The sequence below is a fragment of the Dermacentor andersoni genome, chromosome 7 (genome assembly GCF_023375885.2).
Source record: "Dermacentor andersoni chromosome 7, qqDerAnde1_hic_scaffold, whole genome shotgun sequence".
Taxonomy (NCBI): domain Eukaryota; kingdom Metazoa; phylum Arthropoda; class Arachnida; order Ixodida; family Ixodidae; genus Dermacentor; species Dermacentor andersoni.
Genome location: NC_092820.1, coordinates 144,731,580 through 144,792,527, shown reverse-complemented (window position 1 = coordinate 144,792,527; position 60,948 = coordinate 144,731,580). Strand labels below are relative to the sequence as shown.

The 60,948-nt window shown below is 46.4% G+C and overlaps 1 protein-coding gene across 1 annotated transcript; it reads right to left on the bottom strand.

Annotated features, from left to right (window-relative positions):
* Positions 1-519: 519 nt before the first annotated feature.
* Positions 520-40,038, bottom strand: LOC129385569 (uncharacterized). The gene is made up of 11 exons (XM_055072269.2): positions 39,978-40,038; positions 34,659-34,762; positions 27,577-28,008; positions 22,928-23,068; positions 19,756-19,963; positions 16,943-17,090; positions 15,995-16,104; positions 11,396-11,519; positions 6,763-6,933; positions 3,234-3,371; positions 520-1,228 (listed from the first exon to the last, which is right to left on the bottom strand). The coding sequence occupies exons 2-11, from the start codon at positions 34,714-34,716 to the stop codon at positions 1,058-1,060; spliced, it is 1,701 nt and encodes a 566-aa protein (XP_054928244.1). The 5' UTR covers positions 34,717-34,762; positions 39,978-40,038; the 3' UTR covers positions 520-1,057.
* Between the last annotated feature and the right edge of the window lie 20,910 nt (positions 40,039-60,948).

Here is a 60,948-nt window from a genome sequence, read left to right as displayed (position 1 = left end):
TCACCCTGCACAGCTTCATTTGTAGTCTTCCCGTGAGCGCCCAATGCGAGGCGACACCCTGACCTTTGCTTCCCATTGAGTGCTGATTGTACCTCTGATTTAAAGCAAATAACCGCATTTACAAAAGTAAGTCCTGGAACCAATACACCTTTCCACATGCTTCGGAGGACCTCGTACCTATTCAATCCCCACAGCGCTCTGTGCTTCATTATGGCTGCATTTCTCTTGACCTTCAGTCTTCTTTTGTCCTGTGTTTCCATACATATATTGCCCTCGTTTATCCATACACCAAGGTATTTATATTCTGTTACCAGAGGTATTTTCTGGCCCTGTACCTCCGCTGTCTGTTCACTGTTTTTGTTGAATACCATAACACCCGATTTTCTTAAATTAAAATTTAAAACCTAAATTGTTGCCTTCCTGTCCACAGACATTAGCCAGACGTTGCAAATCAGGACGCCTTGACAACAGCGTCGCAGTTGAAACGGAGAGAAGCATCGAGGCATCCTAGCGGCGCGTATAGACACTGGAATTTGACGTTTCCTTCGGCTCCAAGCTCGGCGTCCTCAGTTTGGGATTAGGGAGGGCTAGTGCCCTTCTAGTAAGTGCCGGCAGGTGGCCAAGGATGACGAGCTCCAAGCTACAAGCGTTACGGTGCCGGCGGAGGCACGGCGCGGAAACTGCGGCATCCAGCTTGTGCCAGCAGAAAGTGGCCGTAAACAGCACGGCACGCAGGACTGCCGGGGTTCACAGTCCTCGAAGTGTTGCCTCTGGGATCCGTGACGTTAGAACGGCTGGCCGCGCTTCTTAAACGGTTCTGGGCACGGTGGTTTTAGGAGTATCACTCCCTAGCTCCGGGGAAACGTCACTCCCATCACATTGAATCAGAGCTTTTTAAAGAATTTTGGGACCACCAGCATGGGGTTTCGTACCAAATTTCGAACACGGTGACCTTAACGCTATCGCGTTAAAGACAATGAGTCACGCCACAGTGAAGCGCAGAAATTGATGTTTTTTTACATTTTTATCTTCCTCCTTTGAAATCGCCTGCGTTGTTTCAGCATCCCTGGCCTGACGGAAGAAATGCTTTGCAGAAATTATCTTCGAGCTCGAAAGGCCGGATACCGCCGCATCTCTGCGCCGTGTCTCCCAGGTGCACGTTGAACAACATCCAGGCCACTCGACTACGAAGGTTGTTGCTGCCAGTTCCGCCACTGACGTTCATGAACTGCAAAAAAAAAAGAGGTCAAGGCGCGACGTGCGCTCCGCAACGCGTGCACCGTTGAAGGCCAACTGCGACAAAATTTTTGGAACGCGTAGAATATATGCCTAGTTTGAGATAGTGTCGATGTCGACCAACCTCCGTGCAAAATTTGACGTTTGAAATACGAACAGTAGTGTCATGCAAAGCTCTAAAAAAATAGCCGCTTCTGATTAAGAAGCGGAAAAAAAAAATACATCCATCACCACTTGCTATAAGTGACGGATAGCCTACAAGTCGCTGCTTATCAGCGTGACCTCCGAGATTAGGGGCCGGCCGGGGCGGCCCGCTGCTTCCTGGGAAAACATCGGAGGCGGCTAGCCAGGATCTACGTCGTAGTGGCAACTACCTCAGCAGGACGCTTCGTCTGCTTGGGTGCTGTATAGAGGCTGATAAGGAAAATATAAATTACCGTTTCTTGCGTTACAAAAGCACAGTAATCCACCCTGAGCTCCTAAAATTTTTATGGAATAGTAGCTGTGTGCATCTCTACAATGAACACGCAGGCGCAATAATATTTCTAAATGTGCTGGGGTAGTAGAAAAGATACAGGCATTTGGTGAACAACTGCATGTCCGCCGTGGTTTCTGACTGCACAGCAGTCAGTTTTCGATGAGAATTTTAGCTTGTCCGTAAACGTCATTACCGTTTGCGGTATACCGGGTCACCAGGGTGGTGTACGGCCGCTTCAATGCCGGTACCGCGTTACGCAGAGTTTAACCAGGTAGCGCGCAAAGCTAATACTTCACTGACCTACTGTACTGTACATAAGTGCTGTTTTAAAGCCTTGGTAGCGGAAAACCCCTTAACGACCGCCCTCTTTATGATTTTCCTTCACCGAGAACACTCACGCGATACAAGAACAGTTCGCATTGTAGTAGAGCAAAGAGTCACGGGATGTCGCAATCAGCATTGATGTTGTTGTCCGCGGCTGCGGTAACCCGGTAATCCGTAAGCGAAGAGAAGTTTTCGGACAAGCTAAAGCTTTGTAATATTAGAGAGCTTTAGCTTGCCTTGGAAACTTTTTAATGTTTGCAGTTTATCGGGTTATCGGAGAAGTGCGCAGAAGTAAAAACGCTAGCAGCGACCTCTACTGATGCTTCGCTTAACCTCAACACCTTAGAAACGTGTCCACGTCATTTGAGTTGTTGAGATAATTGAATCGCCATTCCGGCTCTCCAAACGTGGATGTCCAGCGAAGCTTTTGAAAATCACCACTACAGCAGCTTAGGTTGATGCAATGCTTTATGATGGTTCGGATGTTTGTTTTGTTTGAGCGTGTTCTTTGTTGAAATATATGCTGTTCTCTGTGTTGTATGGGTGATGTCAGTGAATGCACGCACTGTTCGCTTCACTTTCCTGAGGGCTGGTATCCTCTGCCTTACGGGGGTGCGAGCCATTGCATTTTTGGCGTGCTCACGGGGGGTATGATCAATTGCTGCTTATGATAGGTGCTTGTTTAGAGCTTGTTCTTCAGTGAAACGCTCGCTGTTCTGTATTTGCATGCATGATTAAACAATGTACGCACGGTTCGCTACACTTTGCTGAGTGCTTGTAGCCTCTTCATTACGGAAGGGGGGGGGGGGGAGGATGAGCCATTGCATTTTTGCTTGCTTAGGGGGTTAGGAGCCATTTAGGAGCCATCGGTTAGGAGATAATTTTTGTTCACGGAGAGACACGAAAAATGGCGACTACCGAAAGGCTACCAGCTCCGCTGTAAAAAAAAGAAAACAAATAACATGTTCACGATTATGCCGCTGGCGAAAATTTACACCAGATGCAATGTAGAGAAGTTACTTGGCTATTGCAATAATTATCCTGTTCTTGTTTGAATAAGTTCTGCGCCAACAGTTGGCGCCGCCAACGCGGTTGTCTTCTGTGTAACCCGGTAATCCGTAAACGGTAAAATGTTTGTGGAAAAAAAATTATCCTGGCGAATTACGACCTCACGCTTGCGCTGCTATGTACTGACCTTTTCAGTGGCAGTGTGCAGGTAGTCCGTGAAGACCACTCTCCTCTTGTTACCAGCAGTCGGGAATCCACCGTACGTGAGGAACGGTGTGGCCAACTTTTGGTTGGCTGTGTCGACGACCTTCGCCGATCCGCAGAGCTAGAACGGAACGCCAGCAGTCGACGTCGAATCAGTACCCTCGACGCCCATTAGTAAACAGAAAGGCAGGTGCAGATCCGATGCACATGATGAAATTTAATGTGAGGCGAAAGTTTAATTGAAGCGGTTCGATAAATGCTAATGGTGTGCCAACATTTGAAACTTTCAAATAACGAATCGAATGTTCCCCTATTCGACTGCGTCTTCCAATCGAATAGTCGCTATCCGTAAATACGAAAGCCTTTGGAGTAGTTTGCGAATATTGGAAATCGCCGACTGTACGGGATCAAGCATAACAGTGAACGAAAGGTGCAATAAATTTCATCCATGACTGCAGATAAATACGAGAATTTGGATGCAGTGGAGAAGAATACGTCGCCCAGGTAACCAGAATTTTCCTGCTACACTGCTGCCGTACACACTCACCAACGAGTCCTAAGCGTGCGAATAAACAGCCTATTCTTTCCGAATGCTCAACTGGCGCTTTTATTAAAGAACCATTCATAATGCGCCATATTATGACAATCTTGCTATCGTTGAACATATAGTAGTACGTGAAGCGCTGTTTACAGTAACGGTCAAAATGGCCTGCTCAATATTCGAAAATTATTCGACATTAGACTCACTTCGCTTCTGGCACTTTTCGATTTGTATTCAATTCGGTTTCAAGACTTCCCATTCACGTCCACGTCTATTATCCGCTATGTGCAACCAAATTCGATGCTTGCAATAATATTTATCATCGATACAGCGACGAAGTGAGGACCATAAGGTGATGTATGATGGTTGTCGAGGGCTGAATGGTGATGAGAGGTGTGTACAGAAGAAAAGTACGAGAGATACTGCACCTACCGTATACAAACACAGATAACGATTAGAGGGGTATCTCAAACGGAGAAATGTGCTAAATGAAATGTGTAAATTTTCTACGGTACTTCTAAGGGTTTTGTAAAAGTCTTACGCACATATAGTAGCGTATTTAAAGCAGTGTATATTCCATCAATTTGTCCGTTTTAGCAGCGGTGTTAGATGTGGCTTAGTGTTAGATCTTTGTTGCTGAGTTAGAGTTGTGAAATTGGTATATTCGTTCATGAAATTTTGCTATTTTCCATAATATTTAATAAAAAATTGACGGCTAGATGGAAACTCTGCTTCCTGTAATTACTATAGAATTCGACTTCATTTAAATGCAACAATGATCTCATCGAATTCTGCGTGGTGATTAGCGATAAAATATATTTCTCTGTTCCCATATATTTAGGTAACAACCCCTGAGCAAAAGCTTCAAACAGGAAATACTGAGCACTCTCTCCTATTGTTTTCTTCTTCTTTCAGTATTTGCTGTTTCCCTTTAGGAGCTGTAAATGTGTCAAACGTCAAAATTCTAAGCAGTCCCCGCTCTCAGCCATGTCTGCCTGGCGGCAGGCATCGCATGCTCCTGCGGATGGGATATTATGAAAAAAATGAAATGATATGTACAGTGCACGACACACACCAAACCTACACAAAACGCAGGATTAATGTCGCCAGTGGATATCCAATAAGATAAAAGGTCCTGCTTGTTTGTGGTTCATTACTATATTGATACGGGAATTACGCGGACGTCGAAGAAAAGGGAATGTGTTTATTTGCATACCCTCTACAATGAGATGAAGCAGCCAAGCTGATTGCCAGCTCGTGCAGCGCTTCTTGACGATCGCGTTCAAGGAACCGTTGGAGCGTTCATGCGCAATAGCTGCGTTAAGAGAATTATACTGCGTCCGGTATTCCAGCAAGCCCGGATGGTTTGCCGGTTGGGCGGGGGCGTCAACCTGAGCATCATGCCGATCGTCGCCAAGCTCGCGCAAAAGCTCTACAGACAAGATATGGCAGTCTCCCCACCACACTATACACAGATGCCGCGCATTACCCCCAAAAAGCAGCCATGACGGCCAGCGTTGTCGACTATAACCTACAAGAGGTGGTCTCGATGACTGTCCGCACTGCCAGCGCCCTCGCAGCGGAGGAGACAGCCATCGCCTTGGCCATCACCTCTAGTCTGACCAACGAGTACATCACAATTATTACCGACTCCCAGGCAGCTTGCCGTAGCTACGCGAGAGGTCGAATATCTTCAATCGCCCACCGACTCCTCAAACAGGCCTCCGCATTCCCGGACGTTGAAATAGTGTGGACTCCAGGACACGAGTCCCTCCGTGGAAATCAGCGTGCGCACGCTGTAGCCCGAGCTCATGCCTCCCGGGCGCCACAAGAGAGGGATACGGACGCATCCATGGAGCCCGTACCTTTACAATACAACGCCATACTACAACACCACAGATTGAACAGACGACAATACCCACCTCCACACAAGACCCTCTCACGTGAAGACGCCGTAACATGGAGACAACTACAAACCAATACATACCCACATTTAAGCAGACTACACGCAATCCACCCTACACTATATTCATACAAATGTCCCCTTTGTAATGATTACGCCTCCCTATATCACACCACATGGGCGTGCCCCAACGTGAAGGCGGCCCCGCAAGTACCCAACCCCACACCCGAGCAGTGGGAGGCCGTGCTGACTAGTTCGGACCCTCGTAACCAGCAGCAACTGGTGCGGCGGGCCCGGGAGACAGCAAGAGCCGCAGGAGCCCTGGACTAAGGGCGCCTCCCGCACAAGCAGAAAGACACCTGCTTATCCTTTCTTTTTTTTTTAAATAAATAGTTCTCCTCCTCCTCAACCTGAGCTGCTAAATTGGCGGCGCCAGCATGTGGTGCAAGGCTCAACACACAAACACAGAGCCAGATACTATATTCTGCTAAGCTGTTGGTGTGAATTTTCCACCGCAGCGCAATCGTATTCACAATTACGCCGCTGCCGAAAAATTGCACAAGCAGCGAAGCAGAATACAGCAGGTTACTGCAATTTTAGCTCTGTGTTTTTCTGGTTGAGTTCTATGCCACCAGGCGGCTCCACAGCTCCAGCGTCACCGGCGTCACGGGCGGCGTCACGGCAGCCGCTGAGTTTGTGTGGCATTGGCGGGTTGATAAGGATTTGGCCGTGGTACATACACCACGTCAATTGGTAGTGAAGTAGGAGACGATGCTTTAGGATACAGCGGAGTGTTCACGCAGTTCACGGCGGTAATCTTGCGAATAACTTTGTATGGTCCCGTGTAGCGGTCGATGAGCTTCTCGTACAGGCTATGAACGTCGACAGGGCAACCAGAGCAGAACCACAGTTCCAGGAGGAGAGAGATTGTGAAGAGGAAGGGGCACTATTTTCTGCAACCGTTTAGGGAGCATGGCTTAGCGCCTGAAATGCTAAGCCCGTACGACCCGTGCCACCAGTACGACCCGTACTTAGTCAGCAAAGAAATTCTTGTCTTCGAAAACTCACCGCTTCCCTGCTTGTCAGGGAAGTTCCGTTGCATTTAGCGTTGACGGCGCTAGCCAGGTTGTTGTACTCGCTGGTCAGCTCGTAAATCAGCGTGCCCATCTCGAACGAAAGTCCCAGGGTTGTGGTCTGTTTGTCAGTGGCGTTCCTTTTCAGCAGAGGCCAGAGCTTGACCTGCAGACAGTTCCGCGCGCGTTTGAATATCGCTACGCAGTACGATTCCATCCACTGGCTACACTTTGTTGCGGTAGTTCCGTGCAGCAGAGCCAAAGCTACGCGACCCGCGTGAGCAGATTCTTGCGCGGTGAGATGTAGTGCCACAGTTCGGTGTCCGTAGGACGACTTAAACGGCCTTGACAAGGAGTCTCGTCAGCATGTGTTTACTGGCAAGCTCCTGCACAGGTTGCAGGGTGGGTTGTTGCGCGATTTCGCTTTGAAGTTTTTAAATAAAATATTTACTCAGGCTCTGCGATATCGATAATAACGTTCTGCTCTTGTTCGAATGAAAACGCGCATATAGAGAAATTACTGAAATGCTGCCATACCGACATTAATTTGCATTTAAAAAGGACAAGCAATTGCTTCATTTGACACTGGCCGAATTTATACGTGTAGCCGGCATAGCCACAACACCGTGGACGATTCCCTTCTGCTTAGTGCTTCGTTCTTCGCAAAAATGGCGGCCATAGACTTGCTAGTCTTGTATCGTTCCAAGCTGCTGTTGTGCGCGAAGCGAACGAATCAACTGGCGTTGAACATCCTTGGATTAGTGCGGAAGGTGTGCGGTAAACGTGCACCAGTTCTAATTGAAAAAACGGCTATACACTTGCGAATTAGGGATGGTTGATTACATTTTTTATTGCGTTAACGATCAATCACTGATTATTTCAGCCTTTAGATGATTAATCGCTTTCGATGCAGGATTCTTTATCGACGAATTGACTAATCGAGATTTTTGCCGGGCACTTTCAAAAAGGTTGAAACACATTTGTCTACACTTGCAGGACCCTATTTCAATGTTTAGAGGTGGCAGCAAGTTTGAAACACAAGCGTATAAAGGTTTTATAAAGCATAATATTTAACTTTAATAGTTGGCACTGCTGGCTTCCGAGAAGATAAACAAGGTACGTTCTAAAGTGGCACTTCGTGCAGAATTAAATAAGATACATGGCACTAGTGAATCTCTGTACAATAGAGTTAAAAAAGAAATAAGAAATACGTCAGGAGTTAAAGGTGAAGTCCCACTGAAATGTGCAAGAAATGTGCATTATGCACCAGGCAAAAGAAAATTACGCGTTTGCGATTTTGAACCGGATAATATTTGCTACCGCTCGAAGGAATGTCAGTTGGCTGGGACTTTTTGGGGGAAGCGAACGCCTTCTTTGAATGGCCACACAACCAGCCCGGCCATAGACTTTCTGCAATCGACATGAACTCCATAGCTAAGCCAGATAAATGCTTCAAACGCGCGCTCTTGTTGCGCTCATGTTGCTCATGGTGCTCAGTTGCGAACAGGGAGGGCCGTGACGAAGCATTACAGGCTTGACTATAGTGTGCCTCGAATAGACCTCTCCCTGTTTGGAAACAGTGTGACGTCACTGTGAGTGGCCCTGCCATGTGCCGCGCCATCGAAGTGGACGTCGTTCGGCAAAAAAAACAAAAAAAAAACTTTCGTGCGATTTGTTTTTGTTTTCCGCAAAAAAGCGTTGCTTGTATATCAACTGCCGCGATCGTAATTCCGGCATATTGCTATTTTTTTTTTTTTTGCAGTGACATCATCTACGAACTGTGCTAACAAAGATAATCGTCCCCGTTTTACCGGCACCACAACTTAGCGTTGTTGCCGTGTGCATTGTTCCTTAAGTCTGCGTGGAGCGATTCCATAAGAGTGTGTCTCTTCCGTAGATCAATCTGCCACAAGAAAAATTTATTACTCTTCGAAAGCTAGCGTTTTGTCAAAGATGATGCACGTTTTTTACGGTGCCGAATTTATATTCCGCTTAAATGACTGGTCATCGGACTAGTCATTTGCATTGCATTGCCTCGAAGGTACTCATTCGCGCCCCACTTACACTATAGCTTTAAACGATATACAAGATGAACTTCGTCTATACAACTACCAGGCATGCTCATCACGGCGGCTCAGCGGAGCTGCGCAAAGTGGCGGCGCCTAAATTAAGGTGAGGGAGGAATGTAGAAACACTTGTTACCGTGCTTTAGGAGCACGGTAACAGAAACAAGTATACTTATTTATTCCATTTCAATATTTACTTTTAATTTTTTTTTTTACGAGCACCGATCTCTGCCGCTCCTTCTATTATCTCTTTCAGAGACTCAATAGCCCACGACCACCAGGCACGGTGGCTGACACACGGCAGCTTACAAGTGATTGACGGACGGCCGTGTCCCTGGCCTTGTGCACAGCACTCCTTTATTCTCAATTCGACACCCTCGACGCTAACACACCTTCGCTCATTGCCGCACCCGCCCGCCTTACGCCCTCTCCCATTTAGAAGACCCCCACCTGTATATACTGTGGCGAGGAAAGGGTAAGTCGCCTTGAAGAAGACAAGTCCACTTGTCGAAACGATGGGTCCTGCTTTCACCTTGTTCTCGTTTTGCTCATCATCTTGAGTTTCCATCTCCCGCCTTCCCCCTGTTTTCCCTGGACCCAGATAAACGTATGACTGTGCAGACTGTAGAGGCTGACTGTCGATCTTGAATTCTTGTTTCCTTGCCAGGCTATTGAACATTACCTTTGTCTTGTGCATGATCATCATCATCATCATCATCATCATCATCATCATCAGCCTAGTTACGCCCACTGCAGGGCAAAGGCCTCTCCCATACTTCTCCAACTACCCCGGTCATGTACTAATCGTGGCCATGATGTCCCTGCAAACGTCTTAATGTCATCCGCCCACCTAACTGTCTGCCGCCCCCTACTACGCTTCCCTTCCCTTGGAATCCAGTCCGTAACCCTTAATGACCATCGGTTGTCTTCCCTCCTTATTACATGTCCGGCCCATGTCCATTTCTTTTTCTTGATTTCAACTAAGATATTATTTACCCGCGTTTGTTCCCTCACCCAATCTGCTCTTTTCTTATCCCTTAACGTTACACCTATCATTCTTCTTTACATAGCTCGTTGCGTCGTCCTCAATTTCAGCAGAACCCTTTTCGTAAGCCTCCAGGTTTCTGCCCCGTAGGTGAGTACTGGTAAGACACAGCTATTATACACTTTACTCTTGAGGGATAATGGCAACCTGCTGTTCATGATTTGAGAATGCCTGCCAAACGCACCCCAGCCGATTCTTATTCTTCTCGTTATTTCAGTCTCATGATCTGGATCCGTGGTCGCTACCTGCCCTAAGTAGATAATAATCATCAACTCCACTCTTCCAGATTTAAGTTTAAGACTCTCAATCATTTGTTTCAATTCGTCCTCAGTTGTAATTCGTCCTGCTAAACAGAACAATCTCGCATGCAAAACCAAGGATGCAGAAATATTCGCCATTGATCCTGACTCCTAAGCCTTCCCAGTCTAATACATTGAATACTTCTAAGCATGCAGTGAACAGGATTGAAGAGATTGTCTGTCCTTATCTGACCCCTTTCTTGATAGATAATTTTCTACTTTTCTTGTGGAAAACCAAGTTAGCTGTGGAATCTTTGTAGACATTTCCCAATCTTTCCATGTATACCTCCTGTATTCCTTGATTACGTAATGCCTCCATTACTGCTGGCATATCTACTGAATCAAATGCTTTTTGATAATTTACAAAAGCCATATAGAGAGGTTGATTGTACACCGCGAATTTCTCACATGATTGACGACATAGATGTAATTCCCTGTAGAATATCTGTTCCTGAAGCTGCCTGTTTTTTTGGTTGATTGAAGTGCTGCCCTGATTCTATTTGAAGTTATATTGGTGAATATTTAATGCTATAAGGAAAGCTAGCTAGAATGGACCTATATTTATTTAATTCTTTGACGCGACCCTTCTTATAGATTAGTATTATGATGGCACTCTTCCCGCTCTCTACACTACAAGGCAGCAAGCTTTTCAAGCATAGTATCTCCCCCATCTTTGAATAAATTCTCTATTGTTCCATTGTCTCCTGCCGCTTTTCTCTGGGGACATGTCTTGCAAGGCCCTTCTAACTTCATCGCTAGTAATAGAAAGAGCATTACTTCCAATGTAGGTTGCCTTGATGCCTTACCTTCCACTTCAATTGCTGCTTCGGAAATGAGCCTAGTTATGGTTTCATCTATTACCTCTCTGTTGGCTCCACTTTCCTGTTCGAAAGCTGTATGTTCGTTTATGAGTACCAGCCTGAATTCGCTTGCTTTTACCCTTACTGCGTCCAGGTTCTGTTTCATCTTCGCTAATTTTGAATAAATCTGTCAATGAACCTCGCACTTTATAGCTACCTGGCTCAGTTTATTCCTTGAAAGGTAAATACTCTTTAGCACCCTTCACGTGGTTGGCCTTGGCCGTCGCCTCCCAAAGGAAGCAGGTGATTACGGCCCATGCGGTTGAGACCGGCCGTGGCTTTTGCTTGCAAAATGTAATTATAGATGAACGCAATGCCAGGACGTAATTAGAAATTGTACAGGTTGAAGCAAACGTACCAAGCTCGGGTCTTTCGCCTGTGCCGAACTAAAGAGAACGTTCGGAGGCACGGCGCGGCAGCTCTCTCTACTCTCCGCCGAGCTCACTGAAGATATGGCGATGACCGTGTCCACGGCGAATGAACTGCGGGCAACAGAGCGCAGGAAATCCATATTTGGCATCCTCCTTGTGAAGAGAGTAACTAGGCCTTCACTCTTTAAAATCGTTTACGGCCTTTGAAGCTTTTTTCGCAACAATAACCGTCATCTGCCTTGCTTGCGTTTCTTTAAAACTCAGCGCTCGTTACTCGTGACCTGTAAGTACTCGTGACCTGCAAGTACCGTGCACGCCGCGTTAAAGGAAATGCCGACAAGGCAGATGAACATTATTCTTGCGGCACAAAATACGACTCAGAATGCGTGAACCTTTTTTTTAAGTGCTCCATGCACTAAGGAAGTGCTCGTGAAGCCCTTCTTTACGGGAGTAACTGCACACAAATCCGTTTTCGCTTTAGAGAGCGACGCACTCTTATAACTGTTTGCACTCTTTGGGGCTTATGTTGTCCTACAAGAGTAATCGGCATCTGCCTTGATTGGGTTCTTTTCTTGAACACTCTGTGCTACTTTCCTGTCGAGAATGCTGTGTCACGCTGATAACGCGCAAGCCGTTCGTGACTTGGAAGTACCGGGCTCACAGCGTTAAAGAAAGGAAATGCGGGCAAGACAGATGACGATTATTGTTCTGGGATGAGATGAGCCCCAAAGGATGCAAAGTGTTTTTAAGAGTGTAGTACTGTTCATCAGAGTAAAGTCGCCAGCAATGTCCTTCACAAAGGGAATACTGGTGACGCCTTCCATTGTGCGGTAGTAACTGCGCACATGTCCGTTTTATTTTTTATTTTTGAGGGCTTCGTACTTCGGCCGCATTATGATGGGGGATGAATGGAAAATTACAGCAGAAACTTCCTAGTGCGACTTCTCAGACAGCGAATAGGCATTATATCCAGTTGGTCTCGTTGCATGAGTGCAACGAATGATTGACTTAGTGGCTGAGTTATGCACACCGCGGATGACGCAACGCATAGGCGCCAAATAAGGGGGGGCAGGAGGGCCTCCGGGGCCTGAGCCTCCCCCACAGTTTACCGCCAAGAGCGGCAGCCCCCCCCCCCCCCCCCCCCTTCGGCAATGCCGAAGCCTACAGCCCCCTCCTAAAATGTCGTTATGAGAGTTTTGTTACCCCCATCATTTGAGGCTTCTTTTTAGTTGCCTCTACCTTTTCAGTTAAAATGTTATTGGGTCTAAATGCTTACTGCATCGTTGTTGGCGCGGACGTGCACGGCTAGTAATTCATACTACGGCTTTATTGGTGAAAATCCTGACAATAGGAAGACAAGCGCATTAGGAGCAACTGAGGCGGCTACCTTACCCGTACTTTTTCAAACATTAAAAAAAATATTTATGCTGTGAACACCATGCACAGACACAATATATTTAAATATATGCACAGGACAAAGCTTATTACATTTTTTTAAAGGAAACAGGCAGCCAACTAACAAAACTTTCTATTGGCAGGGATAGCCTGTGCCTAGAAAATGAATATCTTGCGGTATGTTCACCTCACTTCAAGTTTGTTGTGTTTTTATGATCCTGAAAAAAAGAAAAAATCTGCAGACTTGAGTGGGTCCCTTCGGCAGAGTCTTTTATCAGCGGCGTGTGAAATGTGCGTGAATGATACGTGCCTCACTATTAGTTCTTACTCCAGTAGGCAGCGCTAATGGTTCATCATCAAAAAAAAAAAAAAACACCTCTTCTAAGAATGGAGAACATTTCTTAGGAATGGAAACATTGCCACTTGAATGCAGAGGAAGTAAATATATATAATTCACTCAGTAACCCAAATGCGGCCAAGCTGGATTCCAGAGACATCGGAATCAATAGTAGTCACGCAAAGCAGTATTAGTGATTGCGATGCCATAGCCTCCTTAGGAGGCTATATAGGCTATATAGGAGGCTATAGGAGGCTATGGCGAAGCACAAGGCAATTATTCCAAATGAACAATGCATCGAGGTGACACGAAGTTTATACAAGAACGACTGTTACTAAAGTTAGTATACATGCATACATACATACATACATACATACATACATACATACATACATACATACATACATACATACATACATACATACATACATACATACATACATACATACGTATGTGAGTAGGATTTGGAAAGCTGGTTGCCCCGCCTCCCGGAAAGATGAAAACTTTCCGCCTATGACGCAATGTATCGAGGATGACTCAAAGTGCTGGAAGTATTGCAAATAAACCTGATGCAGTTATATAATTGGTGAACCTAATAATACTCGGAATTAATCTTATTGGGCGAAATACTGTCATTGTAAATAATCAGAATTAGGGTTAAGCAATGTAATATGAAATGACCTTCATTAAGCTGATTAATCATGACCGGGCGTAAGTCATGTGTAGGTAATTAATCTTCATTAGACTTAAGTCGGCTTAATTAACCCGGATTACTTTTCATACATTTAATATTGATCTTATTCTTAATCTTTCAGGCTTGTTCAATCTAAAGTAGCCTCAAATAATCTTCATTAGCCTTAAGTAGTTATATAACCTAAATCATTTTCATTAGCATCACTATTCTTAGTTACCCGTCATTACGCTTAAGTAATTTCATTTTAATCTCCGATACGCTTCCTTGCTCTTCACTAGTCTCAAGGAGTGTTATTAAGGCTTACATAATTTCATTACTGCTAACCTTATTAGTCTTATTAGCCCTAATTGCTCCTAAAAGAACAGTAAAGGCAAATATTAGGTAAAGTTAAAGCGATAGATTGGTGCTCAAGAAGGTCTACGGTAATTGGGAAATTGAAATAAATGCAGGATAGGAGTCGACACTCCCTCGGGACATTAAAGTAATAGCCCGATGGTGAATGCACTCCTCATTGTAATTCCATTACTAGTGCTCAGCCCCCGCTAATAAAAGATCGTTGATGTGCATTATAAGACGACAGAAAATGGTGTTTGTCCGGTTCTGTTTGATTGTTCAGGATAGAGAACAACTTATATTGACGTTACCCTTGACAACGACGCGGGCGGCCGAAAGATTGCGTTTCCTCCTCTTCTCGCCGCCCGCGCTTTCGTGCTCGAGTAGTTTCGTTATCGCGCAGTGCAATCTTTGCTGGCTCGCGAAACTCGCACAACCTGCGAGTAGCAGAGACTGGGGCGTCCGTGCGATGTCGCGGGATTCCCGATCGATCCGACGCCACGTGACCAAGAGCAGATGCAGCGGCGAATCGAACGCTCTATTGGCTCGGTTTCCCTATAGCCGCGCATTTGCTTTTTGCGCTGAAAACCGTAGCGCCCCCTGTCGAGCGCCGTGTTACTCACCGACGGCAGTGAAGGGCAGTGATGGCATATGCAACGTCACGTTCTTCCCGCTCAGGGGCAAACGATTTGACTTGCGTTAAACATACGCGGACCCTCCAGACGCAATTTTTTGTTAGGCAATCTTTTCTTGGCACGAAACAAGCGTTGCGAAGTTTCCGGAATGGTATCGAATTGTCCAAGTCGAGTTACCATTTTCCTTCAACGCCCCTTTGATACTTTAGTACTCACTATATGTAGTCATAAGCACAAATCTCAGTAGACCATGCGCAGTCATCAAGCCTTCTCATATATAGCCCCATAGGACTCGATGTATACCTAACGAGGGCGTCGTGTCACACGTTACAGATGGACGGACGCACAGATTGCCATGGGAAGTGGCCCAAGAATGCTTACGCGGTAAAAACGCTTGTGTACTGTGCATTGAGTGCACGTTAAAGAACTCCAGGTGGTCGAAATTAATCCGGAGTGTACCCTGCCTCATAAACAGATGGTGCTTCTGGCAGGTGAAATCCCAGAATTTGCGTTCGAGTTTCGTACTTATCAACGGATTGTGGTCGTTAGCTCAGTCTGTTACAGTTGGAGCGCTAGTGGCTCATATTATTGCCCGAGTAACTGCAACTCACGGCCCGTATTGAACTCTTCTTTGGGAGAGCTGTTGTACTGTTTCATGAAGTAATATCGCTGGCACTCTCTTTCAAAAAAGGGAGTACCGGGGACTCCTGGCAGGAGTAACTGCCATGCACGGCTGTTACTGACTGATTCGAATCTGACGTCATCTCTTTGAAACTTGCCAGATTGCACGCCAAATTGTATACCGCGTGTCCTTTGCCTTTACAGTCGTATTCACAAATGGACATTTGCTCCGGCGTTCCTGGACTGTGCACAGCAGTAATCGTGTACACGAACCCCATGCAGCGGAGCCATAATTGCGCGACTGCTTTTCGCGCGCCTATCAGGCGCTTGCTTATTCGCGGAGCGCAATCACGTGGCCAAAAAATGGGCTCCGCTGCGATGCGCAGAAGCTTCGTTGTCGGATGCGAGACCAGTGCTCGAAAAGACTCGGCCGAATAAGCGCCACAGACGTCGACTCCCGTAAGGAGCCATATACAATACCAAACGAAGAGCAGCGCCACAGCGCGACGGAAAGATGCACTGCTAAATGTACCCTTTCCATGCACCGCACCGCCATGCACACGATACTTACTTTACAGCCTGCTGGACCGCCTGTTTTAAGGTGACCATGCTCGGACGACTGTAATCACGGTCTCCGATCGCAATGACATTGTGCGAGCCACCAAAGTTCTTCTTTATCTCCTGCAAAAAGAAAAAAAAAAGAGTGCTCGCTAAACGTGGTGGGGACAGATTTTGAAGAATGAAATCTGAGGACTCCGACACCCGTTTGAGAAGGTGCATTGGCTTTAGTTACGTGTTTCGCGTTTACAAGTCAACAAAAATTTACTTCCCGAACGAGTGACGTCTCTTTCGTGTGTCCTGTTTCTTAAGCTTGTGTGGCCAACAGTTCAGGCACATTTGTTTACCATTACTGTATCCGCAAGCCAACCGTTATGAAAATGACTGTTGAAATGTTGTTGGCAAATTGTTGATGAATTGTTGACTCAATAGCCTTCCAATATTACCTCAATAATTATTTAAACCGCAGAGAAATACATCAACAGCAAAGTTGTTGGGTAGTTCATTACAAAAAAGTCGACTAAATTCCGTTGATATATTGTTGAATAGTATTAAGTATAATTGAGCCATTGTTGAGTAGTTTCTAACAATAATGTCGTTGACTAAATTCTGTTGATATATTGTTTAATTATTTTGAGCATTATTGAGCTAATGTCGAGTGTTCACAACAATAAAGTTGTTGACTAAAGTCTGTTAACTTATTGTGGAATAACATTGAGTCTTCTTGAGCAATATTGAGTTTCGAAGCGTATGTGAACACCACACGCACATGTGTATGTGTGCGTCTTTTGCACATACAAGTTTGCGAGGTACAACTGCGATTATGCATTGTGCTGCGCAAATGCGCGTGTCGCATCGGACGCACTTGATGGCGCGTAGAGAACCGATGGGCGCCCGTACGTGGCACCGTTACCTGAGGGCAGAACCCGAGGGAATTTCGAATTGCGCAACCATTACTCACCTCAAAAACTGGTTTCATGGACTCCACTGTATTGAGAATGTTACCGGCCTTCCCGATGACATTGAGCACGCCGAAGTGCCGAATGTTGTTATCGGACAGCTTGGCCAAAGCACTGGCGGCATTTTTTATCTTGTCCGCGGTGATGTACCTGAAACGGAAGCAAGATGGATCACGGGGTGGCGGCGTGGAAGCAAGCGAAGGCCGCATGGACGATGGAATGCCAAGAATGACGGTATGCAAGCTCATGGAACGTTGTTTGCGATTCATTCGCGGCGTCGGCTGATGGAGATGATGGTACGAGCATTCCCTTTTGAATGCGGAGGCAGCACGTTCTACCGACCTCGTTCTCTCAACCTCTACGTGGTGTATCTTAACGGCTTTATTCTCGCACCCCTTTATGAGGCTCGTGCGAACATTTGAAATATGTAATAGGAATCTAATGAAATTTCGTATTGGATGCATATTCAGTTCGAGGATTAAATAATCAATATTGTCATATATTATTTTCTCATATGGTTTCTCGAGGAAGGAAAACCTACACAAGCGGGGACTCGTTTTGTAGAACAACGGGTATACCATGTCCACCAAATTAGTGCAAGAATTTTATAATATGTTAAATGCCACGTATGTGGACAAAAGCAGAGTAACGCTGTTCGCCGTCGCTCTGTGCAAGTGAGGCTATTCTTTGTATTTCGCCTAATAACCTAATTAGTTACTATTAATTTTTCGACATTTCGAATGTTACATTCGGAGCAAATTGTTGTCGATATAATTGTAGAAGATCCGGAAAAATTCGGATCTAATTGTAGAAGATCGATATAAAATTCGAAATTCGATATAATTGTAGAAGATCCGGGCGCTTGTATTTATTTTACCGGCGGGCGCCCAGCGACAGCTCTTATACCCCTGTCATACGGGCACCCCACGAACTCCGTTGAGCATGAAACTCCCTAACGGAAATTGACGGCAATGGAGTTACGGCCGTGCTACACGGCACAGTGCGAGCTTTCGACGGACGCCGCACGGGATAGAAACGGCGCTGCTGCGCTTACTTCCGCGTGCAACTGTTCACATATACGGTCGCCGTTAAAGTAATCTATATATAATCTAGATATGTGTATTTTCTTAACGCAGTATGTAATAATATAAAATCATAGCGAGAAAGGTTGCGGTACGTTAAGGGAAGACTTGTTTTCCAAGCATAGCGAAGTTGCAAGCGATGCTGGCCACACTGCGCTCTTGCTTTCATGCGTGGGCAGCGCGGGTCACGTTCTTGGGCCGGTGCGCTTCGAGTTGTGATTCCGTTGTGTAATCGTGCGTGTCTGTGTGTTCGCGGTGAGCTCAACTGCTTCTAGATGAGTTACAAAACTCGGCTTGAACGACAAGTGCGGCTCGCGTGCGTATAAAAACAATCGAACTGGCGGAACGACGTTTCCCGATGCGGCGTGGCGAAGTATTGGTGTAGAGGGTACAGGCACTGATGCCCTTAAAACAAATTAAAACTCCATTATGTGGCACACACCCCCAAGGCAAAAAAAAAATAATGTTAAAGTTTGTAAATGAACCAGTTACGACGATTTTACTAGCATGGTTTTCTGCGGAACTGTAGCTACCTAGGAACGAGAGTACTCCATCCATCCATAATGGTCATCGCCGAACTCCCTTCGGCCAAAATATCCATTTTACTTCCTTGGCGCAATGGAGACCGTGTGACAGGGAGCGCAACTCCATTGGCGTAAAGACGAAGAAGTTCAATGGAGTTCGTGGGTGCCCCTGTGACAGGGGTATAAGTCTGCACGGCACAGCCACGTGGAATGCTTGTCACCATGGCTGTGTGGTGGGACAAGGGCCCACCCAGAGATCACACACACAACCACACAGACCTACCCCCCCCCCTTTTTTTTGTGGGGATGCGAATTCCCACAAGTAGCCGAACACAAGGATGGAGTGGGGGTGGGAGGGGGCATCTCTACCCAATAAAAAGTAAACAAAAACTGCGTGTTTCCGGCGGGACTGCGATTTTAACACCGTACTTCCCGCATACGAGACGGACGCTCTACCACTGGGTGATTGCCGAGATCATCGAGCTACCTACATGGAATGCTATACGTCGATGACCGAGTCCTGCGGGCTAAACCGCAGGTTTAGCCCGCAGGACTCGGTCCTGCGGGCTAATGCGGCAATGCGAACATCGGGCTAATGAGGCAATGCGAACGATCCAGTCTTTCAAACGCAGCGCGCGTACCATCTATTTGCAGCTGCTGCTGTTGTGACTATTGCAAAACACGCGTAACACCATGAACCGAAAGGAGAAGCAACATGTTCGTCGTCGTCGTCATCATCATCATCATCATCATAATCATAGTCATCCTGAAAACAAGCTCAGCGTTAGGCTTAGTTGTCATCGTCCTTCCATCGGTTTTAACGTGGCAGCTGAAAAATTCCTCACCATCGCTCCTGCCTCTGGTTTTCGCGCTCTTACTCGTAGCCTACATCTCCATTCGTCGTCGCAATAATCGCATCATTATCACGATCGGTTCTCTTCAGAGTGGTAGGCGTAGTCTGCGTTATCACAACCGCATCATGCAAGCCTCCTCTAGATAAATTTAGGCGTCATGATTATAATCAGCACCCTCGTCCGGTACGAGGTCATGGTCCAGTCTGTGGTGGCACCACCATCATCACCATCATCATCATCATAATCATCGTCGTCATCATCCGGTTCAAGGTATTAGGCGTAGTCTGCGCCAATAGCGATTGAAGCGGAAGATGACACGTAGCATTAGCAGCCTTTTAAAGCACGTGCTCCTCACCGGTGGTCAAAGGAGACTCCCATCTTGACGTTGCGGTATGTCAAGGCCCGATACTTGTAACTCAGCCAGCTGCTCTCCACTTTGACGCCGTATATGTTGTTCCCGTCGATGATCACGTGTGTGTAGTACAAGTACGTACACATCCTGTCTGGAGGGTACATGTACACCATGACTGCGGTTTCGCCCACTGTACACAGAAGCTCCCGGTCTGGGTTAAAAAAAAAAAAAGAAAGGTTCTGAGATATTACGCGCCAAAATCACGTTATGATTACGGGGCACGTGCTATGATGGGACACAACGGATGATTTCTGACCACACGGGGTTCTTTAGATTGTATTATAATCCGAAGTATTCTTTCCCAAATTGCATTTTCGTTAATTTAGTGGTAATGAGGTTGGTTATATTAGAAGAGAAAATGGAAGCCAATCTTCAATTTTGCGAATTACGTGTTGAAACGCATTCGGGCCGCTGTGGTTCAGCAAAAGTTCTCGGAACTTTTGCATCTCTGCATTCAGCCCCCTTTTTGAGAACACACTGTATCTTAAAGCCCATAAAGAAATTAACTAAGCCTCAGCAGACGCTATCCGAAATCCATGACGTCACGACTAGGATGGTGCGGGAACTTAACAGTGACCGTCACCACCTGTCTTTGGTTTTCGCACCGAGGAGTGTTTTGGACATTTACCCTGCAGGCATCTGCCGAATTTTATCGCGTGGCATTTTGACAACAAAATGATATTTCAAAACGTCTCCCAAATATCAACAACTTTCACTTAGCAACGTCGAAAGGGCACGCGTACTTCTGATAACACGCGTGTATGAGGCACTTATTCCTAACTATGCTGCTGTGGTGTATCAGAGTTTTAATCCTGGCCAAACAAAACAAAGCACCGCTATAACGCATAAACGACGACGTTACGATCAAGTGTCGTAAGTACGGCATGTAATTAGAAGGAATGTGCCACAGTCGAAATTTGGGCGGCCTTCTGAAATTTCGTTTACCTTAAAATGCTGCCTTTGATTTAGACTGGTGCACTGCGGTTAAGTTTTACAGATGACCGAACGGTATATGTACAAAATTTCTTCGCCTACATGCGGGTTCAGGCTTACCAAGGTTGGCACCACGGTAAGAGTGGTTTTTTTTGCTATTGCAAAATGTTAATTTACTAGTATAGTTCGAGCGGTTATTTTCTCTCTCTTTAGTTTAAGCAACGGCAACTGGAGGGCCCATTCAGATGCACTTTTTGATATGATCACTGCTACTACCCATAATGCAGAAAAAAACAGATTACGGGGCTCTTTTAATTCATAACCAATGAGTTTACCTAATGCTACAGTACACATCACCTAAAGGAGTACTGACGCGATAGACTGTGTTCTGTATTTCTACGTCACACTGCCTACAGTTGTCTGCTTGGGAAAGCACCGCAAGACTTATCAATAAAGAAATTATACGTGTCAACAATAGTCTCTAAGGTGACCATCGATAGAATAAGAGACCATATTTTGAGCCAAACAGGGCAAGAGGGTAAGTGAACGTCCGCATTTATTACGTGCATTTCGTAAGGCTAAATGTTACGTGCAAGCACAGTGATAGAGAAAAATACGCAGTTGGCACATTTGTTCCAGTAACTACTCTCAGCACTTGTATCTGCAAATTAATTCGAGCGCTCAAAGCTGCTCGTATGCGCAGAACACACCGGTCAAATCGGTGGCCGGTCAGCGAAGAACAGTTCTCATGAAAGAACCGAGTCCAGCGATTTCTGACCCCGGGTCACTTAGCCTTCGTGGCAGGGCCGAATCTGGAAGCTGGCATATTGTGCGCACGCTTCTTGTGCTTCCAAATTTACCTTGACCCCATGCATGCAGGCTATGTTTTTCTTCAGGCTTGAATTTGTGTCTCGTTCACACTGGGACCGTCGGCGCGTCTACAGCGGCGCGGAATCTCTTTCCTCCGAAATGGTGCGTCGTTCACATCATTCGCAATTCGTGAACACCGCGCATTCGCAAACACCGCGAAAGGCAGAAAAAGAAGAAAAAGAAGCTCGCCTTATTTTACTATTTGCGTAATCTGCCAAGCATGAACTTTATCTTGCACTCCCCCTTTCCAGCCACGCCCAGCCCCATTCTCACCCTCCCTACCACGTCCCCCCAATACTGTCCTGCGCTAGCGTAAGGTTCGCGCTTTTATAACTTTTCGCGCGAGGTCGTCTTTCTCGACCTTATACTTGTGCTTGGGGTGGCGCTTGCCGTACAGAACCGGGCAATAATCTCAAAGCCTCTGTGAACTTCACTTGCGCGCCAGCTGACGCAGCCTGTCGAGACAGATCGTGAGAAGACGAGATCAAACGCGATCAATGATTGGCGGAGTGCCGCCAGGCGAAGCATGGCGCGTCGTAACCAGGGCAGTGCCCACCGGGAACGAACTTGATCGGTCCAAATTTGCATGTACCAGGGATCATCATCAGCAGCAGCAGCAGTCTATATTTATGCCCACTGGCCGGGGGGGGGGGGGGGAGAGTATACGAAGACCTCTCACAGCGACCTCCAATTACCCCACTCTTGCGCTAGCTGATTCCAGGTTGCGCCTGCAAATCTCCTAATTTCATCACGCCACCTAATTTTTTTTCCATCCCCGACTGCGCTTGCCTTCCCCTGGAAACCATTCTGTTGCACTAATGGCCCTTCGGATGCCTGTCTTCCGCATAACATGCCCTCCCCAGCTCCACTTTTTCTTTCAATGTTAAATCAGAATTTTTCGCTGTTGCCGTTTGTTCTCTGTTCCACACCGCTCTCTTTCTGTCTCTAAACGTTGTCCCTGAGAATACCGACGTGCGACAACAAGCACCTGCCTCTCTTTCCCCCGAAAAAAATAATAATAATAAAGAAACAAGGAAATTCCTGTCTACGTATATAACTCGCAAGGCATGAATCAGTTGCTGAGTCGAGTTCTGATTGGCCCACGCGACGAGAGACTCGGGTGGCGGCAGAAGCGGCAGAAATCGCTATAAATAATATCGATCGGTGCGGCGGAATGCGCCGCCGCCGATTTGGATCCGCGCACCTCTGAACGACGGTCGCCTCAGTGTGAACGAGTCATTTCGGGCGCTTTACACATGTATACCAGAAAAAAAGCTTATCCGCGCATTTCTATTTATCGAAAGTCGCTTACATATCGGCAGCTGTGTCGTCGTCGTCGGTGTCGGTGTCGTCGTCGGTGTCGTCGTCGGTGTCGTCGTCGGTGTCGTCGTCGGTGTCGTCGTCGGTGTCGGTGTCGTCGTCGGTGTCGTCGTCGGTGTCGGCTTCGTGGTCGCTGCGGGCGGGAAAAATCAGAATGAGTCGCGTGTCGTCAAAACCGAGCTATTGTAATCGAATTAATGTACACGCTTAGAGCGACAGAAAGTTGAACTCGTTTGTAAGGGTTCATAATGAAAAGAAAGGTTAAGCGTGCAGACACGGACAGAGGAGAAGAGAAGTGGACAACACGAATGCGGCGTTCGTGTTGTCCACTTCTCTTGGGTCCGTGTCTGCACGCCTTACCCTTTCTTTGATATGTACACGCGTTGAGTGCGAAATGCGTCAGGCAATTCACCGTGTACGACTCAGTCGTAACGAACAGCCTAAATCCATTATTAATGCGAAAGCGTTATTTGCCCCATAAAGCGAAAATATGTCGGCGTGACTGAAAGATGGTACCAAAAAGTGTCCGTGCGGCTACACGGTTCTGGTTGATGCATCGTGTGCGGAGTTTGTGCGTCATTGGTCACGTGACGGCGTAGCCAATGGGGAGGAAATGGCGCCGCGTCATGAGTGTATCAAATAAAAAAAAACATTAATGCCCGATTGAACGCCTCTGAGCGGCCCTTCGAGCTATGAACTCTTAGCGAGCAAGCGGGCTCGTTAAGACAGGGCGCATTTTGATTTGGCGTTACCGAGGCCGAATCTCTCTCTCGCCTCCGTTAGAACGAAGGCGAAAGATTGCGCCTATAAGGAACGCGCGAAGAAACAAGAGATTTCACCAGAGGTACTGTATAATGCTTTCGCATTTCCTCAAGTAGGCAGTCTTTAGTGCAGCTGCCGAATTTATTTTTGGAATGTTCCAGTACTAGAGAAGCAGACATCGATTCCAACTCATCGTAATCTGCGGATCGGATGGTTTTCTGGCTCGCTCGCCAAGTTGGAAGCACGACAGCGGGGTGGGATCCGCGGGCGTACGAGATGTACCGACAACAGCTAATCAAAGAAATTTTTTTCCCAACAAGTTCTGACTGAGCATCGAGTCGGATCCGACGCACGGGTCATTTGAAAAATGCCCATACCGGAACCTTGTTCTTGGCCGTTGGAATCTCTCGAAAACATGTCAGAGGCAGCTGTCGGTATGCGTGCGACAGGTTGTCCGTACAATTGCACGCTGAGTCGTAAAAACACATCCGTAGACGCTATTACCCACGTTCTGCACAGGTTCGGCTAAATGAGTAAAACATTTTCTTATTTTTGCAGACGCGTTAAACGTGCTTAATGGAACCTTAGTGGAACGAGTTAAGCACGGTACGACAGGTCATCCATTTGTAGCATCGCCTCTCGTCTGTCGGAATAATTAGCCAATTATTCATCTGGATGTGTTGCGCAAGTAGTATCTGGCTCTTCTATGTGTAAATTTCAAGGTTTTACTATTGTGCTAGCTGCCATGGGCAATTTTTAAAATTTCTGTACAATAAAAAATAGCCTGCTGGTATGTGAGAAAAATATGATGTCGAATATGTGCCTCTTCTCGAAAGCGGCGGCCAGTGACCAGGTCAGCGACATGATCGAAAGCAACGGTACGAGGACATGTCGAAGTGCAGGCAATCAGCGCGCAACGACGATCTAAGCGATGTGGTCAGTGTGGCTTGGATATTTGTTCTTCGCTACCGACAGCGTCGACTAAACAAATTGTGCTCGCTGATCTGTGCTTATCAGAGTATCTCATACATCAAATACGCTGTATACAGGGAATTGCGTGTTTCTTTTCAAATCGCTGAAAAAAATTTTTGCGCCCTTAACAAATTTATGTTGTTGCCTAAATTTCTGGATATATGGCATTTGACGGCCTGGATCGTTCGGTATGACACTTGGTATACGCTTACCTGCCGGGCTAGTCGCGAAAACGAACTTTGAATTTGCGTTCCCGCACGCCCCTGGCACTCTGCGATGATTAAAACATGGCGGCTCTAACTTCCGTCGTCTGCAATACGACAAAGCGTGGCCTAAGATATTGGCTTCTATTAATCCCTCAAGAACGCATCCAAGAGGCAGACAAAGGCAACTTGGCAGTTTTTTTCCTTAAAAATCAGACAAGTAACATTGACCAAGTGCCACATTGAACAATCCGCACAATACAATGATATCTTTCTCCGAAATCAAGCAAGATCATCTTTCCGTACTATTATTGTAAGACAAAAACGCACATTCCAGTACGTAAAGGAAGTTATACCTTTCTGCAACCCAACAACATGCCACTACGTCCGGTGTTACTGGACGTATCCGAAGCATGACGTCAACGACGTGTTTTCGGCTCCCGTATCGTTTGCGGCGAATACAGCGAAAAAACAGCATGCCTCCGGGATCCGAGGCAACTATCCGTGGAGCGAGGATTTGGACACAGCTCCTATTCGTTTGGTGTGTCTGACTTTTTGAACGCTTCATCACATCCTCGTGAAACCGGAAGGCAACGTTCACACTTGGGAAGCGGCGAGCGGGCGGAAAGGCCAATGCGGGCGGAAAATCTTTTCCGCGCGTTTCCAAGATGTTCACATTCGTTTCGCCACTGCAGCGCAAACCATGGCCGCTTTCGGCCACATCCGTCGAGCCTGCGTAAGTTTGTCCGCGTGGTGGCGCTATTCATCGCACCACTTCAAGCAGTTTGTTAATTCATTGACTTATCAGTTACTGAAAGCCAACATTTCACACAACTGCCCGTGTCGTCATCAACTTTCGTCTACCATGGAAGAGGAAGAAGACATAGTTCTGATACTTTTGGCTAGTTCCTGAAAGAGTGAACAATGAACAACGGAAGATGTTAAATTTTACGGCCGGATGTTTACATGCTAGTGCAGCATCCGGTGACGCGGAACGGCTTTCCGCTTCGCCATGGCGAAAATATTGGTCCGAGACCGATCCGACTCACCGCCTGGTTTTCCGTTCGTTTTGCCGTCTATAGGCGGTCGGATTTTATGAAGTTTTTGCCGCTTCCGCCTCCTCCGATAGCATGCGTGAATGTAGCCGAAGACACCTCCGGAATATAATAGCTTCTTAAGTCAGCTTGTTTTTACCAACTAATATGTTACGAATGTGAAACAAGAAGTGTTTTTTTTTGTTCGAAAATCAGGGTTATATGAAGATAACAGTATCTTTTCGTACATAAAATGGTCGTGTTATATATGTTTTCGCAGAAACAGATTTTCTTTGTCAAACTACGAAACAAAAATGAAACTCGTACATTGTGCGGTGGCTTGGAAAAGTGACGTAGCATCCTGGATTTTCAGCTCCTCTCAAAGCGTTGAAAACGCATTTCGCGAGCCTACCGATTTTGACGTAGTTGTTGATAACTCAGTGGTCTCAATCGAAACAGTGCCAATTATTTCAGAAGCTGTTGGCAGCGATATCTATAAACCACTTGCACACAGTTTTGCATGCTTTTAACTTCATATATGTGGTGTCGTGACTTTCGGTTTACCGCGGGTTGTGTCTTCAGATACGTCATATTTGGCGACGTTTGGAAGTGTACGTGGTGTCACATCAATGCTTTTGACATCACCAATATACTCTCCTTGCAGTCCTATCCCAATCAGTTCCTGTCGTCAGCGATACGACTGCGAAATTAGTTCAGAGTTAATTTTATAAAGGACTGACCTCAATATGCAATTATTGTACAAGGGGTCTCAGGAGGATAGACAAGCTTAGTACAATTCCAGCGCTGTATTAGACTCATAATTCTGTATGCTTCGCCGATCTAAAAGAAGTTTGTAAGACGGGTTTCACATAACGAGCTGCGGCGAGGGGCGTAGCGACGTCTACTGCCGGTCTTCAGATACGTCATATTTGGCGACGTTTGGAAGTGTACGTGGTGTCACATCAATGCTTTTGACATCACCAATATACTCTCCTTGCAGTCCTATCCCAATCAGTTCCTGTCGTCAGCGATACGACTGCGAAATTAGTTCAGAGTTAATTTTATAAAGGACTGACCTCAATATGCAATTATTGTACAAGGGGTCTCAGGAGGATAGACAAGCTTAGTACAATTCCAGCGCTGTATTAGACTCATAATTCTGTATGCTTCGCCGATCTAAAAGAAGTTTGTAAGACGGGTTTCACATAACGAGCTGCGGCGAGGGGCGTAGCGACGTCTACTGCCGGTCCACCGGCCATCGAGCTAGTCTTATTAAGTACAGTGTTACAATCAGTGGCTGACGACGATGCCCACAAAACGCGGCCCGCTCGTCGTTGCGGGGTACCCGTGTGTCTGCCACTGGCAAGCATGCACGTGCTTCAGTGATGCGGTTTGTACCGCAGCGAAGGACCTTTGCGCGCAGTTGATTGGTTTATCATTTTCGGCGGAAGAAAAGTAAATGCGCAGGCATAGCGCGGCGCGAAATGTGCCTGCGGGGATATTGAAGAAGAGTGGTCGTATGCCTGTACGAGTGCTCCGCATCTTCGTACACCGAGTGAATCCCTTCGTCCGATGACGTGTACAGTCGACGAATCGCACCGTTAATTGCACCATGTGTCTGTCGTTATCAAAATTTATGAACGCAGAAAAAAAAAGAAACAAGTGCTCACTCGGTGGCGCCGCTGGAGGAACTGGTCTTGCCGGTGGAGGTACTGGTCCCCCAGGTGGAGATATTGGTCCCCCAGGTGGAGGTGGAGGTCCTCCAGATGGCGGAACAGGGCCCCCAGATGGCGGCGCTGGTCCGCCTTGTGGCGAACCTGGTCCCCCAGATGCGGGAGCTGGTCCCCCTTGTGGCAAACCTGGTCCCCCAGATGGCGACGCTGGTCCCCCTTGTTGCGGAACTGGTGCCCCAGATGGAGGTACCGGTCCTGTCGGTCCACTTGCTGGTACTACTGATGGAGGCGTGGTCGTCGAGGCTGGTGTTTTAGCTCCTATAGGAACTGGTACCGGAGGAGGGAGGCTGCTGCCGCCACCACCACCACCACCGCTAACACCGCCAACGCCACTACCGTCGCTGTTGCCGAAGTCATCTTGTGCGTCTTCTACGGGTCACAAGGGCAAGAGTGCGGCGTCGTACAAATGCTTCTTTGACAGAGTTTAAGAATGACGCAGAAGCTGCGGCTATATTGGGTTACAATTATTTCCGTTTTACAGACACCTTAAAAATCGGCTGATGCTCTTAACGCAATTCTAGACCTTCAACTAGGTTATTGAGAAAGGTGGGCATTACTAGCACACGAAATCGAAACACACATTCAACTAAGTAACAGGCAATCGCGAATTAACTTCTTGATTAAGTACTTTATGGCACATATGGCACTTTACAAGCTGTAGCGGTTGCGTCTTCGTGGCGTGTCTAATTCGATTTGATTTGCAGAATGACACCAGTTTGGAGAGATCAGCCATTAATGTCACCACGAAAATGCACGGTTGGTCCACTCACTTTTTAACAAAACGTTCTTTTATGCATTGAATCACAACGGTACCTTGAATGCACGGTTGCAACAGCGACAGCGCTTTTGTGTGTGACGGGATAAATTAGCGAGTAGGTAGGTCAGACTTGTACGTAACTGAAATAGTCTACTCAAATTATGCTATCTAAAATAATTTTCAGAATATTTTGGTGTCTTGGAAATGCATTGAGAGAGGAGTATATCTGCCGTAACCTAAATGCGCTTCAAGGTTTACTGTACAGAAGAAAAGCACAACACTGCCTTCCACAGAAACTTGTTCCACTAAGCACCCGCGTACGTGTCCCCCGTGGCTCTTACGTTCGTCCTTGATTCATGAAAGAATTTAACTACTCCGCAGGTGGGGAGCGATCACACAAGCTTATGCAAAGGTTGTGGGATTGTTTCCCACCTGCAGCAAGTTGTTTCTTTATCAAGTTTCAGTTCAAGTAATTTATCGCGTTTATTTGATTTATTAAGCGCAAGTAATTTTCCCTATGTTGTCCATGATGTCAGTGTTTGTTGACTTATCATGACAGGACTAGTAAAAATGGGGCCCCTCAGTAACCCCCCTTCTTCTCGTTTGTCTATATATATATATATATATATATATATATATATATATATATATATATATATATATATACCGGAAAGAACGAATATACCGGTGCACCAAAAATATTCTGGAACAATGGAAGATCATCCGGAGCTTCAAGTATATGTTTTCTAATGGCTATAAGGGATCTAAACTGTAACGTCTGCGAAGGAGACGACGAGCTGCCGCACACCAGAGATGTAATTGGGGATAACTTGGACAATAAACAAAGCGTAGTACAGGCACGAACAGATGCCGGAACAGAGAAGCCATAGAGATCAAAATGTATCGTAGAAAGCTTTTACTAGGAAATAACGGAGGAGAAAACGAACCTAATAACACGGCCACTGGATCCGATGAAACCTCAATACAGCTAATCAAACATCAGGGTCTGAAGAGCAAGGAACTGCTGACTAATGTCATGCAGCAAGCGATTAAAAAGAAGCAAAATCCATTTGGTTGGCATGAAAACAGGATGAACCTTATGTATAAGGGTAAAGGTGATACAGGTCAGAGGAGCTCGTACAGGACAGTTACAGTAACGTCGGTGAAATATAGAATGACAATGCAAGCCATAACATTAGAGCTGTCCAATTGGATGGAGAAACCATAAACAGGTACTAGAACTACACAATGATACTAGAACTACACAATGGGTTCTGGTCAGGCCGGTGCTTATCAGAGAATATTTTTGTGCTCAGGTGGGCATACATATTTCAGTACCTCAGAATAGACCTTTATGGATAGCATTTCAACATAGTGAAGGAGCTTACGACAACGTAGACAAATAATTGTTACGGAATATTCTCAAGAAAGAGGACATGGACGATGATTTCGTGGAGCCGTTGAGGCACATACCTAGAGAAGTAGAAATCGTAAAGGAAGGCCGGAGATACAATCACGTTGCGGAAACTCACTAAGCATTGATGCAAGGGTATCATCTGTCTCCAATATTGTTCACGATTCATGTCAAGGGCGTAGGAAGACGACTGGAAATTAGTAAATTAGATTTTGATCTCTTACATCCATGAATAAAGGGAAAATCAGACATCCACCCGTTCGTAGCAATTGCTACAATTCTGCGGGTTTCCGCAGAACTACTATGTCTTACATCCATGATGGGCAAAAGGTGCAACAGGATGTGGCTGGGCTGATGTATTCGGACGACGTTGTGCTACTAACGAGCAATGCAAGTGATTTACAGAAACTTGCTAATATGAGTGACAGTGCAGCGACGAATCTAGGCCTGATGTTAACGCAGATAAATCGGGGATTATGATCTTTAATGAAGAGACGAGTGATAAAGCGGCACCAAATCAACGTATCGTCAAGCAATATGTATGCCTCGGTGTATACATTAATGAAGGAAAGGCCCAACTCAAGCATTTACCAAAATAAAAAAAAATTAGAGGGTAGCGGAATGCAGCAATAACAAAACATAGATTGCTTTGAGGCTACAATACACACGAGGTGATCCGAGGAATTCGGAAAAAGGTAACCGTGCCAGAGCGAAGGTTGCAGAATAAACAGACGGTGGTGGGCCGACTGAATTTCAGGGCCTACGGTAAATCCCCCCCTCCCCCCCCCCCAAAAAAAAACAAAGAAAGGCAGTGCAAGGTGACTCGGGTTCGGCTTCTTTTGAAGTCAGGGGCAAGCACAGAGCAAGATTCGTTTTGAAGAAAGGCTAAGGAAGATGGCTGAAAATAAATGGTCGGCTCAAATGCACAACCATCTGTGCATCAAAAGCGTGGACACGGAATAACGGAAAAGGTCAAGGAAGTCGGTAATCAAGTACTGTAACTGAAAGCATAAATATACCACAGGAAGTCGTGAAAAAACATGAGAAACAGAAACAGTAAATTCGATGCGAAGTATGGAAGCAAAAATGAACACGGAGATTTACGGAAACGGCGCGAAATAAGCCTGAAGAGACAAATCTGTATGATAACGCAAACAGAAGTGCCTTGCTATTTAAGGCCCGAGCTGGCTGCCTGAACCAAAAATATACCGGAGAAAATATGCGCCACAGGATTAGGCATGAGTGGGCAGCAAAAGACGACTCCGCCCATCGTAACAGAATGCCAAGATATCCACCCAACGAGACCCGTAAGGAATGTCCTCCTTCGAGAAGCGTTGGTATTCAAAGAATATGGAAGAATTAAGTGGTCGGGAGGCTAGATAAGTAAGGGGCGATTAGACTATTGATGTAAAAAAAAAAATCAACGAGAGGATTGATAGAACCGGAGTCAGGGCAAACGCTGGGAAAGAAAGATGGAGATCAGATATAGAGAAAAAGGTTAGATAGTGAGAGATGCAGTAAAATGTGATGAAATCAAGCAAGCTACGGTACCATTTCTCCCTGCGCCATTTCAAAAGGGATACCGATAAATGTTACCTTCATCATCATCGTCATCATCATCGTCATCAATGGACACATTTATCCCATCTGATGTTCTAGGTTACTCCATGTTCTCAGCACTCCTGTTGTCACGCCTGACATGCACTCTTCGAGTCTTTGGCATTGCCGGCCGTGCAGCTACCGGAGTATTGGGCAGAAGTAGCACTCCCGACGACAGATCATGTGACCCGGACATCGATGATCCTCGGCTACTATCAGTAGTGAGTGATACTGCTGATGAATTTGTGCTGCGCCTCAGCCAGAAGAGTAGTATGGTAGAGAAAAACCAAGTATGGCATTTCAGGTAAGTTTGAAGTGGTAAAGCCAAGGCGCAGAAGACCAAGACTCAAGAAGAACACAAACGACAGGACCGGCGCCTGTCGGCGCCTGAACCGGCGTCTGAAGCCGTGTTCTCGTTCTTGAGTCCTGGTCTTCTGCGCCTTGCATTTACTACTTCAAGCATGAACCAACTAGGCCAAGCAAGAGTTTTACTCAGGTAAGGTATTGCCATGCCAGTTGTTGCAAGAAAGCCAGTCAGCTCTCTCACGACCCATTGTGGTGCACCAGATATTCGTTCACGTCGTAAGCCAAGCGAGCGAGTGCCGTTGGGATCACACGCATCCTCTTAATTCTCATCTGGTTACGTAAATGCGCTACCTCCTTGCCACTCCCGACAATTGCACACTGGACATTGCAGCGAATAGAATTCGACTAAAACGAAATTCTGCTTAATTTACTTCCGCTTAAGCAAGCGTTATCGGGCGTTTATTGACGCCGAACTGAAATGGCTGGCTGTCCACTAGGGTCGGCCTTGTCGAAGCACATGTCATTGCCATCAAGCCTCATGCGGCACTCATACAGACCAGAATTATACGGTACACGAAAGCTGTAACCACCGACATTCGCCGTTTTGTTTCTTTGACAACGCGAGTGGCAGCTTTTAATGGACACCTTCACTTTAACCTGGCTTCCAAAAGGATGGGACTCATCTCTCGTTCTCTGTGACTGAACCGGCCTTGTACCTTCCAAGTTCGGCCGGAGCGTCGTCGCAAAGGCAGAAAGGCTGTTGCTGCAAGCAAGGATACTGGACTGCCGGAACACAGTTCAGAAACTTCAAAACGAGACGTTCTTTGCCCGATGTCGCTTTCATTTCCGCTGTGCTGGCATCCAGCTACACGCCAATCAGGAGGCCAATATACGGACACTCTATGCCAAGTTTACGCACGAAGTCAAACTTCACAGGCTCTCGGACACAGCCAAACCCCATCGTCCACCACGGCGTGACTGTGGCGGTACAAAATCTGTCTTCGCACAGACTTGATCTTTCTGACGCCTCCTTTCTTGAGCTAGGCCTGAACCTCAGTGTTGCTCCTGCCCTAGACGTGAGAAAGGTGCTTTGCGCCGTGGAGCACGCCGTCATCCAAGTTCATCAGTCCCACCGGGATGAGGCCCCCACCCGCGTTATCGGTGTCCTCTCTCGGTTGCAGCAGCGCAAATTTGCTTCGCCACTTCGTGCTGAGGAACGCGGTGCTGTCGAGCGGCTTCATGACAACTCTGAGATCGCCATTCTCCCTGCTGACAAGGGGAATGCCACAGTTCTCCTGAATACGGCCAAGTAGAAAATAAAAATGCTGGCCCTGCTTGACGATCAGAACACTTATGTGCGGCGCACCCGGGACCCTACCTTGAAGGTACAGAGCCGAGGTGTGGAACAACTCCTAGCGGAGGTGTTCCACTTTGTTTCTACCGAGCACAAGTCCCTCTGCTACTCGCTTCGTTGCCGTAATGGTGCGCCCCCTGCGCTTGATGGCGTATCAAAGATTCACAAACCTGATGTCCCTTTTGCGACTTATACTGGTATTTACCCATTCCCCCCTGTACAAGCTATCCGTCTTTCTGCATAGACTTTTGTACTCTCCAGTCGGAAAAGGTACAACGCATTTGCGCAACTCCAACGAGTTCGTTGAAAAAGTTCGGGATCTTGTTCTCGACGACGTCGACGAGGTGATGGTTTCGTTTGACGTTTTTGTCTGTTTACTTCCATTCACACTGACATGGCCGAGGAAGTGTGCTGCTGCTCTCGACGCCGATCCAGCTCTACCAGAACGGTCCCCATTTGATGTCCCCGACTTGAAGAGTCTCCTCAGACCTACTGCTGTTTCGATAAGACCGTCTAATAGCAAATGCACAGCGCAGCAATGGTGTCCTCAGTGTCGGCGACCGCTGCGAACCTGACAATGGCATGGCTGCAAAGTCGTGCGCTCTCTTCTTTCAGCCCATCGACAAGAATTTTTCTACGCTACGTTGACGATTGTTTTTGCCTAATGAAGTGCTGCGCTTTGGAAGCTTTCACCAGGCAGCTAAACAATCAAGGAGATTCCATTCATTTCACGGTTGAGATGGAGATGGACCAGAAACTGGCTTTCTTTTGACGTATTGGTGAAAAGAAGCAATGGTGCGCTTTCTTTCAGCGTTTTCAGAAAGAGTACACACACTGGCCGGTTCCTGTACTTCTTGTCTGCGCACCCTGAAGCTCACGAGAGGTCAGTAGTTGCCTCCCTGTTGGGCCGTGCGAGCCGCATTTGCGCGAAACCTGAAGAGTTAAGTTCTACCCGCCGTGGTTGCGCAGTGGCTATGGTGTTGGGCTGCTGAGCACGAGGTCACGGGATCGAATCCCGGCCAGGGCTGCCGCATTTCGATGGGGGCGAAATGCGAAAACACCCGTGTGCTTAGATTTGGGTGCACGTTAAAGAGCCCCAGGTAATCGGAATTCCCGGAGTCCTCCACTGCGGTGTGCCTCATAATCAGAAAGTGGTTTTGACACGTAAAGCCCCATAATTTATTTTAATTTTTCAAATACTCAAATTTCGACGTGATGATAATCCGGAAAGATCTTTCGTCAGGCGGTTACACCCCTGCGTTCATGAATGCTGTGGAGCACCGTTTGTTTGGAGCAACGTTGGGCACTGGCGGCTTGAACCCTTTCCAAGCAGGCATTGGCCTTTCGAAGAAACGAGCTTCCATTCTTTACATTCAGATAAGTTTTGCTTGGTCGGTGTACGTCTTTCTTTATCACGTCTCATCCCGATCAGACGGGCTTCCGTCGAACTCTCTAATACGAACTCTCTCTCTTATCGAACTCTCTCTTAGAAGCCTCCGATACGCTTGCTTTAGAAAGAGTTAGTAAATTTGAATTTATTTGGTTTTGTGAAAGGAAAGAGTCGACTCATCCATAATTTCTGTCCTTACCGGAATCACTCGATCCAACGAGGAGGAAGATCACCACGAAGGCTATCCCCAGGAACATCAGGCAGACTACAACAGCCACAACTGTGCTCCGGTTCTCGTTCTCCCTGGAAGGTATTTCGCACGTCTTCAAAAATAGCGAAACAGTTTTACGCTTCTGCAGGAGATCATTGTGATAAGGTAAGAAGTAATGTCCCTTTCAATCAATCAATAATTAAATAATAAATAAATAAATCGATGAATCAAATTTATTCGTGCATCAATGAAAATAAAGGGGTAAAAAAATGTTGCAGTTTCACCCGAAAGCTAAGCACGGATGGCGATAGCAAATTAGTCAATAGCTCCGCGAAGAAAGGATGGTAGTTTTATCAGGCGTATAAACTTGTAAACATTCGCTCAATAACTAAATTAACAATTATATTATGCGTAAGCGTGAATGAACGAGGACGCAGAAAGGAACAGACACACAGAGAGTGTCTGTTTCTTTCTACATGGCGCTTACACATTCTCTCATGTATTCAAACTAACTAGCCTACCAACGTGTTTTAACTGAATTAAGAAGTATGGTGTCATGCGCGCACAGGTAAGCATGAACCCATCTAGCTCTATGAGTGCGGGAAATCGCGGTCAGAATGTTGGAGTGAGGAATCGCGGCAGCAGCAGCGAATGAATCGATCGTCATGCATCTCTCGCTTCAACGCGAACGAAACGTCAAAAGCACAGCACACACGAAGCTACCAGCACTACGCGCACTCAGCAAACCTTGCAGACCGCTTTGAAGATAGGCCCACGCGTGAGCGCACTTCGACCACGTCGCAGCTCGCTTTTAAGATACGGTGTCCGCACGGCTGCGCTGTGAGCAGCATCCGCCGAAAAAGAGTGCCCTACACAACCCTCTCTCGCCTGTCCCTCATGCCTCGCCTGCGACTGGAGAGGGCGCGCTTTCGGTCCGCCTTTCCTCGCTCTCACACGCGAGAATGAGCCGCGTTTGCCGGCTCACCTTTGCGCGCTTTCACTCGCGCATACAGAATGCGGCGCGCGGTGACGATTTTATCGCCCTTCGACTTTATGCGGAACCTCACGGCGACGGCGACGGCAGAAATGCTCCTGGGTGTCCATACAATTGCTATCGCGGAAAAGAAAATTACTTGCCGATCAGGCACCTTGACTGGTTCTCACCTCCATGCGTTTGAGTAGCAACATTTCAGAGTACACGAATAAGTAGGTATATAACAAATAACGAACGCAATCGACAGAAATAAAAGTGTTACTCTTACCGTTTGGCCCTTTGTCCCAACCTTATGACCCGTACGGGGAGCTTATTGACGGCTACTTATTCAGGACCGAGAACTTACTATTCCTGTAGACGGCTACGACCTTAGCCAGTCGTTCCTTAGCTCACGCGCCGCTCGCGCCTGGCTGTCGTTGATAATAATGGTTTCCATGATCTATAACTTATATATTTTATGACCATAGGCTTTAATATTGGGAGACGAAGCTCCCTCGTATCCTTTTTCCTTGCTCTATGACCTGGAACCATGAATCCAACCGAGCGCTGTCAGTGCGAAAGGAGAAATCGTTTGCCTGGCTCGACTGGGCCACGCAGATGGTATTAATTTGAAAGAAGTGAAATGGATTGTCCTGGAACGCTTACAAAATTATATTAAGGGGCCTTACGTGCCGAAATGGCGACAGGATTATGAGATTATGTGGAATAATTTTGACAACCTCCATTTGGTTAACGTGCCCCCGACGCACGAGACACGGGTGTTCTTGCATTTCGCCTCCATCCAAATGCGGCCGCCGCGGCTGGGATTATAATGCCCTGGTTCTTCGTCCTTATCGTTTTCTGTTCATATTTTTTTTGCATTATTTCCACATTAGCTCGGCCGCAACGAGTTAGTGCGTGGAATGCTCAGCAGGTGTCAGGGGCCCTTCACTGGCCCATGGCAACCACTGGTTACCTGTTTGTTTAGTAAGAACCACCACATCTTTCACCTTGCTCCTGCTCTTGTTCATTCAAGGGTGTTTTGATAGGCAACACCGCTCGAGACCGCATGCGAGTGCTGCTACCTGGCGGCGTCATCGAGCTATGACTCTTTCTTAGTAACGGAGAGGTACAGTTTTTATTCCTTGCAAGTGTCAATGCGTCTAGTGGTGGGACTTAATAAGCCTCCTGAACAGCTAAATCCGCGTTACACTAGACAAGGGATACGCTCGTACATGATCGTCCCCATGTAGCATCGAAAGCAGGAACAGTACTGAGCTAACGTTATCCAATGTAGAGCCATGATATGCATAAGTTGGGTTAAGAGACACACGTGCCGAGCAAGGTGTCGCGTAATATTCGGCGCTTTACGTTCCAAAATTTGAAAAAAACTATATATATATCAGCAATACCTTTGGGATTTTCGGAGCTACTATGCAGGTTTTTAGGGATGCCACGCTATAGACGTTTTGATAGAAGGTTTAGGATCCGGAAGCGGCAAGCGACCTCGATGTGCGCGGGCGGTGCTAGAGCCCTGATATGGTAACAGCCCGATCAGTAATGACTGTACGATTGCACAACTCTCTGCTATAACGACGTCACTAGGGCAACTCGCATAGGCAGATCACGCAATACTCTCGCGACAACTCCGTATTACGGCTTACCCAGGATCCACACCTAAAAAATAATAAAGAAAGGACGGGTGAGAAAGGATATGGCATTTGAGAACGACAATATAGTGAGAAAGTACGTAAGTTTGAGCTAGAGAAATTAATTCAACACCATGTTTTGTCCTAATGAAAAGGCAGGCGTTTGAAATGATGTATTGAACAGCTCGAGACACACAACGCAGTAAAGATGTACACAGCTTTCTTCTGGGGTGAGCGTTGAATGACTGGCCGAGCCGTAACACCGTTGCTGTTCCTACTTCACGGAATGCAGCAGGGAATATGAAGGTCGATTGCAATCGAAAGTGCACATTTCATTTACGAACACCAACGTTTTTGCCTATTGAACCAGTGACAATAATTATCAGGGAGAAAGTGCGCAACCAACAATCGCAGCACGTAGGGACATATCAAGCGTGCAGTCAATGACAGCCAGACAGGTGGGTCCTTATCGTTAGCGTTGTGAAACAGGAAGCTCATCAATAAGGATTTAGTCTTTGAATTGTTGAAGATTCGCTGGTTTAACATGGAGGACATTCGATCGGTACGAAGTGCCGTAATTTGTACGTGATGATTTGTTTGCGTAAGTATTTACTCCTGCCGAGTATCAATGCGTCTAGTGGCGGGTCTTAATAAACCCCCTGCGCAGACAAAGTCTCATTACACCTATATAATTTCCTGAGCAAGCAATACATACGTATCCTTTTGAACATACTAAATGGAATCAAAGCACTTACGGTTGACATGTCTGTTGAAACGTTTTTAACCGCTAGCTTATACTGCAGGGGTAATGGCGAAAGTGCACCGTAATGTGAAATAGCAGTTCAGATATAACCATTGCTATGAAACCTGTGAATGCCTAAGGATTTCTCAGAAAAAGAGAGCGCAGTATCTCCTTTCCGGGTCGGAAATGCGCATCAATTTTTATGAAGGAATTTGGATGTTCTGCAGACAAAAAAAAAAAAAGACTGTAAGATATTGCGACTGCTCTTTCTAGGAATCGCAATTCCAAACTCGATGCCTGGTGACATCCTGTATTTACACTTGGAAAATATCACTCAATGCTTGTAGGGCTGCCCGTGGTTTGAGCTCTAATCTGCCTTGTTTGTTCAATGAGAACCAGCTTATTTCCTATTTTTGTTCTTTACTATACGCAGCCCGGTGGTGTTATCGGCAAAAATAAATGAATAAATAAACAAGCTACAATACTTACTCGACATCTCGCTGAAACCAATGCCTAAATGAAAACGTATGAGAAAAAATTCAGTTGCAAGTGGTGGTGTGCGCATGTATCAACGTCTCGATACGTTGCATATCGAACCGAATTTATGGTAAGAAGGCTCCACCCTTCAATAAAAAAATTATTAAATGGAGCTGTCGCCATATGAGAGCACGCTATGAAGACTAATATCATTAAAAACAAATTAAAAACACATCAGGCAGGGCGAAGTGTCTTAGATAGGCTGGCAGGACTTTCGTAAAGTAAACTTATACTTGTCAGTGGCTGCCCTGTGTTTCTTGACAAACGACAGAACTGACACTGACAAAGAGACTGATCTAGACTCTAGATAGTGGAATGATGTTGCTTGGCGCCGAAGATAATGAAGTGGAGGTACTAGACAGCTGGCCTGCATTCAGTGCCAATTTCCAGCGACACCACGTGACGACGTTCCACCTGGTTCATAAAATTAGTTGGGCAAGACTGACAGGGCCGCTTCTGTCGAGGATGGCGTTTGCATGAAAACGTCGGCCAGCGTATCTGAGATGGCTAACCCTGATAGATATCCTTTAGCAGCGAACAGTTGGCTTTGTCAGAGTCGGTGCTAATCTTGCGCGCGCCTGCCACGGTTGCCGAGTTGCTAAGGCGACCTGCGGCTGAGCGCGAGGTCGCGGGTGCGGCTCCCTGTCGTGGCGATCACTTTGCGATGTGAACAAAACGTGAGAGACGTTGACGTCAAGAGAATTCGGCGCATAGTGAAGAGCCAACAGGCAGTCAAGATTATTCCGAAGCGCTTTACTATATGTGGCATCCCTTATGATTTACTACACGGTTTCGAAAACGTCATGGTTTAATGTAATCTTAAATGATATCCGGTTTGGATATGGTTCACCGCGTGTCGTGAAACACGTATGTCGATACAGATAACGATCAGTTAAGGTAAAATGAGACATCCACTTAGTCGTAGATCTTGCTATGAAGGAAACCTTTGTAGCAATTGGGTTTCCTTTGCAGCAATTGCTACGATTAGGTGGATGTCTCATTTTCCCTTAATTACTTCTCTCCACCTTGCGGGTTTCCGCAGAGCGATTACGTCAAACCCTTGCCTTTTCTTCGAGTTGTTGTCAAATTCGACTTCGCCCTGCTATCTGCTAGCGGCCTGGCTAGCTCAGATGTTAGAGCGTGTGCCCCGGAAAGGCGGTGGTCCCGGGTTCGAGTCCCGAACCAGAACAAATTTTCCTTCAACTCTCAGGCTTTTCTTTCGCGGAACCCGTTTGGGTTTCCTTCGTAGTGATTGCTACGATTACGCGGATGTCTCATTTTCCCTTAAATACTTCTCTCCATCTTGCGGATTCGCGCAGAACGATTACGTCAGATAACGATCAGCTACTCATATCACAGTTCTTTCTGGACGTAATTCTAGTTTCCGAAATGAACATCACACTTACCCGACATCGCTGTACTTTCCACAGTGCTTGACATAGCAGACTCGAACCTAGACGAATCTCCTGGAAACCAAAAGAAGCGGGCAGCTCAGAGATGGTATAGTCCGTGTAAATAGACGTAACATTAACCTACCCATTGTTTAGCGTTCTTGGACGGACGTTCGTTGGGTGACGAAGAGTGGGCAAGGCTGTGAAATTAGTCGACAGCCCGTGGTCAGGCGACGTCGACTTCCGACAGATGATCAATAACGGAGTGCTGCGCAAACAGTGCGTTTCTGATAACCCGCAATGTGTTAGGGACGCCGCGTGCTAAATTTTAGCCGAGTGGTTGCATGCCTTAGCTGTGATAGCCACGGTGCGTGTGTACGTTTTTTGTAGCGTGCGCTGGAAATAAAGCCGAAGCGAGCCGAGAACGGGACGATATGTAGTTGGGGATGGGATGAAGAACGTGTACTACACATGCGAGATTAGCCGCGTTTGCACGAATTAGACGGTGGCACATCGCATCATCTTTCTAAAGAATCGAATTCGTGTGGACAAGGACCATGCTTTGGGGAAGACACGTCGCCCTAATCGCCTTTGGCGAATTTGGCAAATCCCGCTTTTGATGTCCTTCACCGTAAGTCGTTTCCGGGACAAACATGCTTACGTCGGGACAATTTATTTTCCACATTCAATAGCGCGAAGGAGCGACGCTATACAATAACTTTATTTTGGGGCGAGTTGGTGTTTGCTGAACGACACGATATTGTAGCGCTAAAAAACCGGAGAAGATTCTAAGAGACAGACAAAAGAGAAGGTGTGAGAAGATCCGGGATGAAGAGAAGATGTAGCGGCCTCTTCGTTTCTGTCTGTCTCTTAGAATTGTTATTTCCTGGCTTTTTGCGCTACACTACCATTTCGCTGACTAATGCTACACTTAGATCAAATCGCTGCAGGCGTAAAGCCGGCGTGATACTTGAAAGGCTGGAAATTTCAAGTCAGCGAAGTATCAGCTTGTCTGCTTGCAATGCGAAGATGAGCAGCGTTGCATATTAGCTACGCAGTTGTCAAGGAACTTGAGACGCTATGTGCACTAGATATCGAGAGAAGAGGAAAGTCTCTGCTGTGGCGCAGACTTGTAAAGCGAATAGCTTCTAAACCGATCTTATCTTCATGGCGTCCGATTTCATGCGCTAGGTTCCAAATGATAGACCTGCTTTTTTAAAACAGGTCAAGCTATACGTTCTTGTGAGTGCGCTAATTCCGTAACCTCGCGAGCCGAACGGAGCCTAAGTTCTGATACGTGACGCGTGTTCCGTGTGATCAGAGATGTACTGCTAAGCAGATGTCGTTTGAGAGACGCGTCGGAGTTCCCTTGACATATCGGCTTATCAACGCGCGCGGGGCAAGAAGCCGAGAACAGGGCCTGCGAAAGGAGCGTCTCCATAAAGAAAGGACCCACCCAGAGAGTCACCCTTGCTCACGCTGACGTGTCCCGGTGGGCGGCAGCCGAATTTCAGCGCCGAGAGGGCAAGACTGCAAGGGCGATAGCCGACGAGACCGGGTGGTAGGACTGGGCACGGGACCAGAGCGAAGGTCCGCCGAGCTGCGTGACCGTTGCCGGACAGTAACGGCCCAAAGAGAACGCTTTCGCGTGCGTGTCAGCAGGTGCTCGCTCGTGCTAACGGAAAACGGCGCTGTTGGTTTCTTTTACCCCCGACTAAATGACGCAACCCAGTGAGGGATGTTTGGCATGAATCGGGGTTACTTTTAGGAGAGACGTATTTTTTTTTTTTTAAGGATAATAAAACTCGGCAAGCTGATGTGGTTGTTGGTGGTATTAAGTCTGTGGGTCGTGCCCACTATGGGAGTTTGCAAATACACAGCTTGACGTTTGAAAGTGACAGTCGAAATGAAGAAAACTTACAATAAAACTATAACAACGGCCCTTACATGCCCAAACGCAGTTCCCCACCAGGGAGAATTAGAAGATTTGGTTCATCTATGTTTCTGGGCACGGGGAATGGATCTGTATGAAAAAAACAATTAAGTGGCATTTGAATTAAACATAATTGGTATAGTAAGTAACTTTAGTAACTGGTGCGCAAAACTACCCACAACTGAGAATCTTCAGCGCATCAAAACGCCGTGCTATGTGCTATGGATAACGTTTTCCGTGCTTATCAATCGTAATGTTTAGTATATGAAATTTAGTGTAGCATATACGATGCATGGCGATTACAACAAACAGCTTACAAAGGCTTAGTTTCCCTGTTTTCGCGTGCAAATTACGAAGAGAAGGAGGAGGAAAAATAAACTTTATTTTAGGAGAGCAGATGTGAGATCTAGGCTTCTCTACCTAGGTGACGGCTTCGAGCCCTTGGGCCCTGGCGGCATCTTCGGCCAGCTGGATTGCCTTAAGGTGGTCTTCGGGTACACAGCTGAGCGAGGCGGTCTCCCACTGCTCTCTGGTCTTGTGTATTTTGTTCTGTGTGGGTGTCGGAGGACAAGCCCAAACCATATGTTGTAGGTCCACCCTTTCTTGACAGAATCTACATCTATCCCTGTAAAGGTCCGGGTAGCAGCGGTGGTAGGCCACCGGGTTCCGATATGTATCCGTTTGTAAGAGGCGCCATATGCCGTCGCTTGCCGTGTACTTTGCGAGTGGTGTGCCGGGGGGAAATGAGCCCTTTCATAGTTATAGTATTTGGTCATCTCGGTAAAGCTGGGTCATCCGATCTCTCTCCGTTCCCCAATATCTGCGTGTCACCTGCTCGGCCAGAACGAACCTTGCGTTGGTTCTGTCGTAATGCTTCCGCATTAAGACGGGACCAACGACGTTACGACCAACGAAATGACAAGAAACGCGGTGCAGATTTTACTTACGGACGCGTACCGCGAACCGAACAATTAGTAACATTGAAGGTCACGTACAAATAATCCAACCAGGATTCAAGACTACGTAAGTATGGCGGCAAACTCTGGAGAAAGATAGTGAATGTCATTAGCAGAGGCAGAAAAGGCAATGTCGTTAGTGTAAACGTAAGCACTAACGCATTGATATCGCGGGACTGTGCTAAGGAAGATATTGTTTCCGACTAGTTGACTATTCGGTTTATCTAAGTGAAACGGCACAACCCTCCACAGGGAATACTCCTAGAATTGGGAGGTCGTGGAGAACCGTCTCCATAAAATTGGTTTGTTTCGATATGTAGGTGTTCGTCGTTAAATTGCTTTACTTTCGTCTTTAAATTTTATATCCACTCCTCTTTTAACCAGAGGCTTTTTGGCCAATGCCTTGGAGAGAGAAAGTGCCATTGTGTGTAAGGAGCAAACTGGCTAGCGAGCAACGCTCGTTGACCCGTTTTCTGGGTCAGAGCACCCATCGCAGCATCCATCACGGCGGCTAGATTCCGGATGCGTTCAAGTACAGCAGCTTTACAAGGCCAAGTGCTCACGGCTTCTCCAGATTATAAGCACCTGGTGTTCCCTCGGCGTAGCGAGTTTTGCAACAAAACGATTCTTGTAGTGTGAGTGAGTGCATGAAGCAACTTTATTGAAGAAACCAGCTGATTGAGGCCTGGGCCTAGACCGTACCAGGGGAGGCAGAGAGTCCCTGTCTCCCAGCCACCTGTCAAGCTTGCTGGATGGCCCATATAGTTGGTCTTGCAGATCTGAGCTGATCAGCGTGGCTTTTCACCAAGCCCCTAGCTGTTCTGAAGAGACTGCATTTTTATCCTGTACATGTGCGCATTCCGGTAGGTGGGGGTGGTAACAAATTTATTGAGATTCTGCTCAGTTATCATCTGGCAGGCCCGAGCCCTAGGATGGCCCCTCACGAGGAGCAACCCTTACAGCCCAGAAAACGAGGGCTTTTTGTAGTTTTTGATCCGGCGTTCTGAGCAGCTCCTCCCAAGTCTGTTGTGAGGGAGCTGGCAGGAGCGACCTGGGAGGGGGTAAACCCTCGCGTCCCCAAAGAATGTGATTTTGGGTAGCCCATGCTTGATTTGTGCAGTTTTGAGATATTGAGTTTCATTGCCCGTTAGTAATTTTGGCCAGCATAGAATGTGTTCTAGGGTGGTGTGTTCTGTCCTACATAGTTTACCCAAGTCATCTGGGTACGGTTTGGGGTATAGATGCGATGTATGTGTGCTGGGCTGGAGAAGGTTCTGGTTGGAAGTCGCCTCCAGCCAGCCGCCTCACAGAATTATCTTGCCGCAATCCCTCCCTAAACTTTTTCTTACACAGATCAGGTTTGGTGCGCTCCCTTCTCTGCTCTTTTTGTAATCAGAAAGAAAGGATTCATGGCTTCCTTCGATCTCGTGGCCACTCATATGCGGCAAGAAATAGAGCATTGGAGCTAGCTCTTCGAAGATTTGGCCCGGACTTAACAGAGCCTGTTATTCTTTCGTCTTGGGGCCTCTACTCTGGGATTCTGCTATAGAGATGTGTGCTCCGCTTTGCGGGAATTTCTTATGGAAGCGAACCAAACGCCTTCTTAAATGTGTGTCCTTTTCTGTCTTCTTTGTTTACTTTTCAATTATTGATTATTGGTGCTTGCCGTTATGATTGCTTTATTTTAACCCGTACTTAAGTCTTTTGAACAGCACTAGCTCCACAGCATTCCTCAAAATTTGTTCTTTATTGCAACTTGGAATAATCCACCCATTTCTTAATTGGCCAATGCCCCTAGTGATTATGAGTCGCACGTTCGGTGGGCAACAACAACGCTCGACTTCCATAACATTTCGCCTTCACGGCGCGCGCGCCAATAATATACTCCTCTGTTATGGCGTCGTCTTGGTCATTTCTTCGTCATATCATTCTCGTCGTCGTTGCGCCATCGCCTTCGTCGTCGTGCTGTCGTAATCCCTCTGTCGTGATCCCTCTGTTATTGTGTCGTCTTGGTCATTTCTTCGTCATATCATGCTCGTCGTCGTTGCGCCATCGCCTTCGTCGTCGTGCTGTCGTAATCCCTCTGTCGTGATCCCTCTGTTATTGTGTCATCTTGGTCATTTCTTCGTCATATCATGCTCGTCGTCGTTACGCCATCGTCTTCGTCGTCGTGCTGTCGTAATCCCTCTGTCGTCGTGTCGTCGTCCGCTCCGCGCCGTTGTCATTTACGTCGTCTTCATTCCGCGGACGTCACACCATGATCGTCACGCCGTCGACGTCACGCCGTGGTCATTCCATTGTAATCATTCAGCCTTCGTCTTTAGCGTCCTTTCAACGCAGCTAGCTAAACACGGCTCCTAGGAGAGAGATTCAGTGGCTTTCCTGCCCTCTTACGCCACACAGCGAACGCGGCCCATGGCTCGACATTGTATACCAAACTGTGTACGTGCTTTGCGAGGTCTGGACGTAAACATTAAACGAGCGTGGACAGTGGTTACAGCAGGGCCAGCGCGCGACTGCTACTATAATGACGATTATCGTATAATCAAAGTGCATTCGTATTAAGGAGATATTGTCCAAGAATCTAGTGGCGCACTCAAGAAACCATTAATTAGATAATCTTTGGAAGTCCAATAAATGAATCTAACCGCATAAAATGAGTTTGATTCAAGTCAGATGAGAAAGAAATGGTTTATGTGTTGTAAATGAACAAAATGAGAGGAAGAAAACGAAGGAACGATAACAGTTCAGTCAGCGGTCGTCACAAGTAAAGATTTATGTGCATTGCAAACCTTCTTGTACGTGTGCCCCAATATGGATCAACCGAGATGTAACCGCTATGCCGAGTGTGGTGCTTTCTTTATTTCAAAGAAAATTCACATATACCCACTACCGTATGACTAAACTTGAGCAGAGCACGTGTTTATTTGTTGGCGATGATTACTCCGATGATTGGCACGTACACAGAGCGAGGGATATGCCGATGAGCGGGCACTGGAACCACTATGTTAACGGGAAGGAAGGACCTAATATTAATATTAATATTATATTATATTAATATTATAAGGAAGGACCGACTGCACTTGCAGCCTCCTGTAGCTGATCGACAGAGCTCGCAAGATGGCAAAGGCCACAGGGCCCCTGGACTGAGGGCTCCAACTTCGCCGGGATACCTCCTTTGTGAAAATAAAGTTTTTCATTCATTCATTCATTCATTCATTCATTCATTCATTCATTCATTCATTCATTCATTCATTCATTCATTCTGCTCGTCTATTCGGGCACCTAAGCCAACAGAAGATGCCCACTCTACGGGATTGGCCAAGAATGTTCACAATAGCACATCTCCGGTTATACACATTCTCAATGACTCAGCTGATATATTTAAACATATATCCAGTGGTACATACATACAATGACCCCAGTTGTTGTATATATACTCTGTAAGACAACCACCAACAAAGTAGGAAAAATATGGGAGAGAACGTTGTTGGAGTGGATTTATTATAAATTTTACTCCCCCTCGACTATTTTCATCGGCGGGCTCACTTTAAAAACGCGGAGATGCAACACAATATCTAAATGTCGCAAAACCCGTATGAGTTGGTGAGGTAGCAGCAGTAGCAGACGACACTGGCACATCCTCGTCACCAGTTGCTGTTAGTCCTGTGTGCTACGAGGACGACGGTAAGATTTGGAGCTTGTCGAGGCCACGCCTGCGTTCTCTGCACAGGCCGGACGGCATGACATGACGTATATTAACGCACTGTAGAAAAAATGAAATGCTCGAACTCCGACGGATCACACGAGGCGAAATCCAACGGCTGTCTCAAACAGAAAACGGATGTGAAAACAGTGAACCAAATGAGCAAGAAAATCATGTCACATAACGAGGCGGCAGCGTCAGTTTAGAGCCGGGGGAAGCGATCGCGTTGCCAACCTTGACAAGCTGTAGGTCCAAACGAGAGCTTCCTGGTTCCGATGCCGCAGGTCGAGAAGAAGGAAGTTGAAACGGCATCGACGAATTTTTTCTGGCCACTGCTTCAAGCGAGAAGCGCAAGCCCGAAATCGAATGTATGGCCACGCTTGCCACCACGCACATGGGCCTTGACCTGTCAACGCGAGCAACGACACCGTACCGAAAAATTACCATCCGACTCTGTCATCAAAGCCCCGCTGCGATCAACAAATAATCGACGCCCCGCAGCTGCTACTGTCTGGTTTTTATATGCAAGTCGCGTTAACTGATGCAAACACTTTCAAGCTGCACACAGTCTCCTAGGTATACACGGCAGTAGCCTAGAGGAGCCTCAGCCCGCGATGAGGGCTGCGCGTTGTACAGAAACAGTATACGCTGTGCAAGCGTCATCATCATCATCATCATATTCTTCACAACACCACCACCTTCCTTTACCTGCACAGCCTATCTCTCTTATCCCCCCCAATTCTTTTCCAGACCGCGGAATAACAGGCTGGCGGTGCTTCACTCGGTTCAACCTCTCCACCTTTCTTCCATTAAAAATTATATTTCTCTTGTCGAGGGAAGAATATTGATGACATGTGCATGCACAGCGCAGTAAGAGGCATACGTAATTACATTTAAGGTTTATTGACGCCGCCAGGAAACTCAGCCTCCCGGTTCTGTCGTGGGAGACGCCCACTCCATGAGAGCCCACAGCTCTCGTGGCCTGCAGGACCTCGAATAAAGTTGATTTCCTTCCTTCCTTATTGTGTCACTGATGCTTGTGCCACAACTTATCTTGGAAAAAAGCAGTTTGTAAGGCACGCCGGTGCATACAGAAGATCCCAGGCACTGTTTCTCATCTGCCGAGTGTGACAGGACATTTAAGAAGGCTAAACTTGGCAGTTATCAACGGGCGAGCGAGTGAATCAGCTTTATTTCGGGGACATAGCTGCTCATGCCCGAAGGTGGTCAGCCACCCTTCTCCAGGTAGCCGTGGCTCTGCGCTGATAGTCTATAGGCCTGTCCACCAGCCGTAGCCGTTTATCAGGACTTGCTCTTGTCAGCTGGGCCTCCCACTGGTCTTCTGTTGTTGCTTGCACCGTTACCGAGGACATTATAACTAAGCGAGATCGGCGTGCAGATGCAGGTGTGTGTCTGTTTCACAGCAAGCCAAAGCAACAACTCATCGCGGTTCTGTGGCTTTCCCGTTCAGGGCTTTTAATTCCACGACGCCCTCGGCATCTTTCCCAGCATGCATTCGCGTGAAACAGAGAACGCGGGGATACGGCGGAAATTAAGAAGCGCAAATTATTTATCTTCGTTCGGCAAAATGTCCACCACGGTAGCACGTTGACGGGGGGCCATGCAGGCGCCGTAGTTTGGGCCGCCCGGCAAAATCCAAAGGGCGTCCCCGTTCAGCCGCACTTCCTGAAACCCCGAATGTCCTGGCAGATGAATTTCACTAAGCCGAAGGCGTCGGAGCCGCATTTTTTTCTCACGTCTGCCAGGTGGACGTTGAAGAGCAGCCAAGCCACCCGGCGTCGTACAGAGCCGTACTTCCTACGGGCCTTGATGTACTGCGTGCGAAAGCGTGAGTCTCACTCGGTTATGTTCAAACTCTTCAAAAAAAAAAAAAAAAGTGCACAGCATTGACGCCAAGTGCTTTACGTCGGAAGTACTGTAGTGGACAAATTGTATGGGGAGGATGAGGGAAAGCTAATAAGCCCGTTGCACGACCCCACCCTTTTCGACCGTGATCGAAGTTGTGTCCCGCGTGACTGGGGTTTAACCCGCCTTGCTAACACACCTGGTATCATGGTAACCTAAGCAAGAGCCAAAAGTGAATGTATAAGTTGTTGTAAGTTGAGACCAAACGAAAGATAAATTTGCATGCATATTAATATACATTGATGCGAGGTAAAGTAATACTAGATTAACTTAGGAGTTCGGTACAGATTATCGAGGCGAAAGGAAAGTTGTAATGAAAGTTGTAAGGAAAATATAGCATGGGATTGTACGGTAACGTAAAGCAAGTTCTGGTTATAATAACTCTGCAAAGCTTAAGCAGTCTACAGATATCTCCAAATTCTAACGTAGGCCATGGGAATTCCACACATAGGCTACGGCAGCGTTTCGGTATGTCGGAGCGAGTTCTGAGTTGTGGCTGACTTGGTGAACCGACTACGAATTAAGTACTCTCCTAAATACGTCATAACTTAAACAACACTTAATTGTTTTCTTTTTTTCTTTTAGAAATGCATTCTCCGTGGACAGAAATTAAGGTGAGCAAGTTTTATTTTCCTCCATGTGTAACTGCGTTCGGGGCACTACAAGGTTAAGGCAACTTACAAAAAGATAAGCGAGAAATGCCGCCGTGGTGGTGCAGTAACTTCTGCGTTGTACCGGTGAAACCGAGGGTGCGGGTTCGAACCCGGACCGCGGCAGCCACATCTCGACGAGGGCGATGTGCAAAAATGCTCGTGCACCGACCATTGCGCGAAGGTTAAAGAACACCAGGTTAGCCAAATTATTCGGAGTCCCCTACGAGAGTGCGCCTCGTAATAATATCGCGGTTACGGCACGTAGATCTAACTCCAGAATTTATATTTAATATAAGAAATAAAATGTCGGGTTTAAGGTCCCTGCAAGTGCAGAGTGGTTTAAGAAGGGTAATTAAATACTAGCGCCGCGGTGTTAAGCCATACACACAACAACAACAACAACAACAACAACAACAAAAAAAAAAACACGAGCAAGGGCTCCTAACGACCGATTTATTGGAAAAGATTGCAGGGGAAGGAAAAATATTTGACGGACATGCCCATGGACAAAGAACTCGGTGCGGTACATATAGAGATGAAACCAACCAAGAAAGAGTGCAAAGTATGACTGACATCAGAGCGTGAATGATGCTTGGCAGGCTTGACAATCAATTAGCACCTTGCCTAGTCTGTACTTACTGTAATTGACTATGGTACGCGTGCGCAACATCTAGATTTTTTTTAAATTTTTTTTGTTGGCCGCTCGGAAAGGACAGTTGCCTGTCGGTGAGCGCATTCGAGGGTGAGCTTGCACACGGAAAAGCACGGTATACCGTGTTTTTGTGTGTGCATGCTGTACGTTTCTGAGACAATGCTTCTGAGCCTGTTACTCCTCAATGCCACTGCTGTTGCGCCCCCTTAAAATTCGGGTTGCATTTACGCATTGAGCACCGTAGCGTTTGTCTGCCTCAACATCGCAGTGCTGTATTCTAATTACGCTACTCAAGCTAGCCTCAACGCAAGCCTTAATTACGATGTATGCCGTAGTGGAGAGCTCCTGGTTAGTTTCGATCACGTGAGATTAAATAACGAGCACCGTGATCTAGGTGCACGAGCGTTCTTTTCTTTTCTTTTACATTCCGCCCCTGTCGGAATGAGGCCGCCGTGGGGGGGGGGGGGGGGGGGGGGGAAGCGAAACCGGGACCCTTGTGCTTTAGCAGGCAGAACACCAGAACCACTGAACCACAATGGTGGGTAAGGATACATCGCATTCAACTTAATAAACAGGGTATGTGTATGTGTATGTGTAAAGGGGAGGCTAGTTTAGGTTAGGGTTATGGGCAAGGCAGTTTTACTGGCGAAAATAAACAAATTTTCACAGGGCAATTCAAATGTAAAATGGCTAAGGGTGTGAGAATATTCGAAACTTTCGAATAACGAAGAGAATAGGGTCCTATTCGATTCGGTCTTCGAATCGAGAACTAAGGTGAAATTTCACCCCCGTTGGTAGACGTAAAACACGAGAACTTGCGTAGCGGAACAGGCTACGTCCCTTAGGTAGCCGTTCTTCACATGCTCTACAGCGAGCAACTCGCACTCTCTGAAGAGCCCTGTTCATGCGAAAAAACTATTCGTTTGTTCCTAATGCTCAATTTGTGCTTTTCATAAACAACGCTTCATAACGCACTATGTAATGACGGAAACTTCAGGAGTGCTGGGACGTGAACATCGTTTTATATCAATTGTGACAACGGCTGTTCATTCTTCGTAAAGTATTCGATATACGATTCGGTTCGATTCCATTCTGGCACTATTCGATTCGTATTCGACTTCGTCTCAAAAACCACCATTCACACGCCCCAAAAATGGCGTCAAGTGTAGCGCAAAGCAAGATAAATAACAATAAGGTATAACTGCATGATAAGAGGGTAAGACAAGCTTCTTTCTTTCTTTTATTTTTAGCGTGAAACCTAGCATACAATTTGAAATGCGAGTAAGAGAGAGAAAGTATTCGAACTGGTAGTAAATTTCAGGTTGCCCGTATTTACGACATATTCCCTAAAGCATAAAGAGGAAACGCATTTGTGGAAAATAAGTGCAATTTCATTGCTGCCACCTTGCACTACTTCGAAATATGAATAAGAAATCGGCGATGAAAGAGTTTTATGAGATCAACCACGACGCTCATAAATATTGCTATTTTAATGTCAAAGAAAACGCAAGCACCAAGATGCGGCAGCGTTCTCGGGGGCTGTTATGTTTTCGGGGCTTTAGCTATCGATGACTATACCATGTATAGCAAATGTGATATGTACCCTGTACTCTCACCCTAATTTCTTTTCGTTCTTTTTCTTCTTTCCTTATAAAGGGTATCTTTTACCGAAATCTGTGTTTGATTGTTGTCTTCAGTCGTTTTTATTGCGTTGACATATCATGTGTGAATTGTATCCCCCCCTATGTAATGCCTTTCGGGGTCTTTAGGGTATTCAAAAAAAAAAAGAAATAAAACGGGCACTACAGCCCATTTTCCCGCACAATACACAGAGGTGAAAACCAAGTGGAAAAAAACGACTACAGCCGCACATTTTCCTCTAAGTAATACTAAAAGGGTATCTGGTGCAACACGATCGATGATTAGTGTATGGATTTGTCTGAAATTCGTGCTCGTGGCTTCAGACTTTCTTCTGGCTTTATTTCACAACGCTCTGTCTACCTGTAATGGTCTAAATTTCGAAGCAATCCTGCTTTTCTAAACACCGAAGAGGATAAGGTGTTCCGACCATGGATAATCACTCTAAATTCGTGCATATATAATGCAATACTTCGTTTAAAATGATGACTTTTCAAAGTCATGAAACCGCTTGAAGCCATAGTTTTAGGCAAGTTTATGCACTTAATAACCGTCATTCCCATGCTGGCTGAACCGCGAAGCTTGAAACTCCCGTCGACAATATAGCGCCAGAGTTCCCTGTAGAATTTTTTTAATGAAACTCTCTGACTGTAGCATGACCTCCGGGATTGGGCGGCGAGCACCCGATCTCGGAGGTCATGTCTGTAGATTCCAGCAGAAGGTGGTGAGGCGGCAGCTTTGAAAACTATAGACCGCTCGAAGGAAAGCATCTAAGGTACACATATCGCGTGAAGGCAGCCTCGGAGATCGGGCGGAATCACGGCGTGGCTTTCGAGATCGGATCTGGCAGGCAGCATAACCAGAGATCGAATCTCTGAGGCAACGGAACGTGCTCACCTTGTCTCGACAACTGGTGTGGTACTCCGCGAAGGCGACGTGCGTGTGGGTGTCGCGGGTTAAGAACGTTCCGTATATGATGTACGGCTCCTTCAGGAGTTGCTGTGTGTGGTCGGCGCGCGACCTTATGCCACAGATCTGAAACAAGCACCGGTCGACTATGCGCTCACCTCGCTCGCTTATACTGAATGGAAGTTATAAAACACGAAAACGCACGTAGCACGTCTATTCATGCAGCATATGCTATACAGTCTGCGGATACGTAACGCACGGAACACAAAAGGCAAAAAAAAAAAAAAATGGAGCAGAGGACGGAGCCACACGTAGCGCTGCACGAAAACCTTGATACATGCTATAGATTCAGCTGCGCGTGTTTACTGCATTCACATTTCGTGATTATTTTAATACACGCCTTAACAACGATACCGCTACACTCGTGCGTATAGTAAAGAAAATTGTGGACATACTTGTTAATGAGAGTGCGGTGCGCTTGCGCTGTATAGGCCTAATGTCGTTCATAATTGGAGGAAGTGGATACTAAATAAGAAATTTTCCAAATTGACCCTCGCATTCTGAAAGGTCCATTAAATGCAATGCCATGCTTACGTAAAGGCAAGCGACACTCTACACCGCCACAATGTCCAAAGTGTGTCTTTCAATAGAGTAGAGCCTTTTTTTTAACCAGTTGGCTTTATAAGCTGTAAGATGTGTCAACAACGGATAATAGAAACGTCATACACGTAAAATCAATCAGTTTAGACATAACCGATTGTCCTGTAGTACTTTCTGATGGCGCCTCTCCACATCGTTCAATCAGCACAGTTTCTAGAAGTGTGGTACCCTTCCTGTGCCGGCGTTTCTTTTTTCTCAAAGAAGCCACTTGTTTCCTGAAATGCACTATGTCCTCTAGTAATCGGCGGTTTTTGTTCCTAAACCAAAATGAATGCAGCAAAAGCTTTAAGGTAATAAAAATAATTGTCAGGTTTAACGTCCCGAAAATTTAGTGGGTTACGAGGGATGGCCGTAGTGGAGTGCTCCTGATTAGGTTTGAACATCTGGGGCTCTTTAACGTGCGCACCAAAACACGATACGCGAGCTCTTGCATTCCTGCTCCTCCACAAGACTGCGGCCACCATGGCAGGGAATCGAACCAGAGACCTTGTGCTTGGCGGCGCAACGCCACTGCACCGATACAGCGGACGTTTTAAGAAAATACTTCGCCAGTCTAATGTTGGAATTCCAATGGCGGAATCGGAGCAGCCGACAGACTCCGCGAGAGAGCACTCGACTCTGGCGTAGAGCAACGCCTCCAAATCCGCGAGTGGAACACAACCTGCGCCGCCGGAGCAAGGCGGAAGCGGAACTTCTATCGCCGAGTTACCCAGGGTACCTTGCGTGTTGTCATTTCCTTCTGCTGTTTGCTCCCAGCACAGCCGCACCGGTCACTTGTCTCTTCAGCGCCGTTCACCAGTTTTTTTTTTTCAAAAGTGCGGAATGGATATCTCGCCAAGCGTGCAGCAGCTTTTGCTGCCTCGCGAGTCGTGACCGGTGGCGCCTCCCAGCAGACAAACGTGGCAAAGGAAATACGTCACGCAGAGTTCCGGTCCACTCCGCCGATTTTGGCGGAGCATCTTTTTCTGCTCTACGGAGTGACTCCCGCTCTGAATCCACTCCGACTCTCTCATTGGAACACCTTACTCCCGTCTGTCATTGGAACAAACTTGCTGCGAAACGAGCAGAAAAACTTGCTCCGACTCCGCCATTGGAATTCACCGTAAGTTGATTCAATGTTTCTCTCGCGCGTCCCGTTGTCCCGGTACTCCTCTGCCTCAGTCAGGCTCAGTTGACGACGAAGGGGCGGGAACTGCGTAGTAGTAGTGGTAGTAGTAGCAGTAGTAGTAGTTAGTGAAATTCGTAGTAGTAGTAGGTCCCAGTAGTAGTTCCAGCTCACCGCGTCACGGCTCGTCATGCCAACGCCCGTGCATTTGGAGTAGGCGCTTTCGTTCAGACTGGACGCCTCCTTCTCCAAGATGTAGACCATGGTTCCCATCTCGAACGAGAGTCCCACCAACGGCTTCTCGGTCGCGTACGTCGCGTTGCGGCGCACCAACGGCCAGTGGCTCTCCTGCGTGCGAGATGTACCGATCCAGTATTTTGTTTCGGCATATCTGACGTATTGTTTAGCTAAACTTTTTCTTCTCTGCCTTCGTCTCAATCCGTTAGGTCAAATTTACTGGCTAGTTTCCCGGCAACTCCTTGTGCACCGTGAGCTCATGTTTCTCATATACTTAACGTTAACCTGAGTAGAAAACAAAAAAACGGGCCCATCCACTTTACTTCGTATTCATACATCGTTATATTATAGGACGTTTAGCTTCGCGTCTCCTGAATTTCGAAGGACGTCCGTTCTATGTGTACATGTGCTGCCACGATTGTGATTCTTTCCTGCGGCGTACTTAAAGCTGGCCTTCTACGAATCTAATCTAATCTACGAAGGCTATGTAAAAATATTTCTTTCTTCTCTTTCTATATGTATATAAACTCCATTTGATAAGTCTCTAGACCACTTCCGTTTAAACGCAACACCTAGCTCCCGTGCCTAAGCCCGCGAACCATGACTCCTTTCCATTCGCCTTGCGGTCGATCGCACAGTGTCTTACTATAGCAGCGTTTCTCTTGCTCTTATCCCTCAGTAGTTCATGTTTTCTTCTGTGCATTTATTTCAATATATGATACAGAGTTCTAGATATTTGTGTTGAATATACCTGGGTGTTTATCTTCGCTCTTGATGTGCCACGTTATCACACCTAAATATGTATGATAACGTGGCATATCGTGGTATGATAATAGGTGAGATAAGAGGCATCAAACGTGATTTTTCAACATTCAACTTAAATCTGATAGCTTCAATTTCCTGATCATAAGTGCCACAAACGCCATCAATGTTGATTTTTCTCCGTCAGATTTAGAACATAGCTGCGCCCTCTTCTGTACTGAGTACCTGCCACAGAAGCCTAATATCCGCCTCGCTTTCCGCGAACAAAGCAATGTCGAGGGCGTACATTAAACCTGGTAAAAATTGCTTCACCAACCAAACCTTTTGTGCAGCAATTAAATAACTACTTCCATTGTGTGTTTTCTTCGTCTAGTGTTCATGATTCCTCAGATAAATCTTTATGCCGTTCATATTTAACTTAAATCATTTGCTTCTATTGGTTCCTATGCATATCAAGTATTTCATAAATAGCTGCGGGATCAAATTGGCAATTATAGAGCAAGGCTTTCTCAAGCGCTGATCGCTCGCAGACAGTTTTTTTTTTCAATCACGTCCTATCAGCAGTTTGTTATTATTACCGTGCAGTTTTTTTAGTAACGTCATACTGACGTCAACCGTACCCCAATTTTATAAGGACGTGCACAAAATTTTCGTGCCATACTTGTCACAAATATCTACGAAGGCTATGTAAAAATATTTGTTTCTTCTCTTTCTATATGTATATAAACTCCATTTGAACAAATAGGTTATCGTCCATACACCGGACTGTTTCAGTCACCGTTCCACAGCTCTCCCAATGCCTTACTGTTTTCTTCCCACGCTTGAATCTTCTTTTGTTACACGCATTGTTGACCTGCATCCTACAGAACATATCGTTAATCAGTGTATGGGATTCGACGATATGAGTTGGCTTAATCTCCGCAACACCAAGCTTTGCCTACTCTGCCACATGTTCACGAATTTGTGTCCTTCGGCTTCTCTGTACTTGCTGCGCGATGCGACTTGTGACGATGCACAAGTCGAACAGTACTCACGAGGCTCGGAAACCTAGCCATCGGTGCTTGGATAACACTGGGTGGCGCGGCGTAGCAGTTGTCGCCGCCCTCCATTGTGCTAAGCGAGGATATGGCGATGACAATGTCGGCCTCGAAAGTGCTGCAACGAGACAGCAGAGCACGACCACGTACAACACCAGATGTTATTCACGGTTGCCTTAACCTGTTTTCGCTAACCTAACATAACCTTAGCTTACCTTACCTAACCTAATCCAGTCTAACCCAGCCTAACCTAACCCAACCTGTTCTTGCTCGGGACACTTCCAAATATAAGTACCTAAATGAATTCTAACGGGGCGGTTAGAATAGCGACAGCTAAGGAGCCTCATTTTGATGTGGCGTGAAACAGAGATAAAAGGAAAATTTCGGCGAGTCCCCATCCCTGACTTAGGATGAGGATGAGGACGAGGATGAAAAATAAACTCTCGCGGTTGCTTCCATTCAGGTGCGAAAACTAAACTATTTCACATGCAGAAGCCATACGGTTCACCTGCCGATTCAAATCTCGTACACTACGAAAATGTGCTGACAAACAGGAATTCTTTCGTGATAGACACGCATTTTCAGGTTCTCGTAATTTAAACGCACACATTTTACCCTGAGCTAGGAAATGATGTACTAATAGTATGCGTCTTTGTCTTACTTGAAAGCTGTTTGCATCATCATCATCATCATCATCATCATCATCATCCTGGCTACGCCCACTGCAGGGCAAAGGCCTCTCCCATACTACCCCGATCATGTGCTAATTGTGGCCATGTTATCCCTGCAAACTTCTTAATCTCATCCGCCCACCTAACTTTCTGCCGCCCCCTGCTATACTTCCCTTCTCTTGGAATCCAGTCCGTAACCCTTGATGACCATCGGCTATCTTCTCTCCTCATTACATGTCCTGCCCATGCCCATTTCTTTTTCTTGATTTGAACTAAGATGTCATTAACTCGCGTTTGTTCCCTCACCCACTCTGCTGTTTTCTTATCCCTTAACGTTACACTCCTCATTTTTCTTTCCATAGCTCGTTGCGCCGTCCTCAATTTAAGTAGAACCCTTTTCGTAAGCCTCCAGGTTTCCGCCCCGTAGGTGAGCAATGGTAAGACACAGCTGTTACACACTTTTCCTTTGAGGGATAATGGCAATGTTCATGGTCTGAGAATGCCTGCCAAATGCATCCCAGCCCATTCTTATTCTTCTGATTATTTCATTCTCATTAGCCGGATGCGCGGCGACTACCTGCCCTAAGTAGATGTATTCCCTTACCACTTCGAGTGCCTCGCTACCTATCGTAAACTGCTGTTCTCTTCCGAGACTGTTAAACATTACTTTAGTTTTCTGCACATTAATTTTTAGACCCATCCTTCTGCTTTGCCTCTCCAGGTCGGTGATTATGTATTGCAGTTGGTCCCCTGAATTACTAAACAAGGCAATATCATCAGCGAATCACAAGTTACTAAGGTATAGTCCATTAACTCTTATCTCCTTTTCTTCCCAATCCAGGTCCCTGAATACCTCCTGTGAACACGCCGTGAATAGCATTGGAGAGATCGTATTTCCCTGCCTGACACCCTTCTTTATTAGGATTTTGTTGCTTTCTTTATGGAGGACAACGGAGGCTGTGGAGCCGCTATAGATATCTGTATTTTCACATACGGCTCGTCTACACCTTGATTCCGTAATGCCTCCATGTCTGCTGAGGTGTCGACTGAATCAAACGCTTTCTCGTAATCAACGAAAGCTATATAAGGGTTGGTTATATTCCGCACATTTCTCTATCACATGATTGATAGTGTGAATATGATCTATTGTTTTGTAGCCTTTACGAAATCCTGCTTGGTCCTTTGGTTGACAGAAGTCTAAGGTGTTCCTGATTCTATTTGCGATTACCTCAGTAAATACTTTGTAGACAACGGACAGTAAGCTGATCGTTCTAATTTTTCAAGTCTTTGGCGTCTCCGTTCTTATGGATTATGTTGGCGTTCTTCTAAGATTCCGGTACGCTCGAGGTCATGAGGCATTGCGTACACAGGGTGGCCAGTTTTTCTAGAACAATCTGCCCACCATCCTTCAACAAATCTGCTGTTACCTGATCCTCGCAAGATACATTCCCCCTTTGCATAGCTCCCAAGGCTTCCTTTAATTCTTCCGGCGTTACTTCTGGGATGTCAAATTCCTCTAGACTATTCCCTCTTCTAGTATCGTCGTGGATGTCACTGGTACTGTATAAATATCTGTAGAACTCCTTAGCCACCAGAACTATCTCACCTATATTAGTAATGATATTGCCGGCTTTGTCTATTAACGCAAACATCTGATTCTTGCCTATTCCCAGTTTCTGCTTCACTGCTCTTAGGCTTCCTCCGTTCCTGAGAGCATGTTAAAATCTATCCACATTATACTTCCTTATGTCAGCTCTCCTACGTTTGTTGATTAACTTCGAAAGTTCTGCCAGTTGTATTCTAGCTGTAGGATTAGAGGCTTTCATACATTGGCGTTTCTTAAACAGATCTTTCGTGTCCTGCGACAGCTTACTGGTATCCTGTCTAACGAAGTTACCACCAACTTCTATTTCACACTCATTAATGATGCCCATAAGATTGCCGTTCATTGCTTCAAGACTAAAGTCCTTTTCCTGAGTTAAAGCTGAATACCTGTTCTGTAGCTTGATCCGGTACTTCCTATTTTCTCTCTAACCGTTAACACGTACAGTGATCGGCTTCTTATGCACCAGTTTCTTCCGTTCCCTCCTCAAGTGTAGGCTAATTCGGGTTCTTACCATCCTATGGTCACTGCAGCGCACCTTGCCGAGCACGTCCACATCTTCTATGATGCCAGGGTTATCGCAGAGTATCAAGTCTATTCATATTTAGTCTCGCCATTCGGGCTCCTCTACGTCCACTTTAGGCTATCCCGCTTGCAGGAGAAGGTATTCATTATCCGCATATTATTCCGTTCTGAAACTTTACTAATAACTCTCCCCCGCTATTCCTACACCCATATTCCCCCACTGACTTGTCTCCAGCCTGCTTCTTGCCTACCTGGGATTGAAGTCGCCCATCAGTATAGTGTATATTGTTTTTACTTTAGCCATCGCCGATTCCACGTCTTCATAGAAGCCTTCGACCTCCTGGTCATCATGACTGTATGTAGGGGCGTACACCTGTACTAGCTTGAATTTGTACCTCTTATTAAGTTTCACGACAGACCTGCCACAATCTCGTTAATGCTATAGAATGCCTGTATGTTACCAGCTATGACCTTATTAATCATGAATCCGACTCTTAGTTTTTGTCTCGGCGCTTAGCCCCGATAACACAGGACGTGCCCGCTTTTTAGCACTGTATATGCTTTTGTCCTCCTAACAACATCACTGAGCCCTATTATATCCCATTTACTGCCCGCTAATTCTTCCAATAGCACTGCTAGACTCGCCTCACTAGATAATGTTTTAGGGTTGAATGTTGCCAGGTTCAGATTCCAATGGCGGCCTGTTCGGACCTAGAGATTCTTAGCACCCTCTGAGTCGTCACAGGTCTGACCGCCGCCGTGGTCAGTTGCTTCGCAGCTGCTTGGGACTAAGGGTGGGGTTTGATTGTTTTATTCATATAGGAGGTTGTGGCCAAGTACTGCACCAAAGTGGCGAATCCTGCTCTGGTGAGGGAGTGCGTTACCGGTTCTGGTCACCGGGATCAGGCGGCACTCCAGGCCTGTTTATGCAATTATCTACACGCGGAATGATTTTTTAGCTGTTTGTAGGTGCAGTTCAATTCTTTTTTTCTCGAGCCACTCAAATCGGGCTGTAAGAGATTAAACCAGGCAATAAACTAAGCAGCACATTGAAGACAAGCCGGTCATTTTCGCGTCAACATGCCATTCGCGACGGAGGACACCATGATTGAACTGGTGAGTTATCAATGGGTTAGACGGTGGAGTTTTAAAACTAACTGGTTATTCACTCTGAGACTGGTTACAAGACACTTAAAGGATCAGTCAAAGTTAATTAGATATGCCTGTCGTGTCGAGCTTACTTGACGACACTCTTGATGATCTGCTGGTAGTCGTGCATAAAACCCATCGGGCTGTAGTCGAGCGATCCAATCGCAATGACGGTCTTCTTATCTGGATCGGTGCCCTGGATGTCCTTGAGTGTCTGACGCGAGAGTAAAAAAAAACGTTCGTTCCCTTCCCTATGTTTCTTGCAGACGTATGTTTATGTATATATTATGCAGCGATATACGAAGTAATGGTGCTTTCAAGAGGGTTGCTACTGTTAATCAGGTCATCGTGTGCAGTTGTTGTGCCCGTCGACTGCCCAAGGTCGCACAGAAGCGCTATTTCTCATTGTGAATGGATACGTGGTTGAAATGGGAACTTATAATAAGGCATATATTGTTACGTTATGAATACTACTTCAGCCTGTGTGCGTACCTATCATATAGTCTCTGGCTAGGACACCTGGAGGGACATCTGGCGCAGCTCCGCCGTTGTATGTACCGGAATGCTAGGATACGGCGCCTTCAAATCGGCGTTGTTCTTGGACAGCCAGGACACCTCGAGGACGCGCCTGGCTGACTACGTTCCGTCTGCCAGTATGGTTTACTTTCTACTAAAACAGCACGTAAAGAGATGTTTTAACTTTACTCTCATGCAACAACCTGCTTTTTTCGATCGTCAGGACTTGTGCTTGGATGTACAATTTATAGGAAACTTATATAGTATCGGCGGGCCACTAAAGTTGGCGGACAGGCGACAAGGTCCGCGCTCGCTTTGCGACAGTCTTTTCAACTGTTCCGACTTTTC

Coding starts and splice junctions, on each gene's coding strand:
- LOC129385569 (XM_055072269.2), bottom strand. CDS start 34,716: ATGTTCCTGGGGATAGCCTTCGTGGTGATCTTCCTCCTCGTTGGATCG. Junction 11,520..15,994: donor GCGGTCCAGCAGGCTGTAAA/GTAAGTATCGTG, acceptor TGTTGCCCGCAG/TTCATTCGCCGTGGACACGG. Junction 1,229..3,233: donor TGCACACTGCCACTGAAAAG/GTCAGTACATAG, acceptor TTTTTTTTGCAG/TTCATGAACGTCAGTGGCGG.